The sequence below is a fragment of the Schistocerca gregaria genome, chromosome 1, assembly GCF_023897955.1.
Source record: "Schistocerca gregaria isolate iqSchGreg1 chromosome 1, iqSchGreg1.2, whole genome shotgun sequence".
In the NCBI taxonomy this organism is placed as follows: domain Eukaryota; kingdom Metazoa; phylum Arthropoda; class Insecta; order Orthoptera; family Acrididae; genus Schistocerca; species Schistocerca gregaria.
The window spans coordinates 466,486,325-466,558,143 of NC_064920.1; the positions used below are offsets into that span (position 1 = coordinate 466,486,325).

The following is a 71,819-nucleotide window of genomic DNA, read 5'->3' on the forward strand; positions in this document are numbered from 1 at the left end:
AGGAGACGACCGGTGTGTGGCGCTCCTCCATGCGGGCCTCTCGGAAGGACTCTGTCGTCCTCTGCCGGCTGCGCGTTGGCCACACGTGGCTGACGCATGGCCATTTGTTGCGCCGGGAGGACCCACCGCTATGTCGCTGCGGGGCAGCTCTGATGGTGGTCCACATTTTGGTGGACTGCCCGCTTTTAACAGGACTCAGGCAGACGTTTGCGCTGCCTGCTACCATCCCTGCCCTTTTATGTGATGACGTTGCTATGGCGGACCTCATGTTGAGTTTTATTCGGGCAGGGGGTTTTTATCGTATGATTTGAGTGTTTGTCCTTTTATTTCCTGTATTGACTTGGGCCTTTGGCCTGTGGTTTTAAACTGTGGGTTTTAATGTCATTTGGTGGTTGGCTTTTCCTTATTTTCATGGTCGGCCAACCACCTTCAGACTCGGTGTGATTTTTAGTTCCGTTTGTCTGGTCTTTGTCTGTCTTTATTGTATTGTGTCGTCCCTTGTCTCAGTTCTCCGTTTTTAACGACTGACAGTTTTTATTTCATGTGCTTTTATCGTGGAACAAGGGACCGATGACCTTAGCAGTCTGGTCCCTTCAATCCCACACCCAACCGTCTGGTCTGCCACGATTGCAGCAAAGAGCTTGGAGATAGTGGAGCTCAATGCTAGAGGCCGCCAGTTCGTCACGTCCGAGACGTCCCCTTTCTTGTGGATGAGGACGGTAGTGGATACTTCCCACTGCACCGGAATCTTCCGCTCTTCCCAGCAGCGCGAGAAGATCCTAGCTAGCACGTGGCAGCCAGGGTCCTGACGCCGCAGGTCGGAGTAGGTGACTCCGTCTGCCCCTGGAGCAGTATTGCTCGCCTTTCGGAGCCGCTGTTCCACCTCTGTTGCGGTGATCGGCGTCAGCACCTCCTCGCTGACGTTGGGAGGCGTGGTGGCGGCAAACTCCGGGACAGCAGCTGGTGCATCTGTAACAGAAAAATTCGTTTTAGTGTATGTATTCTTAAAGTGCTCCGTGAGCACGTTGCCATCGATTTGGCAGTACGGTGATGTGTCGCCCAGGACGCGCTGCATCGCTTTGCGCCGGTCCGCGCGGTACAGCCTCTGAATTTCGGATGCTGCATTCGCGTCGTACCGATGTTCAGCGGTCGCCGCGCGCCGTGCGCCACGTCCGCCGTCCCGTCTACCGTCTACCGTGGCCGCGTGCGGGGGCAGGGGGAGGGGGATTGGCAGCAGCGCCGATGCGGCCCTGGCCGCGATGCGCTGCTGGTGGTTGCCCGTCCTGTTGACCTCCGGCCGCCTGTCGTTGCGGCTTCGTCTCGGCGATCTCGGAGATGAACTTCTCGATGACCTTGACAGAGGCGTCCCATGGTTGGTCGTGGACGCTCTCCAGGGCCGACAGCCAGCGCCGCTGCCTCTCCATTAGCCGAATATCGGCCGGGGGAGGGGGGGCGGAGCTGCCTCAGGTGCGCCCTGTGGGGAAGGTGCAGGAGGGATTGTCAGGTTCGGTGGGAGACGGGCATTCTGCGCTGGCTGGTTTGGATTCGGACGGGGTCGGTTGGAGCGTCTCCGCCGTCTCTTCTTGTTGCTGCCCAGTCTCTGGGATTTTTTTTTCTTTCACTTGCCATTAACGCCCGCTGCCTATATAATAAAGCGGGCTGTAACTACTACATTTGGTCTGTTAGCCGTCACCTCAGTCACTCAGCCCAAACATAGGGAACTTCCACAAAAAGCTGACTTACTCACACAACTCCTCAATGTTTATTTAGTTCACATATCTACCTGAGTGACTGACGTGCCGTTGCCTGTGTCCCGCCCCGTGGAGGCGGACCATATGCAGTATCTGGCAGTTTTTACTTACACTGAGCAGCATTTAATAATTTAAAAAGAAAAAAGAACAAAGTAACATACATGTTATTTGGAAAATACAGCAAATAGTCTAATTGTTATACATTGAATTCATATTATAATAAAGAAAAATGAAACTATATCTAATGAAAATCCCAACACCAACAAGGCCATGAGTGGGAAACCTCGGAAACTTCCTCGAGCCTTGCCGCTCATGGCCTCACTCTGGATACTAATATTGATTTTGTGTCCATATCCCACATCCATATCACTACTATTACAATAGTACAATGATGCATATTTCACAGTTTGAAGTGCTTGTGTGAGGGATAGTGCTCGGAATAATGTCGTCGAGCCATGTACCCTCTCACCAGCAAATTTCCTAACCTATTTCTGTGTCTAAACCTACTCTACTACATTTCATATTTATTATTTTATAATTATTACAAATCACTACATTTGAATTTTCTTGTGCATATTATAGTTCATCACATTACCACTTATATTATATTATGTATTATCCAATTCTGTGTCTGTATCATTATTGGTAGTATCATCAGAATCCTCAGTGCTACTGACATTAATTGAAGATCTCTGTTCTCTCGGTCTATGTCTCCATGGTCTCCCTCTGTTGTACTCTAATTGTAATTGTCTTGAGATTTTGTCTGCTGTGTTATTTAATTCTGTCCAGGCACCTGGATCTCTAATAGAGTTGTAAATATTATACTGTCCCAAATTTGGCTGTCGTAATTGCGTGAATAGTGTGCAGAAACTAATCGTGTGTTCAGGGGTCCCAGTGTCCCCACATGAACATATATCACTTCCCCTGAGATTCATGCGGTGTAGGTGTGATGGGTAGGGCCCATGACCGGTCAAAAAATGTATCATGCCTCTACTTGGATCTATGTATTTCATTTGTAGTCTCTCCCTAATGTTTGGGAAGAAGTCATGGACCCTGCGGCCCTTTTCACTATTATCTCAGTCCCTCTGCCAAGTAACCAGGCGCCAATGTTTTAAGTGTAATTTGTCTTGAATGTCTTCTCCTGTTATAGCTCTTACCCGATCTCTGCTACCCTTTTTCAGCCAGTATGCTGCGGCACGATATTTAATAGTTATTTCAATTGGGAAGACACCCAGGACCACAGACAAGGCATCCAATGATGTAGTCCTGAAGGCGCCTGACAATCTCACTAGCACCCCTCTCTGCCTGCGGCGAACAATAGTTTTGTTTACCGCAAAGTTCAGTTTATGAGCCCACATACTGGCTGCAAAACATATAATAGATTCAAAAATCGCACAGTGATACAGTCTCATATATCTTAATGGCAATCGGAATTCTATTGTATTAATTCTAGCCAGTTTCTGTAGTAATTTTTCAGCCTTGTCACAGGACATCTGTATGTGTTCTCTAAAATATAGCCTTTTGTCAATCATGACACCCAGATACCGTGTGGTCTTTTTTCGAGATATGTTGTTTATTCCTAATTTAATGGAGGGGTCTCTACTGCGACTTCCTTTTAACATTATGTATAAAGTTTTATGTAAAGCAATTGTCAATTTATACTTAGTACACCAGTTTGCCATGTCACCCATTATACCTCTAGCTCTCATTTCCAATTGTGCTCTTGAGTTTGCTGACACAACCACTAATATGTCGTCAGCGTAGGCCACTATTCCATCAACACACTCATGATTTTCCACCAAATATAACAAGGGTTAAATTGTGAGATCCCAGAAATTGGGACCACAAATTGATCCTTGTGGACATCCTTTCGTGAGTTTCTTAATTACTTTACGATTTCCTGCACACCACTCAGCAACCCTGTCTTTGCAGTAATCCCACAGGCTGTAATAGAGGGCTGCTGACACCCGAAGTTCTCTGAGATGTGCAAACATTGCAGGCCACCACAAATTATCAAAGGCACCTGCGATGTCTATCATGATTGCGATGGAATATTTTAGTTCCGTGTGACTGACTACACTAAGTGCCTGATCGATTGCATCATCTATTGACTTATATTTACGGAATCCATATTGATAAGGACTCAGTCCAACTAACTCTCTGAGCTTGAAGCCTGTCGCATAATAATCGTTCTTGTACTTTGGGTAGAGTATTTAAGAGACAAATGGGCCGATATGATTTCGGGTCCTTGGGATCTTTATCTGTGGATTTCTTTATTATTACTGTATTGGCCGTTTTCCACGTTGAGGGTATTTTGCCTACCTGTAATGCCTCATTTAAGGTCTCAGTTAGAAAAGTTGTTATAAGTGGTACAATCTGCTGTAGCACTTCTGCATAAATGTTGTCAGGGCCAGCGGCCTTACCTTTCTTTAGTCTTGCAATTGCTCTAGCCACCTCCTCGTCTGTAAATGGATCGACTACCCTTTCAGTTGCATATTCTTGTTACATTTGATTTCGAATATCAGTGTGTATCTCTTGATCAGTATTTATGTCATCGTCGGGAAGGAGTTTCTGCAGCAAAAATTCTGCAGTACCCCTCCAACCTTGTCAGCGTACCGTCATCTTTAGTCAGGGTAACCAAAACTAACGGGGTTTTGATCCTTTCTGTCAAAATTTTATAAGGGGTTCCCCACATATTGTCTTGTATCTGTCGCTGGACATAGGTGTCCCATTGTCGTTTTTTGGTCTCAGATATGGTGGTCCTATATTGTTCTTTCGTCTCTCTGTATATTTGCAGTCTTGCCAGTCTTTCCCTCGCATTATTTGCTCGCTGATAATATTTACGTGTTTGTCTGGGATGCAGCCACAGTGTCCTCCTCCCTGCCGCGCCGCTCCGTCGTCTGCGTAGGTGTTGTCGTGCCGCTAGCAGGTAGCGCAGTAGCGGCGGCGGCGGCCGGCGCGTCTCCAGGTGTAGCTCGCGCCGGCCCGGCGATCGAGTCGGGCTCATCGCGGCTGTTGGTCGCCCATATTAAGCTGATAAGAACAGATTTTATTTTCCGAGATAATTCTTAGTTACATTCATAAGAAGTATAATTTTAAGAAAAATGTTGTTCCAAGTTATACAATTCTAACGTTAACAATTTTAAGTGATGCTTAAGTGTATATAGATATAGTCGGGACTACCTGAGACTTAAGTATTACAGTAATTAAATATTTCAAAGTTTGGGTTAAGCCCATTCCTTAATTATCGCATGAGTAACCTAAATAACTCAATAAATGAAACTTAAAAATTCCAAGTTATATTACTAATATCCGCGTTAAGCACGGGAACTTAACTATTTCACCTTATATTATAGTTCCACGTTAAGAGCGGTCATCTTAATTATTTTAAGGTCTTAAATATTTTGTGTCATTTACAGTCATAGGGTTTGGGTGTTAGGTGGCTGTGGCTACCACGTCGCCCTGACCGCCATTTTGCGCAATGCAGCATGGCGGCCAGTGGCCCGCGGGCACCGCGCGCAGGCGGGCCGCTGGGCCAGTCTCCGCCCCTCGAACCGCCAAGCGGCAGCCGTCAGCGGGGCGTCGCGGCTAGTGGGGCGTCCCGTCTCGTGGTCTGGAGGCGGAGTCGGCAGTTGAAATGGCCGGGCAGTAAACACACGAGCTGCGCCGCCTCGCACCGCACCGCACCATCCGAGGCGGGGCCCATGTCCTGCGGCCACCAGGGGCGGAGGGGTGCAGGGCAGCACAGCGCGCACTGTACCGACTCGGCACCGTCGCGGTGCCTCCCTCAGGTCGTCCAGGGATCGATGCCGGTGACTGCAGTCTCGGCGTCCTCGCAGACTGACTCCAGAGCGTGCCACAGCCTAGGGGGGGAGCACATACTGGCGGTGGCCAGTGATGTGCTCGATGTAAATATCGCGGGACCACTAGATGGTGACGGACACCATCAGCCGCCGCATTAGCTGGCAGTAGCGGCTAGCGATGCCTAGGTGCCGAAGCACTGCATCGTTCCGGCGGTCCCACGCCCCCAGGCTGCCAACCACCAGGGCGTCGACTGTGACAGCATAGCCGCGAGCGGCCAGCCCGCGGGCAACGTCGGCATATTTAATTTTAGTTGCCGAGCGTTGTCCAGCGCAATCCGCCTGTTCTCGAAGGGAATTGTCACGTCGACGATAGTGACACTCCTCTTTTCCTCGTCGGTGACAACGAGGTCGGGACGCAGTCCGCTGTTGTCCCCCACCACCGTTTGGTTGATTCTCAGGTTGGGGGAAGCGGCTTTTCCTCTTCTGGGGCGCCCGGCAACAGCTGTTGCGAGGCGCGTGAGGACTGCGTTGTGTCGCAGCTGGCTGGCAGCTGAGTGCACCATGCACGAGTTGATGACATGCGGGAGCCTCTCATTGTTATGACCACAGCGGCGGCAGGCTTTGTTGTCGTTGTTTCGTCCACCGAAGCGGCGGCAGCCGTTCAGTGGGACGACACCGAGCCTGGCGCGGTGGATGAAGCGCCAGTCTGCAAAGCGGGTGTACTTGGCGCCCGCCATGAAGTGATTGGACGCCGTTGACTCCCTGGTGCACTCAAACACCTTCCCCTGGTCAGGTTTACTGAGTAAGAGGGGGCGCAGGCAGCGTCTCACGCACTCTCGTAGTGTCTGCGTGAGCAGCCGCTTCGCGTCGCCTCCCACCCGGACACGCTCGGTGTCAGCGCCGAATGTGTGTCCCACGCCGTCATCTCCGAGTTGCGGTCCCTCGCCGTCATCTTCGAGTTGCCGTGTTGCCGTACTGCCGTGCTGCCGTCCCGCGGTCCCGATGGCGCAGCGCTGCTCCGCCATGTTCCCCGAGAGGCGCCGCCATGCCGGCCGCGCTGCAAGGTTCAGCCATGCTGGCCGCGCCGCGAGGCTCCGCCCCGCCGCCCGCGCCGGCAGGCTCCGCCCCGCCCGCAGCCAGCTGCGTTCCCCCTCCGTTGACGCCATGTTCCGCGATGGCGGGCTGGCCGCAGACCTCCACCTGCAACTCAGACAGCTCATTACTCCAGCGCCAGGTAACACCACACCACACCACGCGGCGCTAGGCGCCTTGAGGTGTTTTGACGCGCGTCCACAGCGACTGCATGTCGCCCCCGTCGCATGCGAACTCGCCCTCGACGACGCCGCTCAGGTAGGTGGCCAGGTCCGTCCGACTCGGCTCCCTCCCCAGGCGACGACGCACCGCCTTAGTTAATGTGGCCCAGGCGATGTCGCGGACGGTGGCGTCGCTGCAGTACAGCATCCGGAAGACGTGGGCGATGGTGGAGATGTCCGCAGAGTCGGAAAGCGGCGTCAGGCCGCATCCTCCCTCTCCCAGCGCGAGGTACAGCAGCTCAGTCGAGGCGCGCTGTGGGAGGAAGAGCCATGATTTAACCACCGCTTTGAAGACACGCACGGCGTCAATTTTCTGCCAAGGAGCCAGCAGGGAAGCGTCCAGGCGCTTCAAGTCACGCCGAATCGCAGCGATCGCATCCGTTGGCGTCTGCGAAACTTTGTACCCAGTGGGGACGCCAAGATGGAGGTAGGCGTCGCCCTCACCAAGTACGGCCGGTTCTCCCCCTTGCAGGGTGAATACCGAGCCTAGTGTGTCGCGGCGGCGGATGTGAAGCGTAGCGCACTTCGACGGCTTGAAGATGAGCCCGGCCCACGTCGCCGCCTCTCCCACAACATTGAGTAGTGTCTGCATCGCCTCTGAATCCCGCGCAAGAAGCACGATATCGTCCGCATACGCCAGTGCACTCACACTGACGCCGCAAAGCGGAATGCCACACTCATTTTTGAGTGCGGTTGCGACGCGAAGTACCGGCTCGAGCGCGAGATTAAAGACGATGGGTGACAGTGGGCAGCCCTGCTTGACCCCCGCCTGAATCTCTATCTCTTCCGTTAGCCCGCCAGATGTATGGACACGGGTGGAGCAACCATTGTACATGTCAACAATTAGGTGATGCAATTGCTCTGGTAGTCTCATCCTGCCCAGTACTCAGCATTCGCTAGATCGAGCCAAGCAAAGCATGCTTGGCCCGCCCTGCACCTTGCATCATCAATTGCTGTCTGCACAAAAAAGTTGTGCTCGAAGCAGCCTTCAAACGTGCGGAAACCCTTTTGTTCTGGGGAGAGCAGGCTCAAACGCTCTGCCCAGAGCGTTGTGCGGTCCGCCACGATTGCAGCAAAGAGCTTGGATATGGTGGAGCTCAATGCTAGAGGCCGCCAGTTCGTCACGTCCGAGACGTCCCCTTTCTTGTGGATGAGGACGGTAGTGGATACTTTCCACTACACCGGAATCTTCCGCTCTTCCCAGCAGCGCGAGAAGATCCTAGCTAGCACGTGGCAGCCAGGGTCCTGACGCCGCAGGTCGGAGTAGGTGACTCCGTCTGCCCCAGGAGCAGTATTGCTCGCCTTTCGGAGCCGCCGTTCCACCTCTGTTGCGGTGATCGGCGTCAGCACCTCCTCGCTGACTTTGGGAGGCGTGGTGGCGGCAAACTCTGGGACAGCGGCTGGTGCATCTGTAACAGAGAAGTTCGTCTTGGTATATGTTTTCTTAAAATGCTCCGTGAGCACGTTGCCATCGATTTGGCAGTACGGTGACGTCTCGCCGAGTACGCGCTGCATCGCTTTGCGCCGGTCCGCGCGGTACAGCCTCTGAATTTCGGATGCTGCATTCGCGTCGTACCGATGTTCAGCGGTCGCCGTGCGCCACGTCCGCTGTCCCGTCTACCGTGGCCGCGTGCGGGGGCAGGGGTAGGGGGATTGGCAGCAGCGTCGGTGCGGCCCTGGCCGCGATGCGCTGCCAGTGGTTGCCTGTCCTGTTGACCTCCGGCCGCCCGTCGTTGCGGCTTCGTCTCGGCGATCTCGGAGATGAACTTCTCGATAACCTTGACGAAGGCGTCCCATGGTTGGTCGTGGACGCTCTCCAGGGCCGACAGCCAGCGCCGCTGCCTCTCCGTTAGCCGAGTATCGGCCGGGGGAGGGGGGGCGGAGCTGCCTCAGGTGCGCCCTGTGGGGAAGGTGCAGGAGGGATTGTCAGGTTCGGTGGGGGACGGGCGTTCTGCGCTGGCTGGTTTGGATTCGGACGGGGTCGGTTGGAGCGTCTCCGCCGTCTCTTCTTGTTGCTGCCTGGTCTCTGGGATGCAGCTACAGTGTCGTCCTCCCTGCTGCCCAGCTCCGTCGTCTGCGTCGGTGTTGCCGTGCCGCTAGCAGGTAGTGCAGTAGCGGCGGCGGCGGCCGGTGCGTCTCCAGGTGTATATTAATTTTTTTATATATTTTTTTAACCTACGTAACCCACTTTCTGACACTTATGAGTGGGTGTTTTAAGACTAACTATCTCTGGTATTAGCGCTACAGAAGTGGTTTATACATGCATGGAAACAATCTGTTTATTCTGCGACTTTGCAGACTATATATGAAAAGTCGGCCTCTTAGCCTCTCTGGTTTTTGCCAGAGAGTTGCCCGTCCCTAGCCACGTGGAGGTGGGCCGCTACTACTAGAAGAAACCACTCCATTGTGCTAGTCTTTTATTCCCCCCACCACCATACTGAGCTAACCACAACTACTGGCTACTAAAACTCATGACTTAAAAACGTAGTATTTACATATTTACAATTGCGCATTAGACCTGAAGCGCGTTACTCTCCCAAGGTAGGCTCGCTGGGCCTCCTTTGAGATTTTATTTACTAACTTTGCGAAATTTCTAAATAATTCGCCATTCGTTAGTAAAACATTTGTCTCTTGTCTGGAGAAGCTGTCTCTCAACTGAGACAGTCTGTTCATATATTGGACACTCAAACACTGTGTGTTCTGGCTATCCTATGTGGGCACCACAGTCACATTCTGGTGTTAGCCTTTTACCTATTCTATGCAGGTACGTGGGGTAGGGGCCGTGGCCTGTGAGGAAGTGGACTAGGCCCTGTGAGGGCTTCATTATTTTGTTCCTTAGTCTTTCCCTTACTGTGGGTAGAAACCCATGAACTCTACGGCCTGTACTGGACCCATCTCATTAGTCCTGCCAAATGTCGAGCATTTTATCTCGGATGGATTTAACGCTAGCCAGAGGAGTACCCATTATATTTTCCACCATGTCAATATTTTGTTTGCGCAGCAAGTAGGAGGCTGCGTGCTGTCTTATTAACAGGTCTAGTGGACATAGACCCATAATAACCAACAGTGCATCTGTTGGACTTCTGTTGAATGCACCAATGCATCTCAACAGAACATTCCTCTGTATTCGCCTGACAGCAGCCGCAGGCTTCACCAGAGCTAGCCTGTGGGCCCACACACTGGATGTGTGCCCTACTACAGGTGCCAATATACTGTTATGGTAAATGTTTATTGCCTTTGACGGCAGATGAAACCTTCTTTGTCCTATCGATATTATCTTGTTGAACAGGGCTAAGGACTTCGTCGCTATTTGTTCAATATGCGGAATGAAGCTTCAATTCTCATCTAGATATACCCCTAGGTAGCGGGCATATCTCTGTCGCGACACCGCCTGGCCATTAATTCTGACTGTTGGGTCCCTATTTAACTTGCCCTTTAAGAGCATATATAGCGATTTTTGTGGTGCAATAGACATTCTAGTCTTCTCGCACCAATCAGCTAACAGTCTAACAGCCAGTCGTGATCTGTCTTCGATCACATTGCGAGTGTCACCTTCCACTAGAATTGCGAGATCGTCCGCATAAGCAACAACACCCAGAACTGCAGTCTCTCCCTGCAGAACGTTCAACAATGTTTCCATGGTGATATCCCAGAAAATGGGACCACACACCGATCCCTGGGGACAGCCACGGGATACTCTTTTTGATACGACGGCTCCGGGAGCCGTTATTTTAGCAGTTCTTGCATCACAGTAGGCCACCAGACAACCATACAGCGGCTGCGGGCACCCAATCTCTCTTAGTCGAGAGAAGAGTGCCGGCCACCACAGGTTGTCGAAGGCCCCTGAGATGTCTATCATTATGCCAAGGACATACTTCGATGTCGCAGAGTGAACAATCCGTCGAACCTCATTGATCGCATCCTGAGTGGAGCGACACTTTCGGAATTCGAACTGCCTGTCACTCATACCATGCAGTGTTCTGTGCCTCAAAAGTCGGTCAGCCAGCAACTTCTCAAATGCTTTGCCCATTACATCTGGCAGACATATAGGCCGATAGGATTTCGGCATCGTTGGATCCTTATCAGGGCCTTTCCTGATGATTACAACTTCTGCTGTTTTCCACCTCTGTGGATAATAGCCCATCTGTAAACATACATTGTAAATACGACTTAATGCTGGGGCGACCAAGTGCGCGAGTCCCTGTAATATCTCCACAGGGATCCCATCAGGACCAGGTGCCTTCTTCCTTGCAAAGGTGTAGATGGTTGGTTCCACCTCCTCTGCAGAGAAAGGGCTCACGTTCGTATCGTTAAGATACAGATTCGAGAGCGCCTGACGTATTTCTCGCTGCTCTTGCATATCCTGGTCGTCGTTGTCATCTGGTAGTAGTGTATCCAACAGCAGTCTTGCTGTTTCTACCCAATTCTTGGTCATGCCACCATCCCCAGCATTTAGTGTAGACAACATCATGGGCGACCTTATTTTTTCTCGAACGATTTTGCAGGGAACTCCCCAAGGGTCTATTCCCAACTGATCGTTAACAAATCTTTCCCAGGATTGGCGTCTTGTGATGTCCAACTGATCCTTGTATCTCTGCTTCAGACGACGATAGATACCTAGGTGGTATTGTCGTTCGTCGTGGGAAAAGCTTCTTTGATAGTTGCTTCGCGCCCTTCTGACCGACCGTTTAAGCACAGTCAATTCAGGAGTCCATGGGGTGGACTCCCTGCAGATGTATCTCGCTATTCGAGGTACAGACAGTGTGATAGCTGTTTGCACGGAGCTTACAAGGTCCTCCACAGCTTCATCAATGTTACCTATGTCCTCTCCGAACTCTGGAGGACAGAACACCTGCACGAGACGGTCCCAGTCTGTCAGAGCATAGTTAAATCGTTCCACCCATTTGCCTGGCACATCCGTGATGGTTGTCGCTATTTCAAATGTGATACAGTTATGATCACTGACAGTTAGGTGTTCTCTTACTTGCCAGTTATGGACGTAGGGTGCTGCCCTCTCGCTTGCAAGTGTGACATCAATATTTGATGTTGCACCCGCCCTCCCTGAATAGGTCGGGGGGTACCCAGGCAACTTTAGCACATGCATGTGCGTTTCCATTATCAGATCAACAAGCTGCGCACCCCTACCGTGCTGTACATCACAGTGCCAGAGTGGAGATTTAGCATTGGCATCCAGAGCTACAATTATAGCCTGCCCGGCTAAAACTCTTAGAGATCTATCTTGAACAGTTGCATTGGATACTATGTCATGTCTGAATTGACAGTAGACGTTAACAACGTACATACTGTAAGACAACAAATTAAGTTGTACAACTGTAATATGCTCGGTACAGAATTGGCTTAATATCGTAGTTTTTATTGTTTTGTTCAATATTATAATTGCGCTCATAGGGTTCCCACCTGAGGAAACCACTTGTGCTGTTGCAGGGAAGCCAGGGACTCGACTCGCACAGGAGTTCGGTTCTTGTATCAGAAGAACATCTATTCCATCTTCTTCCGCTAATTTCCTCAGCTCATGCGCAACCATCTGGCTGCGCATTGCGTTTACTTTTAAACCTTATACATCGCCGTAATCTGTTCTTTGAATAAGTCTATCTAGGAACATCTTGTGGGTTGGACAATCTTTGGTTCCACCACACTTACGGCCTCGTCTTCTGCATGGTACGCATACTCCTGCTTTGTCCTTGTTAGGGCAACCTTTCTTAACATGTCCGGATTGGCCGCATATGAGTTCTGGTTCAGTACAATACTTATTAGTGTGGTTTATATCCTGCCATTTAGTGCATCGTGGCACCGCCAGATAATCTTTTCTGTTCAATGCAGAGTAGCCAACGTACAACCGACCCATTCTCGTTAGTGATTTCCATAGACCTGGCGAGACTTCTACCACATGGTGTACTGTCAATTTCTCACGTGGTCCTACTTTGAATCGCAGCTTGAAGTGTTCATCGAATTCTCCCCTTGACATTTCTCCGTCAAAGTTTTGTGTATATACTGCGTCCACCAGACTGTATGTTGTCATGAATGTAGGCACATCATACAGACACATCAAAGGTCGACGCTTGCGAGGAGGTTCACACTTCACTTTATTACTTAGTTGTTCGTTTCTTAAGATGTTTTGACAGTCCTCTTGTGAGGCTGTTTCTACAATCAGTACATTCTTTGCTGTACGTACATTGTTAATTTTTATCTTATCCTTCTTAGGATCAATGCACTTCTCAGACTGACTTAACAGCTTTAATGTCATCGCCTGGTTTAGGTTTTAGGAATACTGTTGGAGTAACTTTTTTGATATTGTCCTGAATAGTTTGTTTTGCTGTCGGTGCTTTGGCCACTGGGGCTCTTGCAACTGCAGCATAAGTCCGGACCGGTTGACCTCTAAGCCTTTCATTTTCTTTCTCTCAATCTGTTACCCTACCCTCTGAGAGTGGGCGATTGCCCAGTTGGCTACAAAGTCCCTAATATTATTTATAGCATAATTGCCTATTTTGCCATTTTTTATGCTGTTATCGAGTAAACGAAGAAACTTCGCGTGGCGCTCACTGACAGATACATTATCTAGGCTCGAAATTACGCCAGTATCCAACGCATTAACACTCTCCATAGTTTCTGCCATAATTGAAGATCTAGAGAGTGAAAAATTGGAGGCCCGTCTCTTACCCCGGACCGGCCTCTCTGGCACGGGGGGAGGCTATATGCAGCCCGCTCACCGGTCCTGCCCCTTGACCAAGAGCTATCAGTAACTGAGCTGCCAGGTTTAGCACGCCATGGGTACAGCGCACTAGTCCTCCTCAACAGCCACACCACCGCAGTTTTCACCCGCTCCCTTATCGGCGAATGCCACCCGCATTCCGGGAGAGCGGATTCACTCTCCGTCCTTCGCCCCCTACTAGGCCAGGTTCCCACCAAAGGCCAAGGACCCGGCACTCAGGTGCCGGGCCAGTCCCCCAGACGTTCGGGGGTCTGGACCCATCTAACCTGACCGAGGACATGTCACCAAGCCCCGGCTTGGCAGAGCATGCCTTGGAGTCCAAGACAAGGCGAATGGCCTTCGCCGACTTGGTGCAGGATCCCACCACAGCAAATGCAGCCATCAGAACCAGTGTACAAGTTGTACAGCACACTGTCGCGCCCATACCTTTCAGTTACCCGAAGGCTTAACAGCTCCACCTCAAGAAGGCAGGTAAGGGCACTTAAGAAGGAGGGCTGTTTGAGACGCATCCTTCCCCACACTGCCTTTTACCAACTGAGAGCCTGCATAGTTTGAAGGCCCACAGTATGAGACAGCCGGAGCTGTCTCCAGGTGTAGCTCGCGCCGGCCCGGCGATCGAGTCAGGCTCATCGCGGCTGTTGGTCGCCGCGCCGCTAACAGATGTCCCGGCGGTCGCTCGCGGCACGCCGTCAGCGCGGGGCACACGAGGTGTAGCTCACGCCGGCCGCCCATACGCATTGGCTCGCGCCTGGCCACCGTTATGCGGACTAGGCGGTATGATGCGATGACGATTCGGAGGCGGTAGTCTGCGTCCTGCTGCACGCCGTTTGTCTCTCCGGGGGGTGACTATGTGCCACTCTAAATCTGCAACATTGGATTTTTTAGTAGCACTCCCTGCCTGAGCGGAAACGGAGCGGCTGGGGCCACTCGACGAAACCGTCGGCAGGGCAGCAGAGATACGCGTGAACGTCTGTGACCACACAAGCGTCCCACCGTCCGGTCCACCTGCCTTGCTCGCGGCCTTTGGTGTATCATTCAGCGGCGCGGAGGCGCCGTGAATGATCGCACTTTCGGTCGCGGCGAGCGAGGCAGCCTGCCTGCCACTGTCCGCCCGTCTCGCAGGGCCACCTATCAGCGGCGTAGCGAACGCGCGCGGCAGTCCCAGGCCGGCACCCATGCTCTCGACAGGTGGCGGGCGGGAGGTGCCTGCCACAGCGGGGCGACGTGGCCAGCGTACACCACTGGGAGCAGAGGCCGGCGCAGGCGACGGCAAGCCGCCGCTTTTACCGGACTCTGCCCCGCTGGCCGGAGCGACGCGTTCGGCGGCAGGCGTCGGCAGCAGGCTGCCTACACCTCCCGAACTTGCGCTCGGCACGCGTGGCGACACGGCCGACGACGCAGAGCGTATCGGCAGGGGGATGCCAGACCTCCTCGGCGTGTGCACACACGGTTCGCACGACGCGGGGGCAGCAACCGCCGCCGTCCTGGGCGTCGCAGTCGTCTGCACATTCACACAAGGCGAGGGCAGAGCGGCCTGTGAGCCCACCACGCTGCTGCGGGTCAGGACCGCCGCGTAAGTTAACTCTAAGCACAGCCGGTCTGTCCTACTAGCTTCGGGGGCCCCCGCCTGTGACCTCCCGCCGGCTGACTTCTCTGAGTGCCCCAGAGCGCCAGACACGGCATCGTGTCCCATACTCAACCTTCCCTGTCTGGGGTGGCAGATACTGTATTGCAGATCCGCAGATGTGCACGCAGCGTCTTCAGCCGCCCATCTCGGCGGCCGCAGTGGCCGCACTCGAAGACGGGAGTCGTCCTCGGGTCGTGCAGCTTCCGATAGTGGCGGAGAAGGTTCGAATGATCCTTGTACTCGCCAAAGGTCGCTCTCCCGGCCGCTTTGTTGATGAAGCAAATCCGGCAGCGGAAGACGTCCGCCGGCAGCGTCACAAGCTCCATCGTTTAGGTCGTAGACCTGAAACAGAAAATAGAGCAGACCGCTTCTCGGTGGATTATTCGGTCCAAATTAGCCCATATTAAGCTGATAAGAACAGATTTTATTTTCCGAGATAATTCTTAGTTACATTCATAAGAAGTATAATTTTAAGAAAAATGTTGTTCCAAGTTATACAATTCTAACGTTAACAATTTTAAGTGATGCTTAAGTGTATATATATAGTCGGGACTACCCGAGACTTAAGTATTACAGTAATTAAATATTTCAAAGTTTGGGTTAAGCCCATTCCTTAATTATCGCATGAGTAACCTAAATAACTCAATAAATGAAACTTAAAAATTCCAAGTTATATTACTAATATCCGCGTTAAGCACGGGAACTTAACTATTTCACCTTATATTATAGTTCCACGTTAAGAGCGGTCATCTTAATTATTTTAAGGTCTTAAATATTTTATTTGTGTCATTTACAGTCATAGGGTTTGGGTGTTAGGTGGCTGTGGCTACCACGTCGCCCTGACCGCCATTTTGCGCAATGCAGCATGGCGGCCAGTGGCCCGCGGGCACCGCGCGCAGGCGGGCCGCTGGGCCAGTCTCCGCCCCTCGAACCGCCAAGCGGCAGCCGTCAGCGGGGCGTCGCGGCTAGTGGGGCGTCCCGTCTCGTGGTCTGGAGGCGGAGTCGGCAGTTGAAATGGCCGGGCAGTAAACACAAGAGCTGCGCCGCCTCGCACCGCGCCGTCCGAGGTGGGGGCCATGTCCGGCGGCCACCAGGAGCGGAGGGGTGCAGGCCAACACAGCGCGCACTGCACCGACTCGGCACCGTCGCGGTGCCTCCCTCAGGTCGTCCAGGGATTGATGCCGGTGACTGCAGTCTCGACGTTCTCGCAGACTGACGCCAGAGCGTGCCACAGCCTAGGGGGGAGCACATACTGGCGGTGGCCAGTGATGTGCTCGATGTAAATATCGCGGGACCACTTGATGGTGACGGACACCATCAGCCGCCGCATTAGCTGGCAGTAGCGGCTAGCGATGCCTAGGTGCCGAAGCACTGCATCGTTCCGGCGGTCCCACGCCCCCAGGCTGCCAACCACCAGGGCGTCAACTGTGACAGCATAGCCGCGAGCGGCCAGCCCGCGGGCAACGTCGGCATATTTAATTTGTTTTAGTTGCCGAGCGTTGTCCAGCGCAATCCGCCTGTTCTCGAAGGGGATTGTCACGTCGACGGTAGTGACACTCCTCTTTTCCTCGTCGGTGACAACGAGGTCGGGACGCAGTCCGCTGTTGTCCCCCACCACCGTTTGGTTGATTCTCACGTTGGGGGAAGCGGCGTTTCCTCTTCTGGGGCGCCCGGCAACGGCTGTTGAGAGGCGCGTGAGGACTGCGTTGTGTCGCAGCTGGCTGGCAGCTGAGTGCACCATGCACGAGTTGATGACGTGCGGGTGCGTCTCACTGTTGTGACCACAGCGGCGGCAGGCGTTGTTGTTGTTGTTGTTGTTGTTGTTGTTTCGTCCACCGAAACGGCGGCAGCCGTTAAGTGGGACGACACCGAGCCTGGCGCGGTGGATGAAACGCCAGTCTGCAAAGCGGGTGTATTTGCCGCCCGCCATGAAGTGGTTGGACGCCGTTGACTCCCTGGTGCACTCAAACACCTTCCCCTGGTCAGGTTTACTGAGTAAGAGGCGGCGCAGGCAGCGTCTCACGCACTCTCGTAGTGCCTGCGTGAGCAGCCGCTTCGCGTCGCCTCCCACCCGGACACACTCGGCGTCAGCGCCAAACGTGTGTCCCACGCCGTCATCTCCGAGTTGCGGTCCCTCACCGTCATCTTCGTGTTGCCGTGCTGCCGTCCCGCGGTCCCGCGCTGCTCTGCCATGTTCCCCGCGAGGTTCCGCCATGCCGGCCGCGCCGCGAGGCTCCGCTCCGTTGCCCGCGCCGGCAGGCTCCGCCCCGCGCGCAGCCGCCAGCGTTCCTCCTCCGTTGCCGCCATGTTCCGCGTTGTCCGCGATGGCGGGCTGGCCGCAGACCTCCACCTGCAACTCAGACAGCTCATTACTCCAGCGCCAGGTAACACCACGCGGCGCTAGGCGCCTTGTGCCGTTCCTAACGCGCGTCCACAGCGACTGGATGTCACCCCCGTCACGTGCGAACTCGCCCTCGAGGACGCCGCTCAGGTAGGTGGCCAGGTCCGTCCGACTCGGCTCCCTCCCCATGCGGCGACGCACCGCCGTAGTTAGTGTGGCCCAGGCGATGTCGCGGACGGCGGCGTCGCTGCAGTACAGCATCCGGAAGCCGTGAGCGATGGTGGAGATGTCCGCAGCGTCCGAAAGCGGCGTCAGGCCGCATCCTCCCTCTCTCAGCGCGAGGTACAGCTGTTCAGTCGAGGCGCGCTGTGGGAGGAAGAGCCATGATTTAACCGCCGCTTTGACTGCTTTGTCCAGTGCAGACAGCGGTCCTTTGCGCACCGCTCCGCCCCGCAGACAAAGTCAAGCCTGGGGAGGAGGAAGACACGCACGGCGTCATTTTTCTGCCAAGGAGCCAGCAGGGAAGCGTCCAGGCGCTTCAAGTCACGCCGAATCGCAGCGATCGCATCTGTTGGCGTCTGCGAAACTTTGTACCCAGTGGGGACGCCAAGATGGAGGTAGGCGTCGCCCTCACCAAGTACGGCCGGTTCTCCCCCTTGCAGGGTGAATACCGAGCCTAGTGTGTCGCGGCGGCGGATGTGAAGCGTAGCGCACTTCGACGGCTTGAAGGTGAGCCCGGCCCACGTCGCCGCCTCTCCCACAACATTGAGTAGTGTCTGCATCGCCTCTGAATCCCGCGCAAGAAGCACGATATCGTCCGCATACGCCAGTGCACTCACACTGACGCCGCAAAGCGGAATGCCACACTCATTTTTGAGTGCGGTTGCGGCGCGAAGTACCGGCTCGAGCGCGAGATTAAAGACGATGGGTGACAGTGGGCAGCCCTGCTTGACCCCCGCCTGAATCTCTATCTCTTCCGTTAGCCCGCCAGATGTAAGGACACGGGTGGAGCAACCATTGTACGTGTCAACAATTAGGTGATGCAATTGCTGTGGTAGTCCCATCCTGCCCAGTACTCCAAGGAGGTGGGCGTGAGGCACTGAGCCAAAAGCATTCGCTAGATCGAGCCAAGCAAAGCATGCTTGGCCCGCCCTGCACCTTGCATTATCAATTGCTGTCTGCACAAAAAAGTTGTGTTCGAAGCAGCCTTCAAATGTGCGGAAACCCTTTTGTTCTGGGGAGAGCAGGCTCAAACGCTCTGCCCGGAGGGTTGTGCAGTCCGCCACGATTGCAGCAAAGAGCTTGGATATGGTGGAGCTCAATGCTAGAGGCCGCCAGTTCGTCACGTCCGAGACGTCCCCTTTCTTGTGGATGAGGACGGTAGTGGATACTTTCCACTGCACCGGAATCTTCCGCTCTTCCCAGCAGCGCGAGAAGATCCTAGCTAGCACGTGGCAGCCAGGGTCCTGACGCCGCAGGTTGGAGTAGGTGACTCCGTCTGCCCCAGGAGCAGTATTGCTCGCCTTCTGGAGCCGCTGTTGCACCTCTGTGGCGGGGATAGTCGTCAGTAGCTCCTCGCTGACATCAGGAGGCACGGTGGCGGCAAAGTCCGGAACAGCGGCTGGTGCATCTGTAACAGTTGGGTTTGGTATAGATTTTTCTGAAGCGCTCCGTGGGCACGTTGCCATAGATTTGGCAGTACGGCGACGTCTCGCCAAGGACGCGCTGCATGGCCTTGCGCCGGTCCGCGCGGTACAGCTTCTGAAATTCAGATGCTGCATTCGCGTCATACCGACGCTCGGTGGCCGCCGTGCGCCGTTCGCCACATCCACTGCGCTGCCTACCGTGGCCGCGTGTAGGGGCAGGGGGAGGGGGATTGGCAGCAGCGTCGGCGCGGCCCTGACCGCGGTGTGCTGCTGCTGGTTGCCGTCCTGTCGACCTCCGACCGCCTGGCATGGCGGCTTCGTCTCGGCGATCTCGGAGATGAAGTCTTCGAAGATCCCGTCGAAGGCGTCCCACGGCTGGTCGTGTGCGCTCTCCATGGCGCCAGCCAGCGCCGCTGCCTCTCAATTAGCTATGCGTCGGCCGGAGAAGGGGAGGGCGGAGCTGCCTCGGTTGCACCCTGTTGGGAGGGTATAGGAGGGGCTGTCAGGTTCGGTGGTGGACGGGCATTCTGCGGTGGAAGATAGGGACTGGGACGGGGTCGGTTTGTTCGAGGTCGCCGTCTCCTCTTAAGGTCGGGACACACCTGTCCGGACCATGTCCGTGCTGAGACACATCCGGGTGTCAGCCGTCACCCAGACAAAGAAATACATCACTAAAACAAATGTAGCGGGCCCCTTGACAGATCGTGATTCACCGTTGAAAGGTGGCTACACACTGAGTCTCAGTGCCAGAGATTGCGCCAAAGAGTATTATTGAGCCGTCTGCCCTGGCAGTTGCAGCTGAGAAGTTGCTGTGGGCAGTTCTGAAGTAGGCGTGGTCAGTGCTTGTTGAGACGATGTCGATAGAGTACTAGTTGTGAGCATGTTGTGTGCAGTTGTTCTGTTGGGCAAGACACACCATATGTTGTTCGATGGGATGTTGTAATGATGAGAATGTATTTTTCGACAATATATATATGAAGGTAAAGATAATTTTTTATTTCAGATGTCCTAAATAACAATGCCTCTTGGTCACAGGTTCAGTCAACAAAGCATCTGGCTCGTGTTCTTCTATTAGACTGTAATTCTGGTTTCTACGTGCAATCATAGTATTTCTGGTTTTTTAATTACTTCATTGTAAATGGCGTTTAAAGCATCTTGTGGTATTGAGGAAGAACCGTGCCAGATGTGTACGTTGAATCACACTTCCGCACACAGAACAGTTAAACTTGTGCTTAGTTGTTTCGTAGCTTTATAGTTGCTGGGGACTTAATTAATTAATTGTGTTAACGTATATTTCCTTTCATTGTTTGTTGTTGTTCTATGCAGTCAGATTGCAGAGTAATACTAGTCAGGGCCAACCGGTTACGAGACGTCGTAATCGGACAGACAACGACTAAAATTAAAATTATTAGCATTGTATTTAAGTAAGTCCGCATGCACGTGGCGACCTCTGCTTCGCATCGTCCCTTGGAATTATTTTGATAGTAAAAATACCACACAGTAGTATTGTTGTAGTAATTTGTAGTTTAGTTACTGTAGTCTATATTGCATGTGTAGATTTGGAAACTGAACATTTGTAGTTGTCTTGTCATTCTTTTGTGGTATTTTGGCAGAATTTAATTTTTGATGTCTTGTATACAGGTTTTACAATTTTGTGCAATTGTGAAGGTTTTAAGTGTTGGTTAGGTGTATTTGTCGGGAAGCATTTTGTGTGAATGGTATTGTTGGTGATAGTGTCATTTTGTGAGTAATTTTCGTATAGTGACGAGTTTTGTATGTTTTGTAAATGATTACGCGATCGATGAAAAAGGCAAAAATGATGGATAGTCAGAATGACGAAATTGTTAACATGGCGAACTCGCCAACACAGGAGAACAGTATGATGAATAATGAAATAGAAAACAATTTAATAAGCAGGGAAAATAGTCCAGAACTAGTTGAAAATTCTTCACAATCAAAAAATTCAGACTAAGAGATTAACGATGGAAGATTCTGAAATAGTATTGAACACAGATACTGTAGCTTTACGACTATGACGAAGGAAGTTAGTTTTACAGGAAATGCTAGGGGCGAAAATAATTTTGAACTAGTTAATTTGGAGCAGTTGATGCTTGCTATATTAAATTTGGGATCACAGATGGGAACTATGGAAACACGGTTAGACTCACAAATAGGGACATGTTTTTAAAACATGAAAGATGAATTAAAGAAAGAAATTAGAGAAGTACAACCGATTTTGAATGCTCACAATAGTAGATTAATTTCAATAGAAATTAGACAAAAGGAACGGGATAGAGAACAGGAAGAAAGAGATCGCGTGATAGTACAAAAATTTTCAGAGTTAAACTTACAACGTGCACACGATAAGGAAGAAATACTTGAAAGAATCCAGGAATCCATACCAAATGACAGAATAAATAACCTAACAATATGAACAGGTAACTACTAAATGTGTTAATACTGAAACCCGAGTCGCGACTCTTAGGGAAGTCGTAAACAAACAGAAAGAACAAATCGGTGACTTATCGGAAAGAGTTAAGGAGATTTGAGATAAATTGACAAGTCTTAGTTTAAATGGGGACAGGGATTCATATGATACAGTTCCATTGCCATTTGCAGAAACCGAAGAGTACCAGAACATAAACAAACACATTGAAAATCAGGGAAAATTTAATGAACGCGTTAAAACGGAATTTGAGGCGTTACGAAAGCAAGTCAAACAAATTGAAAGCGAAATCGTAGGAAAAGACGGCAGAAGAAATTTAGAATCACAGAAAGCAGAGGGCTTTGAAGAAAATAATTTCATTTACGAGAAGCAACAAGAGAGCGCCAGGCGCGCGAACTTGACAATAATAGACATTGGGACTGGGACAGACGTGGTAGGTCTTTGTCGCCATGAGGCGTAAACTTTGACTACAAACACTTTTTAACTGTTCGGAAATTTAAAATCTTTCCAATTCTAAGAATGACATACATCCATGTTCATGGTTAGATCAATTTATGTACGCACTTCCACCAAATTGGCCACTAAGTCACAAACTGGAATTGATGTGAGGATATTTAGAAAACGAACCGGCGACGTTGATGGGAGCACTTATTAGAGATTTTAATAATTTAAATGATTTTTATCATGCATTTCTATCGGCATATTGGTCCAAAAACACGCAAGACAGTCAAAAAGTCTTATTATGCAGCGTAATTTTAAACAGTCTCAGTTCCGCACGCCGGCAGAATACTTTGAAGACACGTTTCAAAAGAATCAATTCCTTTCCAACCCTTATAGCCTGACTGAGTTAATTCGCATTTGCTTAACTCAGCTGCCACAATCCATAAGACAAATTGCTTTAGCCAGAAGATGTAAATACGACATTGAGACCTTTAAGACTTTGCTACTAGAACTTGAGTATGACAACGACGACGGGACTTCAGTAACGGTAATCACAATAGATTTTCAGAGAGAGAAGGGATAATGATCGGAGTGGACGTTATATGGGTAATTTTGAGAATGACAGACGAAACAGACAGGACATTAGATACCAGCCTATTGACAATAACAGACGTTCTAACAGAAATTACACAGACAATTATAATAACGGAAATTCCTACCGGAATGATCAAGCATACGGAAACAGTAATCGGTATAATCAAGACAGAAATTATTCATACAATAATAGAAATTCTTACTACAGAAATAACCAGGGTAGTGGATATAACAATAATTTCAGAAGTGAGAGTCGAAATTACACAAGAAGCAGTCACGCAGATAGACAGGAAAATAGAAATTTTAATAACACACAACCAAGAATTTACGTCTGACAGACAGGAGGGACCCAACTGGCATCCTCTGCGTGACGAAAATTTCGAGAGACAAGTGCAAATCGTAGAAATTGATCCGCGAAATAACGTGAATAATCAGACGTGACGCAAACAATCGACAATGACTTGTGACTTCGGCTTCTGGCAGCAATATAGACGGTTCAGAAAGTAATCACACTACGACTTCACACTACGTACGCCTGGAACACATGAGACATTTTGCTAGACGAAAAGGAAAATAATGTAGACGCATTTTTACATCCTGTTATTGAAGTACGTGTGAGTAAGAATAAGTTCACTGCGGTTTTAGATTCTGGGAGCCCCTTGAATGTTATTAGTGAATCAGTTTTTCGTATATGTGAAAGAACTATTGCTTGTCCTGTGTTACCTGTTTCTAAAACTACAATTCGAGGAGCTATTTCTGGAAAAAGTGTGCAAGTCAAACAACAGACCAACTTAAATTTCATTTGTCAAGGATAGGAATTTTCTGCTAATTTTATTATTGTTCCATTACTCAGTACACAAATTATATTAGGTATGGAGTTTCTTAACACACATAAGGCAATTTTAAACTTTCAGGACGGAAGTGTGAGCTTGACTGTTGCCGGAATGCCGAGATGTTTGAAATTTTCCGAGTGTTTAACGAAATCTGAATCTGACACAAAATGTTTAAGGTTTCTTACTACTGATGTTTCTGCTGAGTATTATGACGACAGTTTGTTCATTCATGACATCGACAAAAGATACAGAGACGGGATGGAAGATGTAATTAATAGCGAAGAATCAATTAATAAAAAGGTTAAGGAAGCTGAAGTGCCAGATGCCGTTGCAAGAGGAGGACTGCACCTAATTTTGACGTCACATGCTACAGTAGTTAATCATCACACAGGAACTATTCAAGGCTTCAAATATTTATTTAAAGTAAAAGAACACACACCGTTTCGAGGAAAAACGTACGCTATTCCTTTGGCTTATAGAGAGAAGGTTAAGAGTGAACTTCAATGCATGTTAGGTCAAGGCATTATTGAGCCAGCAGTCAGTCCTTACACAAGCCCACTACACGTCGTTCTAAAAAGGACGGGTCAATTCGTTTGGTTGTGGACTCCAGACAGGTAAATAATACAATCATTCCTGAAACTGACCGTCCACAAAATGTAGATGTTCTTCAACATTTCCATGGAATTAAAGTTTTATCGACGATTGATATGCGCGCAAGTTTTTGGCAAATAGAACTCCACCCTGATTGTAGAAAATACAATGCCTTTTTAGCCTTTGGTAACTGTGATCAGTTTCTGAAATTACCGTTTGGACTTGCTGTATCTTTAGCAGCATTCATTCGTAGTTTAAACGAAATTTTACCTGTTTACCTTCGTGACAATATTACTTCATATGTTAACGATATTCTTATTGCTAAACGTTCTTGGAGTGAGCACAACAAAATTTTGGATTCATTATTACGTATTTTTGCACGACTTGGCATTACAGTGAGCTTGGAAAAATCTGAATTTGGTCGTTCTCAGGTGAAATTTCTTGGTCACATTATTTCTACAGAAGGTATTCTTCCTGACCCAGAGAAACTAGACGCTATTCGTAATTATGCTGTTCCTACTACAAAACGTGAGGTTCTTTGTTTCCTTGGTGTGTCTAATTTTCTTAAACGCTTTGTTAGATTGGACAATTTGGTCACACCTCGTTAATGTGAACTATCTGGAAAGTATTCTAATTGGTGTTGGAATGAGGAAGCTCAATCAGAATTTGAACAACTTCGCGATGCTTTAGTTGCTGCTCCACTTCTCCCACATCCGGATTTATCTAAAGATTTTTGTTTGGCGACGGACTCATCATACAAGGGCCTAGGCGCACGCTTATTTCAAGAGATAGAAGAAAACGGCGTTGTAGTACAGAAAACTATTGCATTTGGAAGTCGTGTTCTCTCTAAATCAGAAAAGAATTATTCGATTACGGAACTTGAGGCCTTGGCTGTTGTTTGGGCTTTCACAAAATTTCGCATATTTTTGTATGGCAGACATACTAAGGTTTACAACGATCATCGAGCTCTGGAATTTCTTATGTCAACAAAATTAACACATGGAAGATTGTCACGATGGGCGCTGTATCTACAGGAATTTGATTTTAGTATTGTTTACATAGAGGGTTTTTCAAATATTATTGCTGATGCTTTATCACGTGCACCTATGGGTTTGAAACAGTGCTGAGGAGGATTGCAAAGAAAACAATTATTGTTTGATGTATATTCAGGGTGTTGCGTTTGAAAACTTTATTTCGTCTTCGCTCCAGGAATCGCTAAGGAGCAAAATAAGGATCGAATCTGGAAGGACATTAAGGAGAAGTGGAGAAACGAAACCGTAGCGATTAGACAGTATTATTTAATTCGCAATGATATTCTTTTTAAACGAAAATCGGTCGACAGCTCTGTTTGGTTAGTTTGCATTCCTGATGAATGGGTTAATAAATTGATTTGGTATACACATTTCCGTTATGCACACTTCGGTACCAGAAAATGCTTTCATAAATTACGAGAAAATTGCTACTTCAGTAATATGGAAAAAGTATTGGATCTGTTCTTGCCAAATGCAAATTATGTCAAAAGGCTAAGCCGCCAACTATTTCTCACAGAGCGCAGTTGTTTCCTATCATTCCAGCTAAATGAAAGGAGATGGCTGCAGTCGATTTGTTCGGTCCAGTGGTTCGTTCTACTAATGGTTTTGCGTACATTTTGATAGCAGCGGAATTGACATCAAAATATGTGTATTTTACACCTTTACGCAAAGCAACAGCTCGTTCAGTATCTAATGCTTTCACCAAACATTTTCTTAAAGAAGTGCGTCATGTTGATAAGGTTATATCGGATAATGGATCAGTTTCGCTCTAAAATTTGGCTTCGTTCTCTACGGCGTCGTAAGATAAAATCAATTTCCTTTTCACTTTTTCACCCTCAATCTAACGCTTCAGAGAGATGGATGAAAGAAATCAATAAATTGTCGACTTTATTGTCATCAGAATCACAATCTTCATATTTTTGAAAACATTCTGAATAAACTCCCTAATGATTCAACTTCTTTACCGCCTATATTGATATTAAAAAAATAAAGCACCGACAAATCGCATTTCTGAAATCGTTCCTTTTCCGCCTTCACAGAAACTGCGACACCGTGTTTAATTTTTCACATGACGGACACGCCCTGATGGTAGAATTGTCTTGTGAGCTGTGCAACTGCGCAAGACTGTTCTGTGTACAAAACATGCATGTGGAACGACCAATAGAAGTAGTTCGTAAGTTTCCTGTTCTTTACGCTCAGGGAAGTAAAAACTACAGGAATATCGAGTACAAAGACAGTGTTTGGAAGACAGTTGCAACAGATCTACAAGCGAAAGCTAAGATAAAAACTATAAGAGTTTTAATACCCAAAAGATATTTAATTTTTATTTTACAAACAAATGTTTGGTTCATGTCATCGTTATATCGCCAAGGCGACATGTTCTTCCCATTCCAGTCCCTTGTGGAGAATTCAGAAATTTTTTGAGTTGTTCTCGTACAGCAAATGCAGCAACTGTTGATCTTCCACGAATTCGAGGTAGATTTCGAAAATCTCATGATCTTCAGGATCCCTCAGTAGTTTCCTTTTGATCATCTGTTTGGGCACCCCATAACCTTCCATTTTTCGAATTAAGTTGTACAGTACACATACAGCCGTCACAATCATTGTAAGGTTATTAGGATCTCCCTGAAGGATTCTTCTATCTATTCGAAATTTCTGTTGCAATATGCCGAATGAATTTTCGGATATTCTTCTTGCCCGACACAAACGATAATTAAATATAACCTTGTCATTAAGTTCCTGCCAGGATATGATCGCATCAAGTATGTTTTGAGCGGAAAAGCCTCATCGCCTACAATTACCATTGGAAGTTCAACATCAGTTCTGGGTAAAGTTGTAGTCTTTGGGATGCTAAGCGTATTGTTTTCCAATGACTTTCCAAGGTTTGAATTTACTAGAGTGCCTCCATCAGAGTTTTTTCTGTATGCTCCTATGTCTATTGCGATAATATTATAACATGGGTCAACCAGAGCAAGAAGCACAATGGAATGTTTTTTTTGTAATTCCAATAGAGACTTCCTGAGATGTTTGGAGCCTGTATTGTTACGTGCTTTCCATCTAAAGATCGAATGCAGTTTGGAAACTGCAATTTTGTCCAAGACTCCTCAGCTATAGCATTCCCTTTTTCTTCATTCGGCACAGGCTTCACCTCTTCTAACAATAACTCGATAACTGCTCTTGAGGTGTCATGGACGATAGCTCCAACTGTGGATTTTCCCAACCTGCAACTGAAGGAAGTAGTTTTAAAGGAATCTCCTACAGCAAGGAACCTGAAAAAAATTGAACTGTATAAGGTGAGAAACACTGTAGTCTATAAAATATTTGCAACATTTTAAACCTTATACAATATATGAGATTTAAAATATCTTAGCTACAGATGGAATAGAGAAATGCAAAAAAGTCATGTGTTTGTGACCAACTAAGGAAGACCCTGCAGAAAAGGGAAACTGTTTCAGGACAAGCTGCTGTTCATCAACATAAATGTAAGTATGAAGATCTCTTAAAGTTCCTGCTACCTTACATGGTAGAACGAGAAACAGTTTCCAATGTTCCTTACACGCAAGACAATAATGAGCATAAACAAGAATCAAATAGACAGATTCCCAAGAGGAGCAGTCTATTGTTGAAAACGAAAGAGTGTCTTCACAAGAAGAGATTGCAGATGAAAAATCGATCACTAAAATCTAGGGTAGTGAAACAGAATTTGATAGAGCACACTTGGCATTCCCAGACGTCCTAAGCTCATTCGTCCGTCACTTCAAGTAAGAACACGTTTTTGAAACCACCACTGAAACGAAAATTTCAGTGTGAGGTTAAAACACAAGAATCTGAATGAAGACCGCGTACATTTTGGCAGAAAAAATACAAAACCCAGTTGATGCTTTTTGGCTGGTATAGCACCAGCCATAAAATGGTGGCATTCACTACTTTTTCATCAAGCTAAAAGTAGGATTTTTTCAGTTGTACAAGACATTGAACTGAAGCAACTCATGAACGACGTATCAGTCCATCTATTCACTCCATCCTCCAATTCCTCAGGAAAATCTTTTTCAACACCATATCCTTCACCTGTGGAAAACGAGTCAACAGAACTTACACACCAGCTTTTGGATCTGCAATGGGATTCCCATAATTCGTGTATAAATAACCAAAGCCTTCATCCTCCAAGTTCCCCTGCATCCTCATCAGCTTCAGAAACTAATTCACTTAGTAGCCCTCATTTGTTTTCCTTAGGGTAGTAGAAATTTAACTGTATTATTTACTAACTTACGTATTTATCTTTCAATTAATAAAGTAATAAAATAAAAATGCTGTCCTTAAAACTTTAAGGTTCTAAAGTTAAGGAGAAACAGGGAAATAAAATATTTTTTCGGTTTTTTTATTTATTAAACATTGTCAGGAGGTGCTCCATTTCGTCGAACGACCTGAGTTTCGTGTGAGGTCAGCCAATTTCGAAGTGGAGAGGAAAAAACACGAAAATAACCAGGAAACGAATTCTTAAATTCTGTAAGACCTCAAGCTGCTTCGTTTAAAACCGAAAACGGCTGCTAGTTATTACATATTTCCGATTTTTTACTGCAAGAACACGTAGCTCATAAGGTAAAAGACAGAATTTGAAATTAGTTTGTATTGAAGCCTAGAAACGCGTATTTAAGGCAAATCGTCAAAATAATTTAACATCTTGAAATAACATAAGGCAGTTTTGTTCAGCCACTTAGAGCAATGATATAAATTTCCATACTTTCATTACAAGGACACAAAGAAGAGGAAAGCACGAGAATCCCTATGTGGTCTCAGCTCTAAAACTCGTAAATTTCGTATAGCTGCAGAGTGCTCAACAGAAGCGTTCCCATTCTGTCCTGGCCATCAGTATGTGGCGTCACAAGTGTGCGCTCAGGCCTGTAGTCTAGGTGGTGCTAGACGGCATTCCGACCCCACGTGTAGCTTGCGCCGACGTGGCGCTTGGGTCGGGCGCACCGCGGCTGTTGGTCGCCGCGCCGCGGCTGTTGGTCGCCGCGCCGCCGACAGATGGCACGGCAGTCGGCGCGCCGCCTGGACGGCGTGGCCGACGATCTGTAAAGCGACTGCACAATGGGACTCTGTTAGTTGAGACTTTTAGTTCCCGTCAAGTCGCTTCCCTTTGGAAAGCAACTTGTCTAGGAGAGTACGCTATCGAGACCGAGCTACACTCTACTTTGAATTATAGTAAGGGTGTTGTGACGTGTAGGGACTTGGTGGATATTCCCATAGATGGGTTAAAATCTGAGTGGGCTGACGACGGTATTGTTGACGTGCAGCATATTATGAAAAGAGTCGATGGGATCTCGTCAAATCTGACTAGTTTATTCTCACGTTCAGTTGCCCGAGACTCCCAAAGCATGTTAAAGCGGGGTTCTTAAGTTTGCCAGTACGGCCATATTTCCCCAACCCAATGCACTGTTCTAAATGTCAGCGCTTTGGGCATACTACGTTGGGGTGCAATGGGATAGCCACTTGTGGTAAATGTGGTCAGCCTGCCCATGACAGAGCCCATTGTTCATCACCTGTGAAGTGCGTGAATTGCTCTGGGAGTCACCCTGTCTGGAGCCGGATCTGCCCCATCTATCTCGAAGAACGGAAGGTACAGGAGATCAAAACATCTAAGCACATCCCCTATGGTGAGGCCAAGAGGCTCTTTAAGGCCATGCAACCTCCTGTTTTTTCAACATCTTTCGCTTCCACTCTCAAAAAACTGGTTCAACTGGCCGCTGTTGCTACGCAAATGGAGGTTGCTAGTGTTAGCACTAATACCTGCGCTTGCCAGTGCACTTGTGCTGCTGCGGTTGTTTCGAAACCTGCAGCTCTCCCTGCCACGTTGGACAAGGCCATGGTTGCTGACATTGGGGTACTTCCTGCCTCTCCCCGTGTGGCGCCTTCTGCCCAGGCGAGTAAAGCTCCAACTGTTGACAAGGCTCTGCATTCTAAGCCCCCAAGACAAAGCCTCAGAAGGTGAAGGTTTTGCCACCTGAGGAGACTAGTCAGCATCAGTCCGATGACGAGGCCATCGTACTGTCAGACATCTCCCGTGGGTCGTCATCGGAACTTATGGACATTGATGTCGACCGGGGGGGCGATCTTCTCGCCCCAGGAATAAATCTCCGGCCAGTAGGGTCTCTCCTCCAAAGCACAGAGGCAGGGTGAAAGTTAAGCCACCCTGATCACTGGCTCCCATATTACAGTGGAACCTGAATGGGTTCAGGACGCATGTGGCCGAATTACAACTCCTTATACGAGAGTGCCCCCTTGTGCTTATGTCTCCAAGAGACACATTTTCGGGCCACTGATGCTACTTCTTTACGGTGCTATACCGTATATCGAAAAGATGATCTGACGGGGGAAAGGGTAAAGGGTGGTGTTGCTGTTTTTGTCCGTGACATGCACCCCTCATCTGAGCTCCCTCGTGTCACCGACTTGCAAACAGTTGCAGTTGACATTCTTGTGGGTCGGAGGCTCACAGTCTGTTCAGTTTATTTACCGTCTCAGGATGCGATAGTCTCTGAGGCTCTCATGGACCTTATTAGCCAACTCCCCCGTCCATTTCTTCTTCTGGGGGACTTCAACACTCATAATGTCTTATGGGGCTCTCCGACTACTTGCCCCAGGGGTCGTATTCTGGAGAGCCTCATGATGTCCGAAGAACTGTGCATCCTCAACTCTGGTGCTCCCACTCATTTCTGTACTGCTTCTGGATCGTCTTCGACTATTGACCTTTCCTTTTGCTCTCCAGCACTTGCGGATTCTGCTCTGTGGGAGGCTGCTGCTGACCTCCATTCTAGTGACCACTTCCCCCTTTGGATTCGCCTTCTGGATGAGGCTGTGGCATTACCAGTGCCACCCCGGTGGCACCTCTGCAGAGCTGACTGGACACTTTTCAGCCAACTGGCTGTTTTGGAATACCGTGCCAGCGTCCACGAATGGGTAGACCATGTTACAGCCGTTACCTCCCATGCTGCTGAATTGTCAATCCCACAGTCATCCGGTCATCCCAAGAGGCGTCCTGTCCCTTGGTGGACCACTGAGTGCCGCTCAACCATCCGAGCCCGCCGTGCAGCTCTGTGCCGCTTCAAGTGCCGTCCCTCAGCTGACAATCATGCGGCCTTTCGGGTGGCAAGGGCCAGAGCGCGGCGAGTGATTAAAGAGAGCAAACGACGGTCATGGCAATCGTTCTTGAACTCAATCTCTCGCTCCACTAGTTCTATGAAAGTATGGGAGGCCATCAGGAGGATTTCCAGGAAACTCAGCCAGCTACCTGTCACGGCATTGCTGCATCAGGGATGTCTCCTCACGGCGACAAGAGACATTGCCCAGACACTGGCCATGCATTTTGCGGACTCTACCGCCACTATTAACTGTGATCCAGATTTCTGCAGCTACCGCGCTGCCATCGAGATCGGTCACTTGGACTTCAGGTCTCTAAATTCTGAACCCTATAACTGCCCTTCACAATGTGGGAACTGGATTCTGCGCTGTCTGTGGCTCATGATACTGCGCCTGGTCATGATCAAATCCGGTACAGCATGCTGCGGCACTTGTTGCTGCCATCCAAGGAAGTTCTCCTGAACTGTTTCAATATGATATGGTTATCCGGCATGTACCCTGACTCGTGGAGGGAGGCGATTTTGATTCCCCTTCTCAAACCAGGGAAGGACCGAATGCATCCCAGTAGTTATCAGAGTATTGCTTTGACGAGCTGTGTTGGGAAGACGTTGGAACGCATGGTCAACCGCCGCCTGGTTTGGCTGCTCGAGACCAGGCAGCTCCTTTGCCCCCCTCTCAGTGTGGCTTTCGGAGATGTCGTTCCACTATAGACAACTTGACCCTGCTTGAGGCCGACATCCAGCAGGCCTTCCTACATAACCAGCATTGTCTGGGGGTCTTCTTTGACATTAATAAGGCGTATGACACTACTTGGCGCCGCCTTATCCTCAATCAACTCCATGAGTGGGGCTTTCGTGGCAGTCTCCCCATCTCCATTCGGTCCTTTCTTTCTCCCTGCCTCTTTCGGTATCGGGTTGGTGATGTGCTATCTGATTTGTACGTGCAGGAGAATGGTGTTCCTCAGGGAAGCGTTTTAAGTGTCACCCTCTTTGCCATTGCTATTAACAGTATCACGTCCACTATCAGGAGTCCTGCCCAATGCTCCTTGTTTGTGGACGATTTTGCTGTTTTCTGTTCTTCCTCCAGTCTTGTCACTGCTAGTCGGCAGTTGCAGCTTACGATAAAGCACTTAGAGGCATGGACTGCAAAGACGGGTTTTACCTTTTCTGCAGACAAATGTGTGTGTGTTCATTTTAATCGTTCTCGGCGTCTTTTTACCTCCCTGAATTACATCTGAGGGACACCGTTCTTCCTTTTAGAGACACTGTGAGGTTCCTGGGCCTCACTTTTGATTCCAAGTTGTCGTGGTTGCCTCACCTTAAAGACCTCAAGGTGCGGGCCCTGAAGGCACTGAATATTTTGAAGTGTCTGAGCCATCGGTCCTGGGGAGCAGATCGGGCGCGTCTGCTGCAGTTTCATAGGGCTTTCGTCCGATCGCGTCTTGACTATGCTTGCACCGTGTATGGGTCAGCAAGGCCTTCATATCTGAAGATCCTTGACGCAGTACACCATGAGGGTATCAGGCTGGCCACTGGTGCCTTCCGTACCAGTCCCATCCCCAGCCTGTGTGTTGAGGCAGGGGAACCGCTGCTCGCCATCCGGCGGAAACTCCTCATGGTGCGACAGGTGTGTCATTTCCTTGCCTCTCCTACCTCCCATGCGTACCCTACCGTTGCCCGGCCGCCTATGGAACGTCTCTTTTCCAGTCGTCCCGGGGCAACGAGACCATTTGGGATTCGTGCCAAGCATTTGCTTTAGTCCCTTGGTGTGGAGCGTGTGGCCCCCCAACGACAAGGTTTTACTCGCCTGCCTCCCTGGTTGCTCCAGAGGCCCAGCATCCTTCTAGACTTGTCGGAGAACTGGAGGAGCTGCACTCCAGCGTTCGTTTCTACCTCCTTATTTTACGATACCTTAAACCAGCATCCGCACCATGTACCTGTATTCACAGATGGCTCTAAACAGGGGGAATCTGTTGGTTGTGCTGTGGTTTTCCCTGGTAGAGTCGTCAAGTTACGGCTTCCTGTGGCGTTTACCATCTTCGATACCGAATTGTTTGCAATCCTGCAGGCATTGGAGCAGTTGAGATGTGTTCCCAGTCTTAAGTTCATCTGTTCTGACTCCCTGAGTGCCCTTCAGACCATGCAACACTTGTACCCAGCGCATACGGTCTTCCAGAACATCCAATGACACCCTACTCCACCTGCAACGGCAGAGGAAGGTGGTTTCTTTCTGCTGGGTGCCGGGGCTCGTGGGTATTAGGGGAAACGAACTGGCGGATGTGGCTGCCAAAGATGCCTGTTCCCTCCCTCACGTTGTTGAATGTGGCGTCCCCCTCCATGCTGTAACCTACCTTTTGCGTTTTCGTGTTATGCATCAATGGGAAGAAGAGTGGCTGGCAGTTTCTGACAATAAGCTGCGTCTGGTAAAGGCTACTACGCGACCATGGGGTACGTCCTACGAGTCATACAGGCGGGATGAGGTTCTTCTCACTCGCCTGCGCATCGGGCAGAGTCCCCTAACGCATAGTTTTTTTACTCCGGCGGGAGGACCCCCCCAATCTGCAGTGCTTGTGGCGTCCAGACTACTGTCCGCCACATTTTACTTGACTGTCTTTTATTCTCTGACCAGAGGGCGGTGGTTTCTTTGCCACCGGATTTGCCCTCTCTTTTGCAAGACGACGCAGCGACTGTGGTTAAAGTCTTATGGTTTTGTATCCTGTCCAATCTGTTGCCTCGGATTTTGGGGAGAGGGTTTTAATGTGCTGCTGGGTGACTGGCTCACCCAGGTTTTAGGTAAGAGGTCCGCCAGTGACGATCACCTCCTTGTTACCCTTCGGTTTCTGTTCTCTTTTCCTTGTTTCCTTTCCGTTTTAGTGTGTTTCTTCTCCTCTTGCTTTGCCTCTGTATGTGAGCATTTGGAACTGCGTCAGGCCTGTGTCTTTTAGCCGTTCTCCTTGTTCGGTGTCCGTCTTCGTCCGTTCACCGCATGTGTTCCTGTTTCTATGCGTTTGGGCGCTGATGACAACGCTGTTTAGCGCTCGTAAATCTCAAACGCGCACACGCACGCGCGCGCTCGCAGACTTGCATGGCAGTGATCATTTCCCCATCTGGATTCACCTGCCAGATGGCGTGGTCCCCGAAAGGAGACCACCACGATGGGTGCTTAGTGGAGCTGACTGGGCACGTTATAGCCAGTTGGCCCAATTCGAACACTATGCAACTGTTGAGGTGTGGGTGGATCATATTACCGAAACGGTTCACCACGCCACTGCAGTATCCATTCCACAGTACGTGGGCCCCCGGAAGAGGCCACCTGTGCCTTGGTGGAGTGCCGACTGCCGCTCTGCCATCAGGACCAGGTGTGCGGCTCTGCGTCGGTTCAAGTCTCGGCCGACTGCTGAGAATCTTGCAGTATTTCGGGTAGCGAAGGCAAGGTGTCGCCGCATTATTCGTGAGAGCAAGAGGTGGTCATGGCAACAGTTCCTGAACACCATTAATCGTTCCACCAAAAGTTCCATTGTGTGGGAGACCATCAGGAGAATTTCTGGCAGAGGAGGGAGGTGTCCCATAGCTGCTGTAATGAATAATGGCACTGTCCACATGGATCCGCGAAACATTGCCCAGACTAGGGCAGCGTATTTTGCCAGTTACTGCAACAACCAGTCAGGATCCAGATTTCCAGCGCCATAGGGCCGTTGCTGAGAGATGTAGTCTGAACTTCCAGTCCACATGTCATATAGTTTAGAACTGCCCATTTTCTATGTGGGAGCTGGATTCTGCGTTGTCTGGAGCTCGTGACACCTCCCCTGGTCACGACAGGGTCCATTACAGTATGCTATGGCACCTCACAATGCGCAACAAAGAAATACTCCTCGCGCTTTTTAATGGAATTTAGGCGTCGGGTCACTTTCCTGACGCGTGGCGTGAGGCAGTTTTATACCCTTTTTTAAAACCTGGGAAAGACCGCACGAGTGTGAGTAGCTACCGTAGTGTTGCCCTCACTAGTTGCATAGGGAAGACCTTGGAGCGGATGGTCAACCGCCGCCTTGTCTGGATGTTCGAATGATGATGCTTGCATCACTGTTCTCCCCTTTATGGGAAAAGTGAAATATCTCAGGCTTCTTTTTGATGAGAGGCTTACATGGTTGCCACACTTAAAGGATCTTAAAGTCCGCTGTTCCAAGGCTTTAAACGTCCTTAAATGTGTCAGTCATAGATCCTGGGGCGCCGACATGGCACGTCTGCTCCAACTTTATAAGGCCTTTGTGCGACCTCGACTAGACTGCGGATTTCAAGCTTATAGCTGTGCACGACCTTCCTACCTCAAAATTTTGGATGTGATTCACAATGAGGGTATTAGGCTTTCAACAGGGGCTTATCGCATGAGTCCAGTTGCTAGTCTGTGTCGAGGCGGTGGAGCCTCCCCTGTTCATTCGGCTGCTTCTCATCATGGTACGGCACGCGTACACGGCCAAGTCCACTCCTCTTTCATTGGCGTCCAACACCTTTTCCGAGCCGGCACTGGAACGTCTCTTCCGCCACCGTCCAAAGGCAACAAACTCGTTTGGCATCCGTGCAAATGAGTCTCGAGTCAGTACACCTGGAGGGCATTAAGGTCCTCCGCCAGGGATGGAGTAGGGGATCTCCCTGGCTACTACAAAGATTACCTCTTGATCTGGCCGCTTACAAGAAGAATTATACCCCGGATCACCTTTTTAAAATTACTTACTGAGATTTTAGATCGCCATTCAGATTTTATTGCTGTTTACACTGATGGGTCTAAACAGGGGGATGTTACGTGCTGCTCTGCTGAGTTTCCCGATACTGTCCGTAGGATAGGGCTCCCAGAGCAGTTCTCAGTTTACTATGCGGAACTGATTGCCATTCTGCAAGCATTAGAGCATATGTGCCGACACCGTGGCACGAAATTCATCATCTGCTTCGATTCCCAAAGTACTCTACACGCTCTTGAACAGATGTACCGAGCCGATCGGATGGTGCAAGAAGTGCAGGACGCACTCCTGCTCTTGCAACAGCAGGGTAAGGATGTAATTTTCTGCTGGGTTCCAGGGCACATAGATATTCCTGGAAATGAACTTGCAGATGCTGCTGGCAAGGAGGCTTGCTCCATCACACCTCCTGCTTGCTGTTCCGTCCCCCTGCGGGCAATAACATCTTTCGTGACTCGAAAGGTCATGCGTTGGTGGGAGGCTCAGTGGCTGGACGTGAGGGACAATAAGTTGCGAGTGGTGAAGGATTCTGTCCGACTGTGGCTCACGTCCTTTCGAAAACGACGAGCTGAGGAAGAAGCCCTTACATGACTTAGAATAGGACATTGTCCTTCGACACATGGTTTTCTGTTACGTCGTGAGGAGCCACCAACGTGTCAGACATGTGGGACACAGCTGTCGATACGACATATTTTAACTGAGTGTGTTTTATATGTCGGTTTGAGGGAAGATTTCAGTTTCCCACCAGACCTGCCCTCTCTTTTAACTAACAATGAGGCAGGTGTCGCTGGAGGTTTACACTTTTGTGTGATGTCTGGACTTCTTCCCAAAATATTGGGATTGAGGTCTTAATGTGCTATACAGTGGTTTGGTCACCCGTTTTTTGTAAGTGGTCACTCAGCCGCCGTTACTTATTTTTACCTGTTTTGTACTGCTCTTTTATTTCTAATTTTACCTACGTGTTTTGATTTGCTGTGTCCAATCTTGCAATTTGAACGTTACCACTTCTCTCAAAGATCGGCTCTGAATTGATCTTTTGGTAAAGGGCGCTGATAACCTTGTTTTTGTGCGCCCTAAAACACTAATCATTATCAGGGACAGACGACGACCGTGAGGCTCTGACCAGCGACTGGTGGTTGCTTCAGAGACTTGCAGGTGTCCGCTTTGGCACTGGGCAAAGCCTGGGATGGGAGGGCCCCAAGGGGCCCCTTACTGGCGAGAGTAGACGAAAGTCTCACGCTTCTCCGGCTGGGAAGTGGGATCTAATGTCCCCGATGGTTGGATTGGGGCTGGTGAATTGTGACATAGCTGAAAGCTAACTGTATGTGACGACATGGTAGTGGATCAAACCAGTGTTGCAGCAGCGGCATAGGTTGATGGCATTGGCACAGGTTGTAACTGCTCATATTTCTGCCTTGTGTCCCCACAGTTAACACAGATGGGAGGCGAGGCACTTGGAGTATTCGGATGTGAAGGGTGTCCACAATCTCCACACATGGTGCCAGAAGTACATCGAGATGACATGCGTCCAAACGTCGTGCATTTCAAACACTACATCGGAGGAGAGATATATGGTTTCACGTCAGAGGTAAATCACCACCTTGAACCTTTCGGGTAAGATGTCACCCTCGAATGCCACGAAGAAGGCATCATTGGCACCTGATTATCACTCAGACCCTGATGGACGCGCCGAACGAAGTGAAAACGTCGTCGTTCTAGGTTGTTGTGCAGTTCATCGTACTACTGCAGAAAAGATCTCTGTGGAATATAATACCCAGAACCATGTTTAAACTTTTATGGTGCGTGATGGTAACGGAAACATCCACAAACTTACAAGTGATCAACCTCCATGACTGGGCAGAGGATGCTGTTTAGATTTGAACTGACCAAGAGCGCATTTTGGACAACAGCTCCACCTTCCCGAACTTGTCCTCTAAATAGTCCAGAAAAAACTGTGGCTTGGTCGACATAAATGATTCACCATCAACTTGCATACAGACAAGGTAGTGGGGTGAATAATCTCCATTGCCTTCTTTAGACATACGTTCCTCCCATGGAGTGGCTAGGGAGGGAAATGATCTCGGACCATATTTCTTCCCATTGAGGTTAGACCTCAATCGCTTAGAGACTGTTGGTGGAGGCCCACCAGCGAGAGATGATGTACCACACTTCATTGCGGTTCATCCGCCCTGATGCCACCCACTCTGACCAGCAAAGACAACCCCCCTACAGTTTGGGGATAAGAATAGACCTGCAGTATTCCTGCCTGTCGTAAGAGGCGACTAAAAGGAGTTGCAACTGTTTTGGCCTTTAATGTGGTCCCCATTAAGGTTTGACCTCCATTCTTCCATTTCCACAGAAGTACGAGCCTTTTGGGGAAGGACACCTTATGTGAGGCACCATAAGTCCTCTGTGCTGTAAGACCTTGGGGCTGTTCATCGTCTTGTCGTCGTAACTGCTCCCACCATCCATTGTTTTGGGCATACACACGTGGTGGGTTGTGTAAGTTACACCCTTAGTGCATCACCATCTGCAACCATGATAATTATGGACTTCACATGGCACCCAAAATCCAGCAATGGTAGCCAGCCCATTGTGGTGGGGTCGTCATGTACCCTCTAGTTTGTAACCTTCTGACAACACAGGGATCGTACTGCCAATGCCTGAGCTGCCACCTCCCCACGTAAGCCAAGGAGAAGCTGCCTGTCTCTCTGGGGCATCAGGACTCCTGGCAATGGGCATCCTGCCAGGTGGCCTTTGCTGCGGCTGGGTGGCGCCCGTTGGGAGAGCCCCTGGTCGGAGTGGGTGGCATTAAGGCGCATGATATGAACTAAAGTGGATAAAGTCTCAATCCGGTGGTCGAACGACCACCAACGTCTCTAAGCGCGGTAAAGTAGACTTCAACGCTGTGGCATTTAACCCCAAGTCGTTCCCTTCCCTAACCACGCCCTGGGAGGGACGTAGGGCTGTGGACAGACAGCCATATTCCCTGCGATACCTTGTGAAGCAGAACTGATGGGGATTCAGTTTTGAGAAATATGCCTCTCTTCTTTGTGACTCATCTTCAAGATAAGTTAGGGGAAGTGGCATCTGTTTCCACAATGCGGAGCGGGGCCATTTTGATACAAGCAGCTTCATCTACACAGTCAAGGGCATTACTCTCCTGTGAGAAGCTTGGTGACATACCCGTTAACATCACTCCCCATAAGTCCCTAAATTTGGTCCAGGGGGATTATCTTTCATAAAGATCTTCTGGTACAGTCTGATGAAGAGCTATGGGAGAACCTGGCACGACGTGGTGTACACTTTGTTTGTCGTGTCTTTAGGCGACCCAACGATAATAGGATTGTTACTGGTGCTTTCATCCTTGCCTTTGAGGGCGACTGCTTGCCCAAGAATGTCAAGGTCATGATCTACCGGTGCGATGTCAAGCCCTATGTCCCGCCCCCTATGTGATGCTTCCAGTGCTGGAAATTCGGACACATGTCCTCCAGATGCACCGCCAGCCTCACGTGTCGACATTGTACATGACCTTCGCATCCCAATGCCCCAGTTGCTCCGTCTGCCACCTGTGTTAACAGTGGGGAGTATCATTATCCTTGCTCGCAAGACTGTGCAATCTACCAACGAGAGTGGAAGATACACAAAATTAAGACCCTGGACTGTTTAACTTGCCAAGAGTTGAGGAAGATATTAGAACGCCTCAACCCCACACCTATGTTGAGGAGTTATGCTGCTGTAACACTGCTGCCACCAGTTCCTGCGAAGACTCCTTTACAGTTGGCCCAAAGAACACTCACGTGACGCCTGCCACACCACTGGTAGGGGCCACTCTCTCTTCCACTACTCCCAACACACCCAGTTTAGGAGCAGTGTGCCCCGAACAACCGGGGACATCAGTCCCCACCTCTCAGCCAGAGAGGCAAAAGCCCTCTCTGGTTGCTCAGCCAGAGATGCAACAGCCTCCTCTGGCCTCACTTGTTCGGAAGGGATCCCTTGGGGGAGCCCCTTCCAAGGACTTTACCAGTGTCTCACAAGACACTAGCCAGTGGCTGAAGAAGCAACCAGCTGCTGGTCGAAGGGCTTCACGCTCTTCCTCTGTTCCTGATAATGTGTTAGGAAAGCCCTCCCAGCATGCAAACCTTCCTCCCAAACACAAGAGATAAAGGGGAAGCTCTCTAAGAAGGATAAGGACCCAGTGGTTCCCGCACCACTCCTTCCTGTCGGCTTGGCCTCTGAGGATGAGGTCGAGCTCTTTGCGTCCCCTGATGACCTGGAGCTCGCCGTCTCCTCAGAAACGATGGACGAGCGACGTCTGTCATTCCGTCGATGGCAGCATCTGACCCTGTGAAGTAATTTCCTTTTTCTGAGCTTGGATGCCCCTACAGGACACGTTTTGCACAATCCTCCAGTGAAATTGGGCGGTTATTTTAGCCATCTACCTGAGTTGCGTCAGCTTCTAAGCACGACACCTGCTTTGTACATTGCCCTCCAGGAAACCTGGTTCCTGGCAATGCGTACCCTTGTCCTTTGTGGATACAGGGGTTATTAGTGCAGCCGTAACACTGTGTGTCAGGTGGAGCCTACATGTATGTCCTTACCTCTGTTCCTGTGCCCCTTCAAACATCATTAGAAGCTGTGGCTGACAGAGTAAGGACTGCCCAGGACATAACCGTCTGCAGTCTCTATCTCCCTCCAGGTGGTACAGTCTCCCTGACCGAATTGGCTGCACTTGTCACGCAACTTCCCATGCCTTTTCTTCTCCTGGGGCATTTTAACTCTCACAACGAAGATTAATGGCAGAGGCAGAGATGTAGAGAATCTCATCTCGCAACTCGACCTCTGCCTCTTAAACACTGGCACCATCACACATTTCAGTGTGGCGCACGGCACGTTCTCGGCCATAGATCTGTCGTGCAGCCCAGGGCTTGTACCATCGGTCCATTGGAGAGACCATGTCGACTTGTGTGGTAGACAATTTTCCCATCTTCCTTTCACTACGCCAGCGTCGCTCCCATGAATGCTTGCCTAGATGGGCATTTAGCAAGACAAACTGGGAAACATTCTCCTCTGCTGCCACTGTTGAATCTTTCCCCCACGGAACCATCGATGTGGCGGTTGAGACACTGACTGCAGCGATTGTTTCCGCTGCGGTACGTACCATTCCTGTTTCGTTAGGGGGGCCCCTGGCGAAAGTCAGTTCCTTGGTGATCTCCAGAGGTTGCTGAAGCCGTTAAACAACGTCGGCGGGCTTTTCAGCGACATAAGCGGCACCCATCTTTGGAGTACCTCAATTTCTTCAAACGTCTCCGTGCTCAGGCATGGTAGCTCATCAAGAGGCGGAGCCAGGAGTGCTGGGAGAGGTAAGTTTCCACCATTGGTTCCCGTACTTCACCCTCTCAGGTGTGGATGAAGATTCGGCCCATCTTTGGATTGCAGCACTCTACAGGTGTCCCAGGGCTTACTACCAACGGGGCGGTATCCACCGATGCCGATGTAATTGCCGAGCATTTTGCACAGCACAGCACTATATTTTGGCCTCTGCATTGGGGAAATACTTATCTTCGTTTCGGGCGCTAAAACGCCGGGCGGAAGGCAAACGGCTTTCTATGGTTTCTCGCCGCCCTGAGGCGTATAACGCCCTAATATGTTTGTGGGTACTTCACAGCTCGATGGCACAGTGCCCTGATACAGCCTCTCTGCCAGATGGCGTCCACAATCAGATGCTCAAACACCTGTCCCCGGACTGTCAGCGATGTGTTCTTGCCATCTTCAACCGCGTTTGGAGCGACGGTGTCTTTCTGTCACAGTGGCGAGAAAGTACCATCATTCCTGTGCTGAAACCTGCTAAGGACCCACTTAATGTGGATAGCTATCTGCCCATCAGGTTGACAAATACTCTGTGCAAGCTACTGGACGGGTGTGTTGGCTGCTCGAGTCTCGGGGTCTTTTGGCTCCATGCCAGAGCGACTTCCCATAGTTCACTTCATATCCAGGAAAATGGTGTTCCACAGGGCTCTGTATTGAGCCTGCCACTTTTCCTTGTGGCTGTTAATGGACTTGCAGCAGCAGAAGGGTCGTCTGTTTCACCCGCGTTATATGCTGACGATTTCTGCATCTTTTTCAGCTCCTCCATCATTGGTGTTGCAGTACGTAGGTTGCAGGGAGCCATACGCAAGGCGCAGGTGTGGGCCCTAGCCCATGGGTTTAAATTTTCAGCTGCGAAGACTTGTGTTATGCACTTTTGTCGGCGTCGAACTGCCCATCCCCACCCTGAGTTCTATCTTCAGGATGCCATGCTCAGGTTTGTCGACACTTAACATTCTCTGGGATTGCTGTTCGATGCCCGGCTTACGTGGCTTCCACATATTCGTCAGCTCAAGCGTCAGTGCTGGCAGCATCTGAATGCCCTCCACTGCCTCAGCAACACAACTTGGGGTGCAGATCGTAATACGCTGCAGCAGCTTCTCAAAGCCCTCATGCTGTCCCAACTCGATTATGGGAGTGTGGCGTATGGCTCAGCGTCGCCCTCAGCATTGTAACTGCTGGACCCCTTTCACCATTGTGGGGTTTGACAGGCGACAGAAGCATTCCGCACCAACCCTGTTCATAGCCTCCTTTCTGAGGCTGGGATTCCTCCGCTTCATATTCAGTGTCAACAACTGTTAGCGAACTATGCTGCCCACGTCCATTGTTCGCCCCATCACCATAACTACCGTTTCCTTTCGGTAATGCGGCAGTCCATAGCCCACACCAGCGGCCACGATCAGGCCATACAATTGGAATCCGTGTTTGGTCGCTCCTTCGTGAACTCGAGTGTTTGCCTCTTCCGTCTGCTTCCAGGTCCGCCCCCATACACCACCTTGGTGTATTCGTCGGCCGCAGCTTCGGCTGGAACTTTCCCAATGGCCAAAGGATTCAGTTCCTCCTGCAGTCTTGCGCCGCCAATTCCTTAATCTCCTCGGCGCATACCATGACTCGGAGGTTATCTATACCGATGGCTCGATGGTTGATGCCTGTGTGGGGTATGCTTATGCTCATGCAGACTATGTGGACCAGCGCTCCTTGCCGGAAGGCTGCAATGTTAACACCGCAGAACGGACAGCCATTTTTCGTGCCCTTGAACGTGTTCATACCAGTCCTGGAGAGTCCTTCGTCATTTGCAGTGACTCGCTCAGTAGCCTGCAGGCTCTTGACCAGTGCTACCATCCCATTGTTTGTGCCATCCAGGGGTCCATTCACGCTCTTGAACAGCGTGGTCGTTTGGTGGTGTTCATATGGACCCCGGGACACGTTGGAATCGCGGGAAACGAACTCGCCGACGAGTTAGCCAAAGAGGCTACCCGCAAACAGACGCTGGAGATCGGCCTACCAGCAACTGATCTCGGAAAGGTTTTGCACCGTCGAGTCTTTGGGATGTGGGGAGACGAATGGCGCACTCTGTCTGCACCCAATAAGCTGGGGCATGTAAAGGATACCATGACTGTGTGGGGTTTCTCCATGCTGGTCTCTCGCAGGGATTCTGTTGTTCTGTGTAGGCTCCGCATTGGTCACTCTTGGCTGATGCATGGTCATCTGCTGCCTCAAGAGGACCCCCTCATTGTCGCTGTGGTGCAACCATGACGGTGGCGCATCTGTTGTTGGAATGTCCTCATTTAACAGCTCTTAGGCGTGCTTTTAATCTCCAGGGTGATTTATCATCTCTTTTAGGTGACAATGTCTCTTTGGCAGATCGGGTTTTACGTTTTATTCGCGCAAGCGGCTTTTATAGGTTCATTTAATTTTCTTATCACCCTCTTTTGAGCTGTATCTTTTAATTAGTTTTGTGTTGTAATTCGACTCCATCCTAATCTTATAGGCTGGAGGTTTTAACGTGTTGCAGAGTGGCTGGCTCATCTTATTATTTTCCTGATCAGCCAGCCACGATCCTCTGCTGTACAGTTTTAATTCTTTCTGCCTTTCTTCTCTATGTTGTTTTTGTTGCTGTGCTCCGTTTTACACGTTTCTTTATTATTGATGTTGGAGATTTTCTTCTCTTGGAATTTTTATCTTGTGCTTTGAATGACAAATAGATGGTTTCACTGTGCTCTGTGTGTTCATAACACAAGGGACTGATGACCTATGCAGTTTGGTACCTTTAATCTTTAAACCAACCAACCAACTAGCACTATATGCACTGTTCCGACTGTTCCATCGAAGTAGCAGAACGGATGTTCACCCGCGAGTGCAATGCCATATTTTTCGTATTCCCCCTGCGGGTTTGGGGGTAAGAATAGGCCCACAGTATTCCTGCCTGTTGCATGAGAGCGACTAAAAGGAGTCTAAAACGTTTCGGCCTTAATGTGATGGTCCTCTAATGGGATGACCACTGCCTTTCAAAATTTTCTGTTAGTGCCTACCATTTGGGGAAGGACGCCTTACGTGGTATATTATATATCCATCTTGCCCTAAGATCTGGCACACCCTGATATTGTCATGGAGTTGGACTTCCATTGAGCTTCCGGCCACATCTGCTGCAGTGTGTTCCAGGTAGCGTACATTCCCTCCATAATGCACTTCCATCTTTGCCCTCGTGATGTACATGGATATTTTGAGACGTGACATCCAGCACGGTAGCCAGTCCGTTGTGGTGGGGTTGTCGTGTACCCTCTTGGTGGTAGCCCCTGACTACACAGGGATCGCACTGCTGATGCTTGAGCTGCTATTTCCCCACATATGCTGAGGAGTAGATGCCTATCCCTTTGGGGCATCAGGACTCCCGGCAAAGGCCATTCTGCCAGGTGGTCATTGCTGCGGCTGGGTGGCGCCCGTGGGGAGAGCCCCTGGTCAGAGTGGGTGGCATCAGGGCGGATGACCCGCAATGATGCATGGTACATCATCTCTCGCTGGTGGGCCTCCGCCAGCAGTCTCTAAGCGATCGAGGTCTGACCTCAACAGGAAGAAATTTGATCAGAGATCGTTTCCCTCCCTGGCCACTCCATGGGAGGAACGTATGGCTAAAGAAGGCAGTGGAGATTATTCATCCAGGTACCTCATGTGTGCGCAAGTTGATGGGGAATCATTTATGTTGACAAAGCCCCAGTTTTTTGTGGAGCATTTAGAGGACAAGTTTGGGGAGGGGGAGGGCTTGTCTAAAATTAGCTCTGGTCGGTTCTCATCAAAACAGCATCCTCTGCCCAGTCAAGGAAGTTGCTCCCTTGTGACAAGTTGGCGGATGTTTCTGGCGCCATCACTCACTATAAAAGTTTAAACATGGTCCAGGGTATTATATTCCACAGGGATCTTCTACTGCAGTCCGACGATGAACTACGCGCCAATCTCGAACGATGGGGTGTTCACTTTGTCCGGCGCGTCCATAGGGGTCCGAGGGATAATCAGGTAGTCACCGGTGCCTCCATCTTGGCCCCTGAAAGTGATGTTTTACCCGAAAAGATGAAGGTGATGGTTTACCGTTGTGATGTGAAGCCATATATCCCTCCTCCGATCGGTGTTTTAAATGCTGGAAGTTTGGGCACATGTCATTCCTCTGTACTTTCGGCATCACATGTCGAGATTGAGGAAGTCCTTCGCATCCCAATACTTCATGTGCTCCGCCGCCTATCTGTGTTAAATGTGGAGAACACCATTCCTCATGCTCACCGGACTGTAGGATCTCCCAGAAAGAACGGACGATAATGGAATATAAAACCCTGCACTGCCTGAACTGCTCAGAGGCTAGGCGGATATAGGAGAGGCTCCATCCTGTGTCAATGACGTCAACATACACCGCTGCTGCTACGACGGTTTTTCTATCTCCTGTGTCGTCCCATACGGTTGGTTTTCTGATGGGTCAGAATCCTACAGCCCCTTTGGTTGTGGGGGCACTTTACACCCTGTTGCTCCTGCTCCATCTTCTTCAGAAGCAACACCCTCCCAACCATCAGGCACATCAGCTCCCCCTTCCCAGCCGGAGAAGTGTAAAACTTCATCTACTCTCGCCAGGAAGGGGTCCCTTGGGGACCTCCCTTCGCAAGTTCCGACCAGTGGAAAAGTGGACGCCCGGAAGCGGCTAAAACAACCACCAGTCCATGGTCGTCGGGCCTCACGGTCGTCGTCCGTCCCTGAGACTGGCCCAGTGAAGCACGTGAAGCCTGAACCACCAAAGGTACAGCGAGAGAAACAGAAGAAGAAATTCCCCAAGGCTAACAACATTGCGGTGGCACCTGTCCCACCACTTCCTACAAGTTCTGCATCTGAGTACGAGGTGGAGATTCTGGCGTCCACTGAGGACCTCGATCTCGCCTCTTCAGAGCGAGACTGCCGCTCTACAAACACCTTTAGAGGCTGTCGCTGTTCGGGTGTGGACACCACAGGCTGTTACCGTCTGCAGTCTGTACCTTCCACCGGATGGTGATGTCGTGCAGCATGTCCTGGCTGCTCCGACAGCCCAATTGCCGCCACCTTTCTTCTTACTGGGCGACTTTAATGCCCATAACTCTCTGTTGGGAGGGTCAGTGGCAACAGGTCGAGGCGCCATCGTTGAGCATTTATTGGCGCAGCTCGATCTCTTGATATTAAATGATGGTGCCTTCACACATTTCAGTGTGGTGCATGGCACATACTCTGCCATTGAACTTTTAATCTTTAGCCCTATCCTCTTACTGTCTGTCCAATGGAGAGTGCATGAAGACCTGTGTGGTAGTGAGCGCTTTCCGATCTTTCTATCACTGCCACAGCGTCAGTCTCCTGGGCGCCCTAGCAGATAGGCTCTGAATAAGGCTGACTGGGACTTGTCCCCCTCCACTGCCGCTATTGATCTTCTCTCTAACGATGACATTGATGCTGCAGTGGTTCAATCGGTCACCATCGGCATCGTTACTACCGCCGAATCTGCCATTGCCTGTTCTTCTGGGTGCTCTCGGCGGCGGACTGCGCCTTGGTGGTCGCCTGAGATCGCTGAAGCGATTAAAGCTCGCCGGCGGGTTCTCCAGCGTCACAAGCGACATCCGTCAATTGAACACCGTATCGCCTACAAATGGCTGCATGCGTGAGCCCACCGCATTATCCGCCAACACAAGCAGGAGTGCTGGGAGCGGTATGAGTCCACCATTGGCCTCCATCTCACTCCATCGCAGGTCTGGGCCAAGGTTCGACGCCTCTATGGCTACCGGACCCCTGTCAGCGTCCCTGTGCTCTCACTGAATGGAGCAGTTTGTACTGACTCCAACGTTTTGGCAGAGCACTTTGCCCTGAATTCCGCTTCTGCCAACTACCCCTTGGGCTTCCGCTCCATTAAGGAGCGGGTAGAACGTCGGAGTCTTTCTTTTCGCACGCACCGTCCTGAATTGTACAATGTTCCATTCAGTGAGGGGGAATTTCGCAGTGCCCTTGCCGCTTGTCCTTATACCGCTCCTGGGCCGGATAGCATCCATTCTCAGATGTTGAAACACCTTTTAGTGGACTGCCAGCGACGCCGCCTCGACCTTTACAACCGCATTTGGGTCGAGGGTGAGTTTCCGTCGCAATGGCAGGAAAGTCTTGTTGTCCCCATTCTGAAGCCAGGGAAGAACCCTTTGGAGGTGGACAGCTACCATCCAATTAGCCTTACCAACGTTCTTTGCAAGTTGCTTGAACAGATGGTGAGCTGGCGCGTGAATTGGGTATTGGAGTCTCGGGGACTTCTGGCTCAGTCTCAGGGTGGGTTCCATAAAGGCCGCTCTGCCGCCGACAATCTGGTGAGCCTGGAGTCGGCCATCCATACTGCCTTTGCCCGTGGTCAGCATCTGGTCGATGTCTTTTTCGACATGCGGAAGGCGTATGATATGACATGGGGTCATCACACCCTTTCTACACTTCATTGATGAGGTCTTCGGGGCCCTATGCCTATCTATATCCGCAATTTTCTGTCGTATCGTACCTTCCATGTGCACGTCGTGGCCTCATATAGTTCCTCCCAAGTCCAGGAGAACGGTGTGCCACAGGGTTCTGTTCTAAGTTTCTGTCTGTTTTTAATAGCCATTAACGGGCTCGCTGTGGCCGTGCCAAATTCTGTCTCCGCTTCCCTGTATGCTGACGACTTCTGCCTTTACTATCGCTCTATTGGCATCGCAGCTGCTGAACGTCAGCTACAGGGTGCAATGCACAAGGCGCAGTCTTGGGCTGTAGCACATGGTTTTCAGTTATCGGCAGCCAAGACCTGCGTTATGCATTACTGCTGGCGACACACTGTTCACCCCGAGCCGCGGCTTTATCTCGAAGGCGAGCTTCTTACAGTTGCGTTGACTTGGCTGTCTCATATTTGGCAGCTTAAACAGGCGTGTTGGTGGCGTCTAAATGCTCTGCGATGCCTGAGCCAGACCAGGTGGGGCGCCGACCGATCTACTCCCCTACGGCTTTACCAGGCGTTAATCCAGTCACTTCTGTTCTACCGGAGTCTGGCTTATGGCTCAGCATCCCCATCTTCATTGCGGGTGCTGGACCCAACCCTCCGCAGCGGGATACGCCTTGCCACTGGTGCCTTCCGAACCAGCCCTGTGGACAGCATACTTGTGGAGGCAGGTGTCCCTCCACTGCGCCTACGACGCCAACAATTACTGGCTGCTTATGCTGACCATGTTTGTAGCTTGCCCGGGCATCCAAATTATCGTGTCCTGTTCCCGCAGTCAGTCGTCCATCTGCCAGAACGTCGGCTCCGGTCCGGATGTGCGATCGCCGTACGTTTCAAATGGCTTCTCTACGGACTTGGCTGTTTCCCTGTTCCATCTCCTTTCCAGGCCCCTCTGCGTACACCCCCATGGTGTGTGCCTCGCCCTTGCCTTCGGCTCGACTTGGCACAGGGCCCGAAGGACTCAGTCCCTCCGGAGGCCTTCCGACGCCGCTTTTATTCAATCCTGGCCACGTATCAGCGCTCTGGCGTTGTCTAGACCGACGGTTCGATGGTTGCTGGTCGTATCGGTTATGCACTAACTCTACGGGTCCATTTTGAACAACGTTCATTGCCGGATGGCTGCAGTGTTTACACTGCTGAGCTGGTCACCATATTTCGTGCCCTAGAGTATATCCGCTCCTGCTCAGATGAGTCCTTCGTTATCTGTAGCGATTCTCTGAGCGGTTTACGAGCTGTCGACCAGTGTTCCCCACGTTTTCGTCTGGTGATGGCTATCCATGAGTCCCTGCATACTCTTGCCTGTTGCGGCAGATCTGTGGTCTTTGTTTGGACCCCGGGCCATGTTGGGATACCCCGAAATGAAACTGTTAAACGCCTGGCGAAAGAGGCCACCAGTGCACCATCTCTGGAGATTGGCCTCCCAGCAACTGATTTGCGGGCACTATTACGCTGCAAAGTTTTCGATTTATGGGACACTGATTGGCGCAACCTGCCCGTGCCAAACTAACTCCGCCATATCAAGGAGACGACTACTGTGTGGCGGTCTTTTATGCGAGCCAACCGCAGGGACTCAGTCGTCCTTTGTCGGCTCCGCATTGGCCACACCCGACTCGCGCACAGTTATTTACTGTGTCGTGAGGATCCCCCTCTTTGTCGTTGTGGGTCATCCTTGTCAGTGGTCCATATTATGTCGGAGTGCGCCCTTTTAACCATGCTCAGGCAGACTTTTGCGCTGCGTGACATCCTCTCTGCTCTTTTATCAGATGACTCTGCCATGGTGGACTTGGTTTTGCGTTTTATTCGGGCAGGGGGATTTTATCGCTTGTTGTGTGTGCGGGTTTTTGTGTTGATTCTGGCCTATGGCCTTGATTTGTCTGATTTTTTTTCCATGCGTTTCTCGGTGGTTGGCTTTTCCCTTTTTGTTCGTATGGTCGGCCAACCACTGTCACCCTCTCTGTGATTTTAGTTCGTCTTGTCTAGTCTTTGTCTACGTTTCTCTTGTTCTGTGTCGTCTGTATTATCGTCTGTTGATCGTTTTTATTCTCTGTGGGTGTTTTTAGTAATCGGAAAAAGGGACCGATGACAATAGCAGTCTGGTACCAACCAACCATGCTTGGCGTCCCCTGGGCCTTGCATCATCAATCGCTGTCTGCATAATGAAGTTGTGTTCATAGCAGCCTTCAAAAGTGCGGAAACCCTTCTGTTCTGGGGAGAGCAGGTTCAAACGCTCTGCCCTGAGGGTTGTGCGATCCGCAACGATTGCAGCAAAGAACTTAGAGATGGTGGAGCTCAATGCTAAAGGCCGCCAGTTCGTCACGTCCGAGACTTCCCCTTTCTTGTGGATGACGACGGTAGTGGATACTTTTCACTGCAACAGAGTCTTGCGCTCATTAAAGCAGCGCGATAAGATCGTATCTAGCACACGGCAGCCAGGATCCTTACGTCGCAAGCCTGAGTACGTGACTGTCTGCTGCAGGAGCAGTATTGCTCGCCTTCTGAAGCTGCTGTTGTACCTCTGAAGTGGTGATCGGCGGCAGGACCTCCTCGCTGACATCAGGAGATGTGGTGGCGGCAAAGTCCCAGACAGCATCTGGTGCATCTGTAACAGAGAATGAGTTTTAGTGTAGGTTTTTTGAAGTTCTCTGTGAGCACGATGCCATCTATTTGGCAGTACGGCGACATCTCGCCAAGAACGCGCTGCATCCCTTTGCACTGGTCTGCATGGTACAGCTTCTGAATTCCAGATGCTGCATTCGCATTGTACCGACGCTCAGCGACCGCCTCACGCCATGCGCCACGTCCACCGCGCCGCCTACTGCGGCCGTGTGTAGGGGCAGGGGCAGGGGAGGGGGATTGGCAGCAGCGTCTGCGCGGCCCTGGCGGCGGTGCGCTGCTGTTGGTTGCCCGTCCTGTCGACCCCCGGCAGCCTGACGTTGTGTGTTCGTCTCGGCGATTTCGGAGATAGTCCTCTATGATCCGTACGAGTGCATCCCACGGCTGGTCGTGGGCGCTCTCCAGGACCGCCAGCCAGCGCCGCTGCCTCCCCGTTAGCTGAGCGTCGGCCAGGGAAAGGAGGGCGGAGCTGCCTTGGTTGCACCCTGTTGGGAGGGTACAGGACGGTCTGTCATCTTAGCTGGAGAACGGGAGTTTTTGCGGCAGAAGGTCGGGACTGGGACGGTTGTTACGACGTCGGCACCTCCTCCTCCTTGATGCCAGGTCTCGGAGATGCAGCTGCAGTCCCTCCGTTCACGTTGCGCAGCTCCGTCGTCTGCGTCGGTGGTAATGCCGTGCTGCCATCTGGCGTGGGGCGCGCTGTACTGCTTTCGCTCGCCGCGCTGCTGACAGGTGGCGCAGCAGTAGCAGTGGGAGCTGGTGTAGCTTGCGCCGGCTTGGTGCCCGGGTCGGGCACACTGCTGCTGTTGTTCGCCGCGTCGCCAACACATGGCCCGGCGGTCGCCATCGCCCCGCCGCGGGAAACATGGGGTGTAGCTCGCGCCGGCAAACCGGACGCATTGGCTCGTCCCGGGCCTCCGTTACGCAGACTGGGTGCCCGACGGTCGCTACCAGATGGCGCAGAGGTGGTCGGTGTAGCCGGCGCAAGTCTGGCGCCTTCAGGTGTAGCTCGTGCCGGCATGGCGCTGGGGCTCGGCGCACCGCGGCTGTTGTTCGTCGCGCCGCCAACAGATGGCCCAGCGGTCGCCCGCGCCCACCGCCCAGACGGAGGCGGCGGTCTGCGTCCTGCAGCACGGCGTCTGTCCCTCCATGGGGTGACTATCTGCCACTCATTGTCTGAAACAGAAACTGTTTGTTTAGAAACACTCCCTGCCTGAGCGGAGATTGTGTGACTGGTGTCATTCGACATAGCCGCAGGCCTGGCAGCGGATACGCGGCTCGTGTATGGCTGCGATTGCATAAGCACCACACTGTCTGGTGCATCTGTCGAGCGCGTGGCCTTTGATGTATCAACCAACGGCGCGGCTACACCGTGAGTGATAAATTTCTTACATACTATGTTTTATTTTCACTTCTTTAGCATTTCATATCGCAGAAGACGGCTTGTTAGGCACATCCTTAGCTTCATATTTCATTTTTCTCTCTTAAATATTATATCCTTAAAACTAAATCTTAAAACCAGTTATTGGAGTTGATCACCTTCTTTGTTAAACAAGATTTTTCTTCCAGAATGAGATTTTCACTCTGCAGCAGTGTGTGCGCTGATATGAAACTTCCTGGCAGATTAAAACTGTGCGCCCGACCGAGACTCGAACTCGGGACCTTTGCCGTTCGCGGGCAAGTGCTCTACCAACTGAGCTACCGAAGCACGACTCGCGTCCGGTACTCACAGCTTTACTTCTGCCAGTACCTCGTCTCCTACCTTCCAAACTTTACAGAATCTCTTCTGCGAAACTTGCAGAACTAGCACTCCTGAAAGAAAGGATATTGCGGAGACATGGCTTAGCCACAGCCTGGGGGATGTTTCCAGAATGAGTTCTGCCAAGGTTCGCAGAAGAGCTTCTGTAAAGTTTGGAAGGTAGGAGACGAGGTACTGGCAGAAGTAAAGCTGTGAGTACCGGACGTGAGTCGTGCTTCGGTAGCTCAGTTGGTAGAGCACTTGCCCGCGAATGGCAAAGGTCCCGAGTTCGAGTCTCGGTCGGGCACACAGTTTTAATCTGCCAGGAAGTTTCAAGATTTTTTATTATTTATCAGCTTGTCTGTACTTAAATTATAGCTCAAGATAACATATTTAAAATTCTCTGCTTTATAGCAAGATAGACTCACTGTTGTGTAATTTATTCTAAGCATTTTTTTAACGAACTCAGATCAGTTGTCACTTAGTCACTAGAGGCTAACCTTCTGTCATTGCAAGACTTTCCTTTTGGCTTATTCTGCACCATGGTACTTTTTAAGATCAGAGTGATGGTATAACCCTTTTAATTTTCCATTTGCGGGATCAGAAATTAGATAACAACCTGTGTGCGGTATACGAAGGATCTCGTAAGGTCACTCAAAAAGACTTTGCCATTTTCGATTTTTGCGTAAGAGCAACAATGGTTTAAAGTGTGTTTTTAGCAACTAACAGTGTGCAAATGCCTGTATAAAGATCTATGTGGGCTCTATATCGTCATAGAAAATCCATCCCAAGAGACTTGGCACTGCCAAATTCTTGACAACGAGGAAAATAAATTTGATGGGTATTGGTTGAATATCCAGTGGACCCAAGCTTGCATACTGACCTTTTGTCTGGGAGACAATGGCTCCTGTTATTGAACATCCTCGAATGGGTAATGTTGGAATTTTAATTAATGTACGGATTTGCTTATAGAAACATAAGGACATAGCATTAATATTTGCACCTGTGTGTAGGATCACAGTCATCAAAATTCCGGCTATAGGAAGTTCTGTAATACCCTGCATTTGGTCACCTATCGGTTCATCACCATCAGTCGTCTCTTCCTCTTGTAATAATTCTTGTCTCATGTCAATCCCGTCATTGTATCTCAGTAGAAGTACATCATGGTTAGTCTCTCCGTTGAAGTGGTCGCCCCCATTTTGTCTCACAGCATCACTTAGGGAGCTTTCAGATGCTGAACTTAGTTTTCCTGCTTGTCTGGTTTTGATTGGCCTTCATCATTAGAAAGTTCGACCAATCTGACATTGTGAGAACACTGAGGAACAAAATTACTGTTATGCACAAACCTCATGTCAAAATGTTGCTGCATTATTTCTGGTGTCCAATATGTGTTACTGTCTTCCGTGTTTGCGAAAAATGCAGGGGGATTGTAATGCATTTGCAGGGTCTTATGATTTTTGTTACTATTATGTTTTCCGGAATTGTTACTGTGAAATCCACCTTCACACTGTGGTTTACCGTTAAACTGTGTATTTCTGTACATTCCCTGCGCTTGATTTTTTACTAGGTGCGGAGCTGTATTGGTATGAGTGGGTGTTATCAGCTGTTTGTTACCGCCCGTATTCTGAGTGGTGGCTGTGCGAGTACGGTGCATTCCATTGCGATCCGCTCTGCTGTTGGCAACCTTTTTGACTGAAACTATTTCCAAACTTCTGCTAGTACGGTTGATTGCCGTACTGGTTACCAGTCGTGTTATACATGGGATTGAATCGGTTGTGTTGATTATGTCTATTCCTTTTTACGGATACCCATTGCCTTTATTTCCGTTTTGCCAATCATTACTATTTTTGTAACCTTTCCCTAACTTTTCATAGCCGTTACACTCGTAATGTTGTGGCCAAGAATTGTGCGGAGCATTCTGCGGTTTGTTAGCTCTCATGTCCTCATAGATCAGGTCTAGGGAATCTAATATCGACAGAAAGGTATCTGGATCATCGTCTGGTATGGCTATCAGCTTTTCACGAATCGAAATGTGTAATTTAGACTTGAGAATCATAATTACATCTTCACTATTTATAGGGTTATCCCAATACATGATATTGCCAAGATATTTTTCGAAGTACTTTCTCAGGCTACTATTCCTGGGGTCAAATTGTTCTGCATTACAGACATCCTTACGAAGAGCCTGTCCTACTGGCTTTGGGGGCCCTCGCCTGTGACCTCCCGCCAGCCGACCTCTCTGGGTGCCCCAGAGTGCCAGACACGGCATCTTGTCCCATCCTCACTCTCCACTGACTGGCAGCGCCAGGGGTGGCGGATGCTGCATTGCAGATTCGCAGATGTGCACGCAGCGTCTTCAGCCGCGGGTCCCATCGGCCGCAAAATTCACACTCGAAAACAGGGACCGTTTCCGGGTCGTGCCACCTCCTATGGTGGCGGAGAAGGGCCGAATGGTCCTTGTACTCGCCAAAAGTTGGCCTTCCAGCAGCTTTGGTGACAAAGCAGATCCGTCTGCGGAAGACCTCCGCCGGCAGCGTCACCACGAGCTCCATTGTTCAGGTTGTGGACCTGAAACAGGAAAATAAAGGAGACCACTTCTCGGTGCAGAAATCAGTCCATTTCAGACCATATTAAGCTGATAAGAACAGATTTTTTAGTCACTGAGGTAATACTTGGAAAGGAACTTAGGAAAGGTTCACATTTGGTAGGAACTGGAAACAGGTGTTGCTCAACGGCGCCTGCCATACAACGGAACATCATACTTAGTGCGGACATAACTAAGAATTATCTCGGAAATATAAGATCTTGGTGTGATCTAGAGATGTGTTCTGGCCAAGATGGAAAGTCTCATAATCTTGTGTTAAGCCCTGGTGGATACCCAGACGTAGCTGGCTGGGGAAAAAAAGGAAAGCGAGAAGAGTGGAAGGCTCATATGTCGCTACCACTGTGCCGCCGGTGTCTACAGCATAGGCTGGACACACAAGAGACCAGTCTGCAACTCCGCGCTCCAGATCGCCACCACTCGATCGAGCAGGGGGCAGATGGGGCCTGAGCATCTCGCAACCCTCAGTCAAAATCGGGAGAGGAAGAGGGAGAAGTATTCAATGCAGGGCGGGTCCGGCAGTAACATCAGCAGTTGCTGCCCTCACAGCAAGGCCAGTTACGTTCCGGAGCCGCCGCTGCAGCTTCGTCATAATCGGGCATTAGGAGACCAATGACTAAAGAAAATACATTGCATATCAGTGTGTTCTGTATCTGTACTTGCCAGCATTAAGCTGATATCAGATAATACATTTTTTGGGGGGGGGGCCTCCTACCTCCCCTATAGCCCTACCTTGTCCTCTCCAAAAATGCCGCCATCCTCTGGTGTCGACGCAGCACGTAAAACAGCATGCTGTGATGAGCAAGACATATTGCCATAAACCGAAAATACAAGTGGACACAGATTCTGCGATGCCTCTGGCGGCCACGACACTATTCCGGTGTAGTCCCACCGATCAGCGCTAATAGCACACATGCAAGTTCCCACACTTCTGTGACGTGGGGGCATCATGGAAGATGCTCCCTGGTGTGAACGTCACCACAATGGCCGCAAGCAGCCGAGGGCCGTAAGTGAATAGTCCCTACTTATCATCGCCTGGCGGCCAAATTGTTGACGACGTGATACCATAGCGCTGAAACTGGCGTGGGAAGGGCTGGGTGGTTCATATTGGCCCAAGCTTGGTGCCAGATGACCGATGGACGTCTGTCCGTCCTCCAATTTGTGGCGTGGGCTGGCCTCGAAGTGCCTGGTAAAGGCGCTTCGACATGTGCGTCTTGTCAGTGGCCACCGTGAGGACATAACTCTGATTGAGGTAATAGTCCTTGACCGTCGTCATCCGGAATGGAATATGTGTCAAACAGACTAGTGCATGCGCTGATGGCGGGCGATAGCGGTCAATCTCATGCAGAGTGAGGATATGGTGAATCAGGAGGGCCGCACATTTGCGGGGAAAGTCAACAAGCCCAAGGCCACCATTGACCTTTTGCAGTGTACAAGTCTGTGCATCTACTTTGAAGAGCGCATGCCGCCACAATGGCCAATATACTGTTTGTGAGATCGCCCTGCCGGTTTGCTTCGGTAGTGTAAGTAGTTGTGAGACATACCATGCCCGTGACAGGACGTAAGTATTAATGAGTTGGATACGTTGATGGAGGTAGAGTCGTCGATCAGCATGACTCGCGCAAAGGCGTCTGATGTAGGTGAGAATCCGCCACCACGTGAGTGCCAACATGTGCTGTGGACAGGCAGTCACCTCAAGGCCCATGTTGTGTTGTTCCCCCACAATCCGGTACCAAGGGCATTCGATGGTCAATGATCGGGGTCCTAGCGGGATGAGCACCGTTTTGTTGCAATTTAACAGAGCACTGGATGCCCGTTGATAAACGTTGAGGACACGCCGCACTGAATCGATCTCCCTGGCGTTTGCTACAAACACACTGACATCATCGGCGTATGCCGCACTGCGGAAGGTGACGCCTGGGAAACAGACACTGTCGACCATCCCTACAGTGTCACGCAGCATGGAGTCCAGTGCTAAAGTGAACAAAAACCTCGACAAGGGACACCCTTGGCGAACTGAGTGTCTGACGGGAATTGGTCGCGATCTGCAGCCGTTCACAACTATTTTGTGTGTGTGTGTGTGTGTGTGGACAGACCTAAGCAAACTAAAGCACACACTCAAAGAAAGCAGGAAAAGAAGGAAAATGCTACATAAGAAAGTAAAACCTAATGAAAGGGGAAACATAGCCACAACAATGTCACAGGAAAGTGTTATCGGCTGGCCACTTACATAAAATGTGGGCGAGCTTGTCACACAGTGAGCAAATTAAAATCCTCTCCCTAAAATCTTTGTAAAAACATTTGACATGCCACAGAACTTCAAAACGTTAGCCACATTGGTCCGAGTGTTGCCTAAAAGAGATGGCAGGTCAGCTGCGGCCCACTGGTCATAAAATAAAACGCAATCCAATAAAACGTGGCGCACAGTGACCTGGACGCCGCAAGCACCACACATTGGAGGGTCCTCTCGCCAGAGCAGGTAGCCATGCATTATAGGGCTGTGGCCTATTCGAAGCCGAGTGAGGAGAACCTCGTCCCGTCGATGGGGCTGAAAGGAAGTACCCCACACATGCGTTGTGGGCTTGACTATACGGAGCTTATTGTCAGTCACTTCCAGCCACTCATCCTCCCACTGACGCATAACCCGTGAGCTCAATGGCGAGGTGAGTGTGTGCAAGAGGATAGCACACTGAGATACTTGTGGGGGCGAGACACGCCTCCTTGGCTGCGAGATCTGCCCTTTCATTCCCAGAAATGCCGACATGCCCCGGAACCCAGCAGAAAGCTACAACCTTCCCCAGTCGGAGTAGGACAGTTTTGTCTGCCGGATACAAACGTAGCAATAAGTGAAGGGCACTGAGTGAATCGGAACAGACAAGAAATTTACAAGAGGAAGAATGTCTCATATGCTCCAATGCCCGCAAGATTGCAGACAATTCTGCATCAATGACAGCGAAAGTCAGAGGCAGGCGGACCTTGAAGACATGATCTGGAAAAACTGAGCAACCAACAGAATCCCCTTGTTTCGACCCATCCGTAAAAACAGCTACATAGTCCTGGTGCTCAGATAAAATGGCAGAAAATGCTGCATTAAAAACGGTGGCAGGAGTGCAATCTCTCTTGTACTGCAATAAATCTAAAATCACTCTAGGCCTCCTTGGTAACCAGGGTGGCAGGCGGTTAAAACCCTGGATTTGGGGTCGTACAGACTCCACACCGAGGGACTCTAGTACATGTTGCACATGGATCCCAAAGGGCAACGTAGCCCGGGGACGGCGGGAAAAAAGGCGGTCCAGAGGTGGAATTTTCGGAATCCACACTAAAAGCGGCTAAGGAGCTGTCTGGTCTCTAACAGCCAGACCAGACGCCGGTTAACCATCGGTTCCAGGGTCTTTCCGACACGGCTTGTCAAGGAGATACTACGATAACTACTGGGACATGTGCGGTCCTTTCCTGGTTTGAGAGGGATGAGGATTGCCTCCTGTCACGAGGTGGGAAACACTCCTGTCTGCCATATGAGATAAAAACAGTCGATGAGGATTTCCTTTGATGCCGCTGGCAGATGTCGAAGCATGGAGTACCGGACGCGGTCGTAACCCGGTGCAGTGTCAGATGTCTCACTAACAGCCGATTCAAGTTCCCACATGGAGAAAGGGGAGTTGTATGCCTCAGAACTGTTCGACCGAAAGTCCAAGTTCGCTTTTTCGACAGTCGCCCGGTAGCGACGAAACGCTGGATCCTGATTTGCAGTGGCAGTACTTTGTGCAAAATGCTCTGCCAGCGTCTGACCAATGGCTGTGGGTGTCGTTTGGAGGCATCCCTGGTTCAGGACAGCCTCTATCGGTAAACGGCTATGTCTACCGGAAATCCTCCGGATGGCTTCCCGTACTTTTGTGGAACAAGTGGAACGGTTGATGGAGTCCAGGAACGCCTGCCACGACCTCTTCTTGCTCTCTCGTGTAATCCGACGACACTTTGCCCTCGCCACCCGAAAAGCTGCAAGGTTCTCTAGTTGGCCGGCATTTGAACCTACGCAGAGCTGCCCGCCTAGCCCTGATTGCACTGCGGCATTCCTCGCTCCACCAAGGGACAGGCTGCCGCTTCGGTTGTCCTGTGGACTGTGGGATGGACGCTTCACTGGCGTGGTGGATCACTTCAGTAATATGATCCTCCCATTCCTGGACACTGTCCCGATGTTCAAACTGGGCGAGTTGACTATACAGTGCCCAGTTGGCTCTACCAAGCTCCCATCGAGGCGGTTTCCTTTCTGGTTCCACTGCATGTGGCAGGTGAATCCGGATGGGGAACTGATCGCTACCATGTAAGTCATCAACCACTTCCTATGCAGCAGTGTGGGCGACAGCTGGAGAGCAAAGCGATAGATCAATGGCAGAGAACGACCCAGTTGCATTGCAAAAATGCGTGCTTTGACCTGCATTTAGCAAAAGGGCACTGGTAGACAGAAGCAGCCTCTCAATTGCTCTACCTCTGGGGTAAGTACTCACAGAGCCCCAAAGCATATTGTGTGCATTAAAATCACCACAGAGGATGAAGGGGTGGGGGAGCTGTGTAAGATGACTGAGAGCCTCTTTGTTAAACACATCATGTGGGGGCAGGTAAAACGAACATACTGTTAGTATATGGCGCACATGTACTAATATTGCAACTGCCTGTAAATCCATCGTGAGGGAGAGAGGCGAGGAGTGGTAGTCGGTGTTGACGAAGATACCTACTCCTCCTCGAGCTCTCTATCCACTCAGGTCGTCCTTTTTGTGGAGGACATAACCACGTAGCTCTGGGGTGTATGTTTCACTGAAATTTCTCTTGCAGACATACACACATCGGTCTATCCTGAATCAATAGATGTAGTTCCTCCACATGTGTCCTGAACCCTTGCAGGTTCCATTGTAGTATGGGAGCTATCACGGTGGTTGTATTTTCTGCCGAGGTGGGGAGACTGCAGCGGGTGGAGGCTCAGTCTTGGGGCGAGATCATTGCCCCATATTCTCAGACTCCATCAGCTCTGGGGAAGAGTCTGATGAAGCGTCTAGCGGGACCACATTAACATGATCCGAGGGTTTACCAGCCGATTTAATCTGCTGGTGCTGCTTCACATGGGCTTTCCTTTGTTTAGAGGGCTTTGCTGGAACTGGAGCTGGGGCGTTCATGACCATGCTGGGCTTTAGAACACCCTCAGCAGTCGGAGATGCCTGGGGCTCTTTAATGTGAGCTGCTGTACCTTTCTCTGCTGTTCTAGGAGGGGCTACAAGCTCTGATACAGTTGCTGCCTTACAAGTGCACTGACATGTGCACGTGTTCGTGCCAGCACTAACAACCTCCGTCTGTGGAGATGCATCGACCTTCAGAGGCGGCTTCTGAACAATGTAAGCAAAGGACGTAACGAATGTAGGGGGCTGCATGGCCTTAAAGATCTTTTTGGCTTCACTGTAGGTGATACGCTTAGATGTTTTTATTTCTTGTATTTTACGTTCCTCTAGGAAGATTCTACAGTCCCTACTCCAAACAGGGTGGCTTTCAGAACAGTTTACACATCTGATAGGCGACGAACAGTCAATTCCGTCATGGGCAGCCTTACTACAGTTGCCACACATCGCTTCTCCCTTACACCCTAGAGTCGTATGCCCAAAATGCTGGCACTTGAAACAGCGCATTGGGTTTGGGACTTAAGACCGGACGTTTAGTCGAAGAAATCCTGCCTTGACGTGTTCTGGGAGTTTGGGGGTATTGATAGTAAGAATGAAGGAGTCTGATATCACCTGGTTCCCATCCACCCCTTTCATGATGTTCTGAATGTCAACAATTCTCTCCTGAGCCCACTCACTCTTTAATTCTTCTACAGGAATGTCCAAGAGATCCCTACAGGTAACATCCCCCTTACTGGAGTTCAGTGTGTTGTGAAGCTCTGTATCGATAGTGTATTCCCCCAAGCTTTTAGCTGTTTGCTTGTTGAAACATCAACTGCTCAGCAAGCAGCTAACCTTCAGTGTCCCATTCCGTAAATGCTTCACTTATTTTAGAGTTCCAGCTATTCCTTCTAGACCCTTTTGGATATAGAATGGCGAAACCTTTTCAAAGGAACCCTCTTTCCTTTTTATAATGAAGAACACACATTCTGGTTTTCAGTATGTGCTCTGTTACTCTGAACTGCTGTACGTCTGCTGACGCCAGAGTCAGGAGGACTGGCTAACCTAGCCCTCTTGTTGGATTGGGTGGTAGTGCCTACCAGCGGTCCACCCATCCCACTGGCCAGTGAAAAATTAGTAGGAAAAGAGGAAGAATTCGTGGTAGTCATGGTCGTCCCACGAGCAGCTAGGGAAACTTAAATACATACATCCAGACAGATCCCCGCATACCTGGATAAGTGTTGTACAACTGAGGTGCGGCAGGTTCCCCAGAGGTTGCCCGCTAGCGACTGTTCCACCTCAACAGCCATGCATCTTATCGGCGCGCAGCACACCTTAAGATTGAAGGGTATTTTATAGAGGTATGTACCGTCCTCGCGATCCAGGCAACCAAGACAAGATCCCCGGTCCCTAAGACACACACCGTTCCACCATTGCGCCAAACGGTGGTCGCTGAAGCATGCCCAGAGCTAACAATATCAGCAGACTGGCGGCGCACACCAGTCCTCAGCTCGAGGATCCCAGGTTCGCCAAGCCCGTACCCAGCAAATAAATGCTGACCCCCCTGAGGGAATTGTGGAATTCGCTCCATCCAAGAAATGCTGGATGACTCTTACGAAACGCTCCCCGAAACCCATTCGCTACATAACGGCCAGCAGGTATGGCTGGGAGACCCTATCGAAGGCACTGGCAAAATCTAATGAAAGAATTGCAGCCGGAGTCCTAGCGTCGGCGGTGAGTAAGACAGCATCACGGTATACCGAAGTGGCGGTAAAGATGGAGCGATTCGAAACGCCACATGATTGAGTGGTACAAAGTACCTTATTCATGACCTGTTTGACTATAAGTTGGTGGTGCGAAGCATTGCTTCACGTCTCAGTGTTAAGAATGGTGATAGGGCGTAGGTCTTGAGCCCGACAGTGATCTGTGGCCTTCGGTATAAGGGCAATATGCCCAAATAGAAATTCGGGGGGGAGCTCGCAACCAGCAAGAAATTCCTCGCACATTTGGCAAAAGCGGTCTCCCAACAGGCCCCAAAATTGCTGGTAAAACTCATAAGGGAGACGGTGCCTGTCCAGGACAAAAATCACCTGGCCCCAATGGAGGACAGATGTGAAGTCAGCGAGTGTGAGTGGTTGATTCAAACGTTCGCGGTCTCGACCATCCAATGAAGTTGGGACCCCACCGATGAGTGATCGTTGGGCGGCGATGTCTACCTCAACATCCTGGAAAAGGTGCGTAAAATGGTCTCTGAGCTGGGTGAGTACTTCATGATGGTCTGTGAGGTGCGTACCATCGGCTGCTTTAAGACGTAGAATGGCGTTCTTCTTGGCGTGATACCATTCAGAGGCGAGGTGATAGATGGAGGCCCCCTCGCCCGCAATCAGGGATGCGGAACAACACCTCACCACCATCCCCTCTGCCCTCTCCCGATAGAAGCGAAGAATTGTCGCTTTAATTTTGTTGAGGTGCATGTGTAGCTGGTCATACCTGTCAGCAGGAAGGGCTAGTGCATCATTGAGACACTGTTGATAGAAGTCTAGTGTGCTACACTTCCAGTGTGTGACCTCGCGACTGTGCTGCTGGATAACACGTCGCAGCCGCAGCTTCGCACAGCGAGGCCACCAAAGCACAGTGGTAGGGTACTTCGATGCAGTAGCGATGCAATCCCGCCATGTTTTCGTGACAAGAGTGCGAAGTTTGGTCGTTGGGAGGTGAAGTGTGTTCATCTTCCAATAGGTGCCCCGAGGAATCGGGGTTGGACCCATGATATGCAAAGAGCAAGAGTATGCACAGTGGTCACTAAAGGTCACAGGAATGACTTGGACGGCACAAAGGGCAGGGATCAAATCGGCAGAGACATAAACACGGTCAATACGGCTTGCCCCAGTGGGGTAGATGTAAGTAAATTGTGTGTAGGCGGGATGAAAGTGGCGCCATGTATCATTAAGGTCAGCCGCCCGAAGGAGGGAAGAGAGCTTCACACCTCATAGGCGTCGGGACCTGATCAGCATCGGCTACCACACAGTTGAAATCTCCGCCAAACACGATCAGACGACGAGCTGTCAAGAAAGGGGTGATATCTGACGTAAAAAGGGACGTTCTGTCGTGCCTGTGATTAGCTCCTGAAGGAGTGTCGACGTTAATAAAAAGGAAATCCCGAATGATGCATGCAAGAATGCGACCATTGGGTAGTTTTGTAACATCGGAAGGAGTAAACTCCGATCGGTAGACCAAAGCAGTGCCCCGCTTGGCGTCTGGGTCGATGTTACAGAGTGCCTCATAACCAACTAGGTCAGAGAGAAAGGGAGCACAAACCTCCTGGAGAAAAACCACATCAAATGCACCAAGGCGCAAAAAGTCCTTTAGGAAACGTAATTTTACTGGATTGGAGATGGAGTTGATATTGACCGTTAAAAGGGAGAGGGCTCCCGGCTGACAGTAAATTGCAGGCTTAAGAAAGCAACACAGAGGAAGAAGCGCCAGAAGAGGTCATGGTCGTAGGTAAGCAGGTGTGTAAATATCGCAAACCGTAGCCCTGCGACATCACCCTCGATGTTAAAGACAAATACCAGACAGCCCATGTGGGAATGAGCCCACTCAATCACTCATTTCGTCGTCTTCATCGTTAGCCCAGTCTAGCCCTCCCCCGCCATCGGCGGGATAGTCCGAATGGAGTATCGCAGACGGCTCGATAGCAATGGAATGTGAGAGGGTGCGAGTGCGCTGCGGTGGTTGTTCGCTACCCTGTTCGTTTTTACGCTTTGCGGGGACTGCTCCCCGATCTCGTGATGAAGTAATAAGCGCCTCTAATTGGCGAGCAGTTTCCTGCATACCGTCAGAGCGGTCAGCGGAAACAGAACGTGTAACTGAAGAGGCCTGAGATTCAGCCTCACTGCCGCTCTCGGGAGGGGGACACAAGGCGCCCTCCTCCTCCTCCGCCTGCTCTTCTTGGCTCGCCTTCTTGCGCCTGTGACGACGCCAGTGGGACTTGGCGTCCGTATGGTCATCTGCCGGTGGGGAGGCACAACAACCTCCATCCATTCCACAGCGTCAATACCACCGGCCATAGTAGGCGCACTAGGTGCCACCGGCGGTATCTCCACTATGGGCGTCGGGTCCGAAATAATCTCAATAGGGCTGTCAGTGTGTGCAGTAGGTACCTTATTCACCACTCCTGACGGACCCGAAATCGATTCGTCAGTTCTCTCATTGGGCAGCCCCCGCCACTATTTCGCTGAGATGAGGTACAAGGGTGTCTCCTTCAGAGCGTTCCCGTGGCAGTTTCACAGGGCGCCTGTGCAGGCATTCCACGCGCAGATGCTCAGTAGACTCAGAGGGAGCAGGTCTGTGGTTGCCCTATATAGGTAACCTGTGCCCTTGTACTGGCGATGTTTAACTAGGACGGTATGTGCTGGCGGAGGTTCATACGGACCCTTCGGACTCCGCTGTTGCTCTGGAAACAGTAGGCACTGCCCCACTTTTCATTCGTGATGCTAAGCACCTTGCCGTACCGCGATAGGACACGGCCGATTACTTCATTGGTCTCTCAGGGGTATGTTAAATACCTGCACAGTCCGTGTCCCAAAGCCAAATGGCACTATATGCACTGTTCAGACAGTTCCATCGAAGTAGCGGAACGGATGTTCGCCCGTGAGTGCCAGACCATACTTTTCATATTTCTCTTGGTCAGGAAAGTTCATGAATAACGAGAATAGGACAAAATCCAGTAGAAAGGTGTCGACATCATTTTCTGGTACATTAGGATCACCAAATATCAATTCCTGTATTTCGAAGGCCGTAGGCCGTCTCGCTGTTCTGTCGAATACGCATTGTATACTATTCGACCGGTTCGACATAGTTACCGCACAAATAGCAACGCTGGAAAAACCAAGAACGAACGAAGGAAAACGACCACGAAACGCGACTCGCGACCCGCTACAGAACACAACGGGCCGCTCCGACCGCGGGGTGCTTTTTAGCCAAAAGGCCGAGAAGCGATAAGGAAAAACCGCAGTGGAAGGGCCTAAATGCTTGCAGCGTGTGCGCTCCACATGTGGGAGTGAAACACTGTGGTGCGGGCTGATATCGCAACAGGCGACCGTGGAAAACGTCGCAAAAGCAAGTGCCGGGAGGAAGGACAACTGAAGAGAGCACTTGTCAACAGCCTAGTTTTACCGTCCATGTCTAAGAGTAAAGAGCGACTCCCATTTGAACGCCGCTACCAGCCAGGGCAGTGGAGAAGCCGTGAGGCCGCCCCACAGCAGCGCCAGAACGGCGCGAGCTACACCGGCGCGAGGCCGGCGCAAGCTACACCTAGCCGAGTGCTTACACCGTTCACCGCCAACTGCATATGTGTGTGTACACACGTATTCTGCGTGCGTGCGGCGGCGGCGGCGACGACGACGACGACGTTCGCGAGGAGCTAAGGTTATAACTCCACAAAATTTAATTGAAATTATCTGTGGCTGGGCCATAAGAGACGCCAAAGGAGCATCCGACGGCGCTGTTGTGTGCGCCCACAAATTACCAGCCTAGTGTAATGTGGCTGCAAAAGCGGTCCGGCTAAAAACAAAAAAAATAAGATAATGTTAAATTAAAAGAAATCGCAGTGTGTAAGGAGCTAACTACTGGGCACATCGACAACTCTGACAAGTTTTGCTACCAGCAGAATGGTGGAGCAAGCCCCCTAGCACTCCGTCATGAGCCAAAAATGAGTTTAATATTCTGGTCCTGCGATGCAGGACGTTTCAGATATTAAGCTGATAAGAACAGATTTTATTTTTCGAGATAATTCTTAGTTACAACCATAAGAAGTATAATTTTAAGAGAAATATTGTTCCAACTTAGAATTGTATAACTTTTACAATTTCACTTGAGGCTTGATGTATATACATAGTCGGGATTACCCGAGACTTAAGTATTACAGTAATTAAATATTTCGAAAAGGTGGGTTAAGCCCATTCCTTAAATATTGCATGAGTAACCTAAATAACACATCAAATGAAACTTAAAAATTTAAAGTTACGTTACTAATGTCAGCGTTAAGCGTGGGAATGGAATTATTTCACCCTATGTTATAGTTCCACATTAAGTGCGGTCATCTTAATTGTTCAAAGGTGTTAAATATTTCATTTATTGCATTTATGGTCATACGGTTCGGGTGTTGCATAGCTGTGGCTTCAACGTCGCTCTGACCGCTATTTTTCGCAGTGCAGCAAGGCGGCCAGTGGCCCGCGGACACCACACTCAGGCGGGCCGCTGGGCCAGGCTCCGCCCCTCGAACCGCCAAGCGGCAGCCGTCAGCGGGGCGTCACGTCTCGTGGTCTGGAGGCGGAGTCTGCAGTTGAAATGGCCGGGCAGTAAACACACGAGCTGCGCCGCCTCGCACCGCGCCGTCCGAGGCGGGGGCCATGTCCGGCGGCAACCAGGGGTGGAGGGGTGCAGGGCAGCACAGCGCGCACTGTACCGACTCGGCACCGTCGCGGTGCCTCCCTCAGGTCGTCCAGGGATCGATGCCGGTGACTGCAGTCTCGACGTCCTCGCAGACTGACTCCAGAGCGTGCCACAGCCTAGGGGGGGGAGCACATACTGGCGGTGGCCAGTGATGTGCTCGATGTAAATATCGCGGGACCACTAGATGGTGACGGACACCATCAGCCGCCGCATTAGCTGGCAGTAGCGGCTAGCGATGCCTAGGTGCCAAAGCACTGCATCGTTCCGGCGGTCCCACGCCCCTAGGCTGCCAACCACCAGGGCGTCGACTGTGACAGCATAGCCACGAGCGGCCAGCCCGCGGGCAACGTCGGCATATTTAATTTTAGTTGCCGAGCGTTGTCCAGCGCAATCCGCCTGTTCTCGAAGGGGATTGTCACGTCGACGATAGTGACACTCCTCTTTTCCTCGTCGGTGACAACGAGGTCGGGACGCAGTCCGCTGTTGTCTCCCACCACCGTTTGGTTGATTCTCACGTTGGGGGAAGCGGCGTTTCCTCTTCTGGGGCGCCCGGCAACGGCTGTTGTGAGGCGCGTGAGGACTGCGTTGTGTCGCAGCTGGCTGGCAGCTGAGTGCACCATGCACGAGTTGATGACGTGCGGGAGCGTCTCATTGTCATGATCACAGCGGCGGCAGGCTTTGTTGTCGTTGTTTCGTCCACCGAAACGGCGGCAGCCGTTCAGTGGGACGACACCGAGCCTAGCGCGGTGGATGAAGCGCCAGTCTGCAAAGCGGGTGTACTTGCCACCTGCCATGAAGTGATTGGACGCCGTTGAGTCCCTGGTGCACTCAAACACCTTTCCCTGGTTAGGTTTACTGAGTAAGAGGCGGCGCAGGCAGCGTCTCACGCACTCTCGTAGTGTCTGCGTGAGCAGCCGCTTCGCGTGGCCTCCCACCCGGACACGCTCGGCGTCAGCGCCAAATGTGTGTCCCACGCCGTCATCTCCGAGTTGCGGTCCCTTGCCGTCATCTTCGAGTTGCCGTGTTGCCATGCTGTCGTCCCGCGTTTCCGATGGCGCAGCGCCGCGAGGCTCCGCCCCGCTTCCCCGCGCCGCGAGGCTCCGCCCCGCTTCCCCGCGCCGCGAGGCTCCGCCCCGCTTCCCCGCGCCGCGAGGCTCCGCCCCGCTTCCCCGCGCCGCGAGGCTCCGCCCCGCTTCCCCGCGCCGCGAGGCTCCGCCCCGCTTCCCCGCGCCGCGAGGCTCCGCCCCGCCACCTGCAACTCAGAAAGCTCATTACTCCAGCGCCAGGTAACACCACGTGACGCTAGGCGCCTTGTGGCATTCCTGACGCGCGTCCACAGTGACTGGATGTCGCCCCTGTCGCGTGCGAACTCGCCCTCGACGACGCCGCTCAGGTAGGTGGCCAGGTCCGTCTGACTCGGCTCCCTCCCCATGCGACGACGCACCGCCGTAGTTAATGTGGCCCAGGCGATGTCGCGGACTGCAGCGTCGCTGCAGTACAGTATCCGGAATACGTGGGCGATGGTGGAGATGTCCGCAGAGTCTGAAAGCGGCGTCAGGCCGCATCCTCCCTCTCCCAGCGCGAGGTACAGCAGCTCAGTCAAGGCGCGCTGTGGGCAGTCAAAGCGGCGGTTAAATCATGGGTCTTCCTCCTTGTCCAGTGCAGACAGCGGTCCTTTGCGCACCGCTCCGCCCTGCATGAGAAAGTCAAGCCTGGGGAGGAGGAAGACACGCACGGCGTCATTTTTCTGCCAAGGAGCCAGCAGGGAAGCGTCCAGGCGCTTCAAGTCACGCCGAATCGCAGCGATCGCATCTGTTGGCGTCTGCGAAACTTTGTACCCAGTGGGGACGCCAAGATGGAGGTAGGCGTCGCCCTCACCAAGTACGGCCGGTTCTCCCCCTTGCAGGGTGAATACCGAGCCTAGTGTGTCGCGGCGGCGGATGTGAAGTGTAGCGCACTTAGACGGCTTGAAGGTGAGCCCGGCCCACGTCGCCGCCTCTCCCACAACATGGAGCAGTGTCTGCATTGCCTCTGAATCCCGCGCAAGAAGCACGATATCGTCCGCATACGCCAGTGCACTCACACTGACGCCGCAAAGCGGAATGCCACACTCATTTTTGAGTGCGGTTGCGGCGCGAAATACCGGCTCGAGCGCGAGATTAAAGACGATGGGTAACATTGGGCAGCCCTGCTTGACCCCCGCCTGAATCTCTATCTCTGCCGTTAGCCCACCAGATGTACGGACACGGATTGACCAACCATTGTACATGTCAACAATTAGGTGATGCAATTGCTCTGGTAGTCCCATCCTGCCCAGTACTCCAAGGAGGTGGGCGTGAGGCCCTGAGATAAAAGCATTCGCTAGATCAAGCCAAGCAAAGCATGCTTGGCCTGCCCTGCGCCTTGCATCATCAATTGCTGTCTGCACAAAAAAGTTGTGCTCGAAGCAGCCTTCAAACGTGCGGAAATCCTTTTGTTCTGCGGAGAGCAGGCTCAAACGCTCTGCCCAGAGGGTTGTGCGGTCCGCCACGCCCCCCTGTGGGTTCGGGGGTAAGAATAGGCCCATGGTATTCCTGCCTGTCGTAAGAGGCGACTAAAGAGTCTCAAAGGTTTTGGCCTTGTGAGATGGTCCCCTAACGGGTTTGACCTCCATCCTTCTAAATTTTCCGAAGAGCGAGCCGATTGGGGAAGGGCGCCTTACAAGGAGCGATGTGTCCATCATGCATTACCATCTCTAACCTAGTCATCGCTTAGCAGTCCTGCTCACCTACCATCCCTTGGGCGTGGATTTGTTCTTGGGTGCAGTTTATTGCAGTCTGCTATGCTGTGTCGCTTTATGCGCCAATGACGACATTGGACTACATCATCTGAAATCCAGCACCGTAGCCAGTCCGTTGTGGTGGGGCCGCCATGTACCCTGTTGGTTGTAGCCCCCTGACTACCCAGGGATCGCTCTGCTGTTGCCAGCGCCGTTAACTCCCCACGTATGCCGAGGAGTAGATGCCTATCTCCTTGGGGCATTGGGACTCCCGGCAATGGCCATCCTGCCAGGTACTCGTTGCTGAGGCTGGGTGGCGCCCATGGGGAGGGCCTTTGGTTGCAGTAGGTGGCATCAGGGCGGATGACCTGCAATGAAGCGTGGTACATCATCTCTTGCTGGCGGCCAGCCGCCAGCAGTCTCTAAGCGTTCCAGGGCTCAATACAACGCAACTACATATGACCCCAAATCATTCCCCTCCCTGGCTACACCATGGGAGGAACGAAAGACTAAAGATGCCAGCTCACCATACTCGCCCCGCTACCTGGTGTGTACGAGAGCTGATGGTGAATCCTTTACATCCATGAAGCCTCAGTTCTTCGTCGAGCACTTAGAGGACAAGTTCGGGGAGGTGGAGGGCTTGTCCAAAATGCGCTCGGGCTCGGTTTTGATCAAATCGGCGTCCTCCGCCCAGTCCCGCCGGTTACTCGATTGTAACAAGCTGGGGGATGTTCTGGTTACAATCACGCCCCATAAGAGTCTTAATATGGTCCAGGGCATAATATTCCATCGGGACCTTCTATTGCAGTCCGATGACGAGCTTCGCGCCAATTTAGAGCGGCGAGGTGTTCACTTCGTCCGGCGCATACATCGTGGTCCAAGGGATAAGCAGGTTGCCACCGGTGCCTTCATCTTGGCCTTCGAGGGTGATACTTTACCTGAGAAGGTCAAGGTGATGGTCTATTGTTGTGACGTCAAGCCATATATCCCTCCCCCGATGCGGTGATGTTAAGTGCTGGAAGTTCGGGCATATGTCTTCCCGCTGTACTTCCGGCCTCACATTTCGAGATTGTGGACACCCATCACATCCCGATACTCCATGTGCTCCGCCTCCCATCTGTGTAAACTGCGGAGAACACCACTCGCCTTGCTCGCTGGACTGTAGGATCTTCCAGAAAGAGCGCAAGATCATGGAGTATAAGACCCTGGACCGCCTGACATACACTGAGGCCAGGCAGAAGTTCGAACGCCTCCATCCTGTTCGAATGACTGCCTCTTACGCCGCAGCTACTACTGTTAAGGCCCCATTAGCTCTCCCTCCGACTGCCACCTCTCAGAGCTGGAATGCTACACCTGCCCTCTTGATGGTGGGGGGCACTTCACTCCCTGCGGCTCCTGCACTACCTGCCTCAGGAGCAGCAACCCCCCAACCATCAGGGACATAAGTCCCCACTTCTAAGCTGGGGAAGCCTCAAACTTCCCCGGCTCGAATAGCACGGAAAGGGTCCCTTGGGTCCTTTTCTTCCCAGGTTTCCGCGTCTGGGAAGGGTGAAGTCAGCCAATGGAAGAAAAGCAGACCAGCGGCTGGTCGCAGGGCTTCCCGCTCCTCCTCCGTCCCGGAGACTGACTCGCTGGAGCCCTCCCAGCCAATGAAACCCAAGGACCAAAGAGACAAGACGAAGAAGAAGACCTCTAAGGCCAAGGACCACGCGGTGGCATCCACCCCACTGCTCCCTACAGGCTCTGCGTCCAAGGATAAGGTGGAGATCCGGGCGTCCGCTGAGGACCTGGATCTCGCCGGACCCTCAGACACCATGGAAGCAGATTGTACTGGTCCTCCATCGGTGGCAGCAGGTGACCCAGTGGCGTGATCTGCCTCCTCGGCCCCTTCACGCCTTTTTCGGACATGGACAAAGCGATACTCCAGTGGAACTGCAGCGCTTTTTTCCACCACCTTGCTGAGCTTCGCCAACTCATCAGCAGTCACCCTTTCCTCTGCATTGCCCTACAGGAAACTTGGTTTCCGGCAATGCGGACCCCTGCCCTACGTGGGTATCGGGGTTATTACAAGAACCGGGCAGCTTATGAGAGGGTATCTGGTGGAGTCTGCGTCTACATCCTTAACTCTGTCTACAGCGAATGTGTACCTCTTCACACACTTCTAGAGGCTGTTGCTGTAAGGATGTGGACGCCTCAGCCTATTACTGTCTGCAGTTTGTATCTTCCGCCAGATGGTGATGTCTAGAGTCATGTGTTGGCTGCGTTGATAGCACAACTGCCTCCTCCTTTTGTGTTACTGGGCGACTTCAACGCCCATAACCCCCTGTGGGGTAGCGCCGCGATTACTGGCCGGGGTAGAGATGTCGAGACTCTTCTCTCGCAGCTTGACCTCTGCCTCTTAAACACGGGAGAGCCGACACATTTCAGCGTCGTCCATGGCACATTTTCGGCCATCGACCTTTCTATCTGCAGCCCCAGACTTTCACCATCCATGCACTGGAGTGTCCATGACGACTTATGTGGTAGTGACCATTTCTCCATCTTTCTGTCACTACTACAGCGTCACTCTTCTGAACGCCCCTCCAGATGGGCTCTGAATAAGGCTGATTGGGGCTTGTTCTGCTCTCT

General features: G+C 50.8%; 1 protein-coding gene and 1 pseudogene across 1 annotated transcript; both read right to left on the bottom strand.

The window, feature by feature from the left end:
• Positions 1 to 29,064: 29,064 nt before the first annotated feature.
• On the bottom strand, positions 29,065 to 51,340 carry LOC126354420 (mucin-7-like). The gene is made up of 4 exons (XM_050004088.1): positions 51,077 to 51,340; positions 50,645 to 50,789; positions 50,323 to 50,479; positions 29,065 to 29,221 (listed from the first exon to the last, which is right to left on the bottom strand). The coding sequence occupies exons 1-4, from the start codon at positions 51,338 to 51,340 to the stop codon at positions 29,065 to 29,067; spliced, it is 723 nt and encodes a 240-aa protein (XP_049860045.1).
• Positions 51,341 to 65,630: 14,290 nt separating this feature from the next.
• LOC126286110 (U2 spliceosomal RNA) lies at positions 65,631 to 65,797 on the bottom strand (annotated as a pseudogene).
• Between the last annotated feature and the right edge of the window lie 6,022 nt (positions 65,798 to 71,819).

Coding starts and splice junctions, on each gene's coding strand:
- LOC126354420 (XM_050004088.1), bottom strand. CDS start 51,340: ATGGCGACCGCCGGGCCATGTGTTGGCGACGCGGCGAACAACAGCAGC. Junction 50,790..51,076: donor CTGGCATCAAGGAGGAGGAG/GTGCCGACGTCG, acceptor GGGGGTCGACAG/GACGGGCAACCAACAGCAGC. Junction 50,480..50,644: donor GAGGCGGTCGCTGAGCGTCG/GTACAATGCGAA, acceptor TCTCTGTTACAG/ATGCACCAGATGCTGTCTGG.